General features: G+C 33.1%; 3 protein-coding genes across 5 annotated transcripts in view; 2 read left to right on the top strand and 1 right to left on the bottom strand.

Annotated features, from left to right (window-relative positions):
- The window catches only part of LOC122537020 (chymotrypsin inhibitor-like), a 1,161-nt gene extending 689 nt beyond the window's left edge, over positions 1 to 472 (top strand). Inside the window, exons 2-3 of the mRNA XM_043669896.1 lie at positions 1 to 73; positions 279 to 472. The exon at positions 1 to 73 is cut by the window's left edge and continues 25 nt beyond it. Coding sequence (XP_043525831.1) covers positions 1 to 73; positions 279 to 359 — 154 coding nt within the window. The 3' untranslated portion in view covers positions 360 to 472. The remainder of the gene's footprint in view (positions 74 to 278) is intronic.
- A 16,731-nt stretch (positions 473 to 17,203) lies between these two features.
- On the bottom strand, positions 17,204 to 48,686 carry LOC122537044 (cholecystokinin receptor-like). Of its 3 annotated transcripts, XM_043669936.1 has the most exons (8): positions 48,575 to 48,686; positions 36,806 to 37,003; positions 34,780 to 34,965; positions 33,686 to 33,858; positions 22,749 to 22,976; positions 19,622 to 19,866; positions 18,518 to 18,648; positions 17,204 to 17,745 (listed from the first exon to the last, which is right to left on the bottom strand). In XM_043669936.1, exons 1-8 carry the CDS (start codon positions 48,654 to 48,656, stop codon positions 17,708 to 17,710), a joined length of 1,281 nt encoding a protein of 426 aa, XP_043525871.1. In that variant the 5' UTR covers positions 48,657 to 48,686; the 3' UTR covers positions 17,204 to 17,707. The 3 variants fall into 3 exon arrangements, with proteins under 3 accessions (XP_043525871.1, XP_043525873.1, XP_043525872.1); XM_043669938.1 differs by lacking the exon at positions 22,749 to 22,976; XM_043669937.1 differs by lacking the exon at positions 36,806 to 37,003 and having other exon boundaries at positions 48,575 to 48,684.
- Positions 48,687 to 62,975: 14,289 nt separating this feature from the next.
- Positions 62,976 to 72,089, top strand: part of LOC122537021 (transcriptional enhancer factor TEF-1) — a gene marked incomplete at its 5' end in the record, with an annotated part of 34,133 nt that continues 25,019 nt past the window's right edge. The window contains 2 exons of the mRNA XM_043669897.1: positions 62,976 to 63,110; positions 63,980 to 64,118. Of these exons, the coding sequence (XP_043525832.1) occupies positions 62,976 to 63,110; positions 63,980 to 64,118 (274 nt within the window). The remainder of the gene's footprint in view (positions 63,111 to 63,979; positions 64,119 to 72,089) is intronic.

A 72,089-nucleotide genomic window follows, 5' to 3' on the forward strand; every position in this document is an offset into this window, starting at 1 on the left:
TGAAGTGTGGAATGACTGCGGTACTGCTTGTCCACCTACTTGCGAGAATCCTAATCCCGAATTTTGCATTGAGGTTAGTGTTTAAATTCTATTAAAACTGTTGTAAATGTTGTCGATAAGCTGATGTGAAAGTGAAAATACCTCGAAGAATTGTACAAAACATCTCGTATAACATAACGTATTGTTTTGGTATTGCATAACAATTTTTAATAACAATAACGGATTACTTGTATCGAAAACAACAGTGAGTTAAATGTTAAATCGTTTTTATATTTCAGATATGCGTTCCAGGCTGCGAATGTGCACCAAATTATCTTAGAAATGATCAGAGTAAATGTGTACTACAAAGAAATTGTTAATTTTTTTTGAGGCACGAGAAAAATTACTTCCTATGGAGGGGACTATTATTTTAGGACTGCTTTACGAATTATTTTCACGAAAATTCCTTTTTCAACGCGTTAAATTCAACTCTACTTAATTTCCTATCTTATATGTGTAAAAATGAAATAAAAGTAATTCGAATTTACATGCAAATTAGTTCTGTTCACTCGTGTTTCTCCATAGTAAAATTTCGATTTAAATTGATGCAGTAAGTTGTAGAATGATGCAGAGAATATTGTAATTCACTATATCTGAGTATCAGAAATAAAAGAATATTTTCAAAAGATCATAATTTTATCGTATTTAATTGTAGGCTTCTGAAGCTTCTGTAGAACTTCAATAAAAAATACGACAGTCTTATAATGTATTTTTCATAATGTGCTGTTCATGTTCTCATTTCTCTGGAATTTTTCTATTTATTTCTTCCTAAAAATTAATTGACTCAACTGAATTCATTCTGCCTGTGTCTTCTGTTCTCTTCATAACATATTTCAAGTTCAACATTTCATCTTTCCTAATCACCTTCAAATTGTGTCATCTATATTAGATAGAGCAATACAGACCAAATTTCTTCTGAAGTTATAAATCAGCGGTAATAATCCAATAATTTAACTTAAAAATTGCGATGTAATTGAGAATTACATATTTTATTACCAATATGTTAAAGAGAATTATATGTTACAAATAGGATATTTTCTGTGTGTGCTATCGTGGATGAAATCGAATTAACAAGTAGGTCGTGTCTCTTTGACTCGTCAATTAAAATTGATAATAAAACAATCCTTTAAAGTCGAAAACGATCCTTTGAAAGCATATCTCTGCTTGAAAATACAAGCGTAATTGTCTCGTATAAGATAGAACTGCGTCGTTCTTGTACATATTCGTTTCTTGTATACTTGCGAATTAAATTCGCAAGTAGTAACTCCGTAATATTATGTTTCATATGTGCACTGGCTTTTATGCATTGTCCATGGACAATAGAAATGTAGTCGGGAATTAATTATATAAATAATAGGTATTGACTTGGAGAACAAGCTTATTGTTACTACGTCAGTAATTGGAAGCTCGAAACAAATTAAAATTAAAATTACTGTTGCATGTTATTTCGCTTCAGGTTTAATGTTGTTAAATATTATTCCGAAAACGAATGCAATTTTCTATCTTTAAGAAAAGAAAATTATAGTAGACTCTTATTTTTAAAATAAAAATTCCTCTTTTCAAATTTTAATGGTTTGTGTCGCATCAGTCACAAAATTATGCTTGAGCATCATAATAATATACATATTGTGATTGCAATAATATATAAATAACACGCGTTATCATATTAATAATGTATAATAATAATATGTAAGGTTACAATATATTATTATAATATTATTATAGGCCGTTACGAACATTTTAATTATGTACAATGAAATATGGCAGTGTCTTTCTGTTTCTCCACGTAATATCGTACACTGAAGTACAATTGAAAATAATTTGCTTGCAATTCACGGGAAAGGATACTTTTAATGAGAAAGGATGTCAGTTATTTTACTTGTTTCATCAGACATAGGTATTTCGTGTATTGGTATCAACTTATTGTAAAAATACATTGCGTATTAATGTTATACGGACGAAATTAACGCTTTACTGCAATCGTGACGCAATTTAACACACGCTGATTGTTACTCAACGTTGTAGTATTGATGATACGATTGTATTTCAATTTTTCCTTTCTTTGTTTTTGTTGTTTGTAGTATATTCTCGAAATCGACGTACGTCGTAATTGGATTTTATTGTTTTACAATGTCGAACAGAATCTGTGTCAGAGCAAAAATTTTCATATGCTAATTCACTTGTGTCGTGATAAAATTGTCGATGTCGCAATTGAAATTGCGAAATAAATAACAGTAAAACCTTCTCTTTTTAAAATTCACTTTTCGGAGAATTTATTATAAAGGAATATCGTTTATTGTTAAATCTGAGAGACTGCGTTTAAATATAAAATTAATAGAAAGAATTTGTGAAAATTCTGTTGGATGTCGTGACTTATATTTAAAGTGGTTGCGAGTTAATTATCGATTATTAAACGATAAATTAAAGTTTTTATAATTAAATTTCTATTAAGGTAAGCAATATTTAATTATTGTGGGAAGCTATATTTTTGAGAAGTATTACGAAATAAATTATTATGAATTAGTAAAATACATCATGAGAAGGGTAGAAAAATATGATCAGTCTCAAAATCAAATGACAGAACAATTTTGGTAGTACGGGGTACTATAAAGTAGAGTTTTAAAGTTGCTCTTCTGTCAGTTATTATCCGACTGCGAATTTTTATACAGATTCATATTTTTACGAATACGTAGAAAAGCATTATGCATTCTGATTTGCTTTATGTATATTTTTATATTGCATTCTGAACAATTTTGGAAAAGTTCAAAATTCCCAACATGTCCCAATCTGTCTGGTATAAATCTTGTACTATTCTAATCGAACCGACAATGTTATTTATATTTTCGATCATTATTGAAGATTATCTTCATTTGTCGAGAACAATAAATTCTTAGAATAATACAATATAATCAAATTTAAATTTCTCATATTTAATTCATATTATTTTTTAACAGAGAATATCTGAAAAATAAAGATTTATCCAAATTTACAAAATAGCAGAAGCTGCGAACTACAGATTAAATTAGAGAAACGGTTACTGAGCGACAAATTGGTGGTTGGGACGATAAAAATTGTCGACGAAGGGAAAAGTTAATACTATCGAACAGCCTGGTATAAATTGAACTCCGGCTGGGAAAGACGCTGAATTTCAAGAATTTTTGAAGCAATCCGTGCGGAGATATAATAAATGCCTTCGGGTTGTTTATCAACGTGTGTCCGTTGATATCTGACACTCGCAGACGTTCAGCAAAGTTTGAGAAACTTTCAAAGAATGTTTCGAGAGTGCCGCATACTCGTAATTAAAGTCTGCTTAAGACGTCTTAATTAGTGGGTCTTCGTAAAATGGTATTGAAATATTTTAAACTGGAATTGAATCATGATATCATCCAACTGCTGCGTTCTCTGGCTTATTTTCTGTGATTAAAGAAGTTCTAAGTTCCTTTCAAACTTTCTTTCAGACACGAATGTAAATTGCATGAACTTTGCCAAATTCAATGGATCTATAACATCGTGTAACTTCAAAGCGAAATTCTAATCATAATTAATTCTAATCATAAGACATCTTTTTATATATACATATACATTATATTATATTAAGTAGATACAAGCTCCTTAATAATCAATAACTATATAATTCCCGAGGTAGATATCAAATCATTGAAAATCTTGCTTTTCATTGAAATAGAGTAAAATTAAGATCAAACAAATATTTTAATGAACTCGGTTTGAAAATATTGATGACAGTATATAAAATGAAATAAAACTTCGTTTCATATAAATTTATGTTATCAAATTAGCTTGATAATTATAATGAAATTATGCAACGATAGTACGTTTTATAGAGGAAATAAAAATGAATAAGAATCATGAAGTTTTGGCAGAGGATAATTGAGAAAGAAATTGAAAAATTTCTGCCATCGTCGGAAAAACACTGTGTTTGCACGATACAAGTGTTTATGTAGGAACAGCTGAAATGAAAAATATTTTGCAACTGCCTCTGTGGTATACACTGTTTCGTAAAAATGTGTCCTCTCTAAATAATTTAAAATAAGAAATTTTATATTTTTTGGCTCTAAAATCTGACTCTAAAATTTTAATTAAGAAAAAAAAATTGCTTTAAATTCCTGCGTTTCTTCAAAGCGTTTGTATTTATAACAATCTTAAATTTTCGATCTTATTATCCTAAACCTTTCGAACGAATGTGCCACCACAAAGTATTAATAAATGATAAAAAGTTAAAAATCAAGTTAAAAATAAAATACTCCATGACGTTTTATTGTGCATAAAATTGAAGAGAAAGGAATGAAAATTATTTTTATAAAACTTTAAGAAGTCGGAAAATCACTCTTCCGCGAAGGAGCGAAAAAAATACAATATGAAAGAGATGTGTTTGTGCATTCTCGTTTAGAAAAGTGAATCTCGTGTGCCCTCTAATCAATAATCAATTACTCCGAATTTTTACCGCGGATTTGTATAAATATTCATAACAGATACTTCTGTGTGTGCGACACAGCGCAGATTCGAATAAATATTCACGATGTAGTAGCCTGATTTTATTCAATGTGAACACGCGTGAACACTAAATCGAATTTCTTCGTCGATTATGGAAATGATGGATTAAGGATTTTCATATTCGCAAATGTAATTCTAATAAGTACGTTTCTGTTAATTTTCTGTTAATTTGCGTTATTTAGTAACATAAAAGTAGAATTTTTATATTTGATTCAGTTCCGATGAAATGTAAATATAAAATGAACAAAAGAATACAGAAATAATAAATCATACGTACAATAATAAATATTTGAAAAGGAATATTGAAGTATTTGAAAAAATGTAAATGTAAATCTTTATTATATTTGCTTTTTAATGTTCAGGATTGCTAGATATTTCTCCGTAAATATTTTCTATAATAAAAGATAATCAGAGAGAGGCACATTATTGAATTAAATTAACAGATTTATTTGTTAACGCTGTGTAATTGTTCTCCCTCAGAATATCGTATAATTTGTGGAATTTTTTTAGGCTTTTTAGATTAGGTTTATCATAATCATTAGTATATCATATAAACGTGAAATTACAATACCGAAAGATCTGAAGCCTGTAATTTCTATGAATTTAGTGTATCTCTGACATAATGATATTTCTAAATTTTATTCTTTATATTTTTTATGCATATTATTATACTTTTATTTTTTATTATATTATTATCAATGCCAAAATGCGACATTTCAAGTTTTTTTTTAAAACACTTGCAAGACAATTATTTACAAATATTTTTTAATTATTTTCAAAGCGAAATATTTCTGCCAAATAATCCACGCAATCTCTATCGCCATTTCATTATTCCAAATTTTGATGTCTGTATCATTTAGATGGCATTCGTTTTGTCATATTCGCTAATTGATCGCCGCGAGTTCGCGAGCAGCAGAAACACGTTGACAACTTCGCCTCGAAATCGTATAAATTATGTATTATTTCCGTCGAAACTTTATCACAATAGAATAAGATCTTTGAAAAAGATTTCTCAGGCGTTGCTGAGAGATTGCTCAGCGTAGAATTCTGAGATCAATATGCAGCAGTGGCACGTCGAAAACAAATCTTATTAACGCGTGATTCTTATTCCGCGTGAAACTTCACACTTCGCGGCTTTGAAATCAACTTTTTGCGATTAAACTAATAATAAGATCCCAAGCAAAACGAAAGTTAATGAAATTTTCATTCTGTGTGAAAGAAACGACCGATAGTTCGAAATGTAATTACAGATTAAGCAAATTAAAATATTAAATGTCGAAACGAGGTACAAATATTATAAAGAGTTTTGTAGATTTTGTTCATCAGAGTAAATATTGTTTATTTCTAAAATATTGTCTCGTGCTTTCTATTTTGATATATCGTTCATCTTTCTTTTCTTTGTTTAGAAATGTTTTTTCATTCTCTATTCACTATTTCTTGAGATTTTCAAGAATATATATATTGAAAAATAATTTTGTTTCTCATTAAAACTGTGGCCCGTGTAGCAAGAAATGCATGTACCTTTGAACGTTTCGGGGAAAATATAAAACAACCGTACAAATTAGTTTACACAAACCAGTCTTTAACATTTTATACTAGCAATTTTGACATCTGTACATCGCGAATTTTTATGTAAATTCGCGAATATAATTAAAGAAAACGGAAGCACGTAGTGACATTGTTTTGAAAATTAACTCGTATCAGAAATTATGGAAATGGTTGTTATTTATTTTTCGCACTATTTGCATTCTGTGCAATTTTTCATTTTAAAATTCTCTAGAAATAGACTTATTAATTTCTAGAATTTTAGAGTAATCAAATATCAATAATTTTTCATATTTTCTTTAGTTTAAGACTGAGTTTAACATAAGTAGATAAAAGTTTTTCTACGCTTCTCGTATAATTGTAGCCTATTTTCATAGGAATATTATTTTTTCACATGAAGCTAAACGAAATATTTTTATCGGTCATTAAAAAAATTGTAATTAAATCTGCTGATAGGAAATAATTAGTAAAAACATTCGTGATGGCGAAAAGTTATTTCAAATAAATCAAAATGTAAGCCAGAATGTAAAATAAAAACAAGAAAATCGTTTTTCTTGTGATATGATATAGGAATTATTGTTATCTCAAGCAGTTCCACAGGAGATAAAGGATAGCACGGTTTTCGTACTGGTGATATTTTTGGGAACTCGGAATATTGTATTATATATAATACATATCATAGGAAATTTTCGAAATAGGATTGAGATTTATATATTTTAAATATTACGGGTTTATCGATTTTGGACTGATAATTTAAACACGAAGATCGTTTTAAAAGAAAATGGGGAGGTGACATGGATGTTCGAGAATAACGGAATAAAAGAGAATCACAACATAAGGAGAGACGAAGAGATTGATAAAAGGTAGAAAAATGAAAATGATGTCGAAAGAAGAGAAATAAATGGGTGTAATACACGAGCAAAAATGGAAATTGATGATAAAAAAAAGGGGGACGAAGGGGAGGATATTGGAAAAGAGAGAGAGAGAGAGAGAGAGAATGAAATGCACAAGGAAGAATTGAGAATGCTTATAGCCGTTGAAAATAACAAGTGAAACATAATACAATGTGAAATACATAATCATCTAATAACTATGAAGACTTCATTTAATTCATATAAAATATAAAGGAAATTATGTATGCAATAGCACATTAATTATCTTTCTATTTTTAAACATTTGTATAATTTTATCATCGTGCAAATGCAGTATACGTTGAAAGTGCAATATTTCTGTAGAAGATGTTAATATAAATTGTTTTCAATTTAATCAATTTATTTAATATTTCATCAATTTTTACCCATTGACAATCACAGTTTCATTATAATTTATAAAGATGCATTACTTAAAAAATATAAGACGTACGTATATTACTTAAAAAGTTGAATATTTATACAGATATATTACCTAAAAAGTGACAAATTTGAACTACTGCAATAAATTTTATTGCATAGTTCAGGGCACGTGTACAGGAAACGTGATCGTTTATCATATACCACCTATATATTAGTGCTGACTGGTCAACAGAGAACGTTTCGTCCATCGTGATCACATTTTATTACAAGCGTTATAGGGAAAATTTCAAGTACGCATACAGATCTCTTTTCCTTGATTTAAACGTTTAATATCGCATTAACTGCCCGGTTATTAGCAAAAATTTAAGAGAATTTACATTTTTATTACTGTGTGTGGCAAATTGCGCGACGTAAAGATTTTTATTGTGTGCATTTACGAACACGTACTGAAACTTTCTCACATGAGATTGCATAATCTCCATACAATTTCTAAATCGTTGAATTTGTCTCATTGGTAGTATTCATCATATATCATTGTCATTTTACTTATCTAATAATCAGACATTTTACATACGTGATCTGTCAGCTTTCATTTCGTACATACGCACTTTTTACAAGTTTTACTCACTTCTCGAAATTTTCGAGAAGAGGAACCTTTCGTATTTGAAGAGGAACCTTCAAAGTTTGAAAAATAGACAGAGCGGGAGAGTTTCATTTTCTCGATATTTATTCTAAAATTTTAGGTTCGCCAAACTGTGTGCGATATGATTTATTGGAAATAAACTTGTTCGCTTCCCTTGGCTAAATTTCGATACACATACGTATACTTCAGAAATAAAATAATGAAAAAATAAAATATCGTGAGATTAAAATCAGAAAGATATTTTGTTTTGTTGAAACATTAAATCAGAAAAGTCATATTTAAAAACAGTATTCTTTTCCTTATTTGCAGTTCGCAATCATCATGTCGTGTAATGCACGAGGTGTCATGTATTATGTGATTAAAGCTTATTTTCTTCCGTCAGTTAACGCATGTTTTCAGCTATTAATCATGTACATGTATTTGAACGAAAGCAAAGGAAAATCACGCGTGTAAACATAAGTCAATTTGATGTCAACAAATCGTAGAAATGTTCGTCCCTCGTCAGAACAAATAAAATACGAAATACAGATTAATGAAAGAATGTCTTGTGGTATATTTTGTCTTAAAACACGATTTGGAAATACTTATTTTCTTGGATTTTATTCTGAGAAATGAAAGTAAATAATTAATTGTTTAAATCGTTGTTTGATGCGTTTATTTGAATAATTTGTTTACTATTATAATTAACTGATGAATATTTTGTATTTGAATAAAATATATAAACATGTAGAGAGACGAACATAATATTTGCCAATACGCAGATTAAATCAGTTTATACATTACACATGCACCAAATTGCAGAAAATTCTTTAATTTGTCAAAGAGGCAACATCCAAATGAACTGTTCAAAGTTTTTCTGTCAAAGTTACGTGTTTTAAATATTCTTTCTTATTTCATAAAAATCTAATATAATATATTTAAAATTTTTATTTTTTATGAAAGATAATGTAGAAAGTATAATATTATATCAGTTCGTATAATTACTTACTATGATAATTATTTAAACGACACAATGACATTAATGGACGAAAGTTCTGATTCTCTTTCAAGTGAGAATAATATTAAATATAATGAACTAACCGGTACATTTTCATCAAGAAAAAGGTAGAAATTTTCAAAGAACTTTACACTTCATCATAATTGTTATGAGAGATATATGTACGGTTTATTGACATGGAAAAAATCTTTCTACAGGGAAGAGACTTTTACAAGTTTTATTTTCAAAACTTGTAAAGCTTCCCTCCTATATTAGAAATATAAATAACTGCTTTCCATGAAAACTGCTGTCAAATAAGGAAGACATGTCTAAAGAAGAACGTTCTTTATTACATTTCTATTCAAAATAACAAAATATAAAAGTCAGCAAATAAGTAATAAAATATTAAAAATAAATTTGTACATTATAGATTTATTTATTTTTTTGCGGTAAATTATTTATACACATGCATATCTTAATTCCATTTTCTAACGTGCATTTTTCCAAATTAATAATATAGTCTGTTATTTCAGAATGAAAGTTATTTTATTGTAATTACCAAGTTGATATTGTAAATTACCAAGATTCTTTTCTTCAAAAAACTGCTTTCAAATTGCCAGATAATAATCGCTCGAAGCTTCTCACAAATAATCGGCAATTACGTTACAAATATCTTTTCTTTGCCACTTTTTCTGAATTATTGTATCAATACTCCATCCCTAACGAAATTGAAATTTTTTTAGCGAAGTTTAAATACTTCCGTTCATAATTATATTGTAATATACCTTATTAGGGATTAGTATGTATAAAATTCAACTTATTTTGTTATTTTAACCATATTTTATGGATCAGAGGTATTTTTTCTATTGTATATTATTCAGCATTGTAATCAAAATTAAATTAGACGTTCGACAATATCTTGTTACAACCTCTCAGTCTATGAGATGATTTTCATTTTTTCTGTACGAAAACATGTAGACGAAAATATCTTGTACAAGTTTATCATATATAATGTGATAGAATAATATCATGGTGAAATTAACAGAAATTAACAGAATAAATGAAAAGGAAAAAACTTCTGCGTCGCCTGTGGCAGAAAAATTAAAACTCGTGTAATTTTTTTCTTTTTTCTTTTATAAGTATTTATTTATTTCAGTGAATAAGTGTACATGAATTTTCCAAAACTAGTTTTCTCTCTTCTTTTTAAGCTTCGAATAAAAAATATTTTATCCTACACTATGAATTTATTTTTATACAGGCAATTCATTTAATTACAACTATTGTTGTCCACTTATACAATTTCAGTTCTATTCAGTATAAATGAATTACGTCAATATATGCATTAAACAGACTATACTTGTTCGTGTCCCTCTAGAATCACTGATCCAATTGAAATCATAATATATCGCCAATTACGTCAAATGTCAGACGGTTAATTTATTGTAAATGAATTATACTCTTGAGCTCTTTTACAAAATTGAATTAGCAAAGCTACGGATCACTAGCTTGAAGTTTTCAATAACGACAGATTCTGTTACGTAACACAAATTTGATAATAAATCTAGCAAAACTTTTTCAACTGTGTTCTATAAATTGCAGATCCTCTGAGCGACATGTTTTGCAATTTTAAAATTGAAATATTTGTTAACAGAAGCAATCTTGTTTGTGTTTGCTTCTTTCCAGAAGAACGATCTAGGTTTGTTTTCATTAATAATCGATAACTTAGTGAAAACTAATACACGTTAAATAGTATACTGTTATGTGCGAAATAGTGTAAATATAAATAGCCAAAGTATAAAGATCTTGTTTCTTTGATTTTTGCTTAATAGATTTATTTATTTTAGAATAAATTAAAGTTTTTCGACTGATCGAGTCGTTACTTGACATTAATTAGTTTTCTGAGAGATTATTGAAGCATTTCGAGCACGAAAAACATGGAACGTATTGCTAAGAAACAATAAATGAAATAGCAACGATCAAGTAGCTAGCCTTTCAGTTTTAAAAATTAATCTTTCATATTTTAACGTGGCTGTCACAAAAATATATACACGTTTTGAGTTCCCTCGAATATGTTGCTTGCCAAGAAATATTACAACACTTTGAAAAAGAAAAAGTTTTTTTTTATTAATTTCACGAAAATACTCGAATTCCGCAAAGAATGAGTAGTTGTGTGTACATATATATACACATAAATATCTTGTGTAAACTTTGAATTCATGTCAATAATCAGAATTCTTGGCTCTTAATATATTATTCCGTTCAATTACATTAAAGCAATTTCCCTACGTCCTGTATTTAATTAATTGCAAATTCTATCGTGGGTCTCACCTGTCGTATTAGAGGAAACCAGGCGACCGACGGAGGAAAAAGAGGAAAGTGAAAAATTATACTATATCAATCTCTCTTTCTCCTTCAGCAAGAGTTGAACCTCAATCTTGTAAAACAGAACTTGCCATCAGTCGCCGCGAATTACTGGTTCGGAAAATGAGAAAGCTTTCACGAGGATTGTACAAATTGCGACAAGAAACACTATGATCACGAGTTACGTTGAATCTACGTAACAGAAGTCGAGTTTCCTCTAAAGACCGAAGATATCATTTAACTTTTTCAATGTTTATTTTAATACGTTTAGGAATTTTATAAGTGCAGCGAAAGAAAAATGATTCGTGTATGTGAAAGAATTTTGAAAGTAAATTGAAATTCATTTGTAGGAGCATAGTTTCGTTGAAAACATTTATAGGATACTAAAGGAGTGTGTAATTGTTTAGATAAAAATATATCGAATGAGATGTAAAGGAAAAATTGATAACAAAATCACGGATGTTAACAATATGATCTCAAGTTTTGTTACGTTTCAACTGTGAATGCCAAATTTCTGATAAACTTCCAACTGAGGGGAAACTGTAAATTCCATTTATTTTATTTATTTTTACTTTCCATTTCTGTTATGACGTGTGTACACAACTTTTAAATTAAATGTTTATAATTTAATAACATGAATCTCATGTGTGTATGCATACAATTCATTCATCGAGGATATCGTATTTGGATTAATAATTTTTGTCCTCTTTCCCATCTTGTTATTAATGAATTGGATAATAAATCATGTATACGAGATGAAATTATTTCCTGCAGGTGTTACGTTCAGTTATATCATTTTTTAACAAATGAATCGATATGAATCGATTTATCCACTTATTTGACAGTTGTAAACATTAATTTAATACGTCTAGTGGTTAAATTCTGTCATCTCAAGTTATTCGAAAAAAATGTTTCAAACGAAAGCTGTATGGTATGAAGAAAGTCGTGCGTAATAGTTAGTGTAATAACAATTACATATAGTGTAATAACAATTGAATTCCGAGGTGACAGAGATAAGTGACTTATACTATATTATATGTTGATATATATATACGTACTGTATATTTAAAAAATCGTAATTTTAAATCTGCATTTCTCTAAACACAAAATCTCATTACTATCATAATGCACATTATATTATACATACAAAAACGATTTTCCAGCCTTTATTATTCAAAACTTTCTAAATTTGACGCATTCTCAAATATCTCTCTATTGCTTTAATTATTGAACATGATAACGTGTGCAGTTCCACGAAATAGCGTATAATTAATTCGAATTATTGATCAAATTAATTAACAGGATCGTTATAAGCGTCAAAACTGTAAATGGATGGAATTTATCAAACAATTATAAACGTACATTGTTCAAACTAACGTGAAACAAGTTTACTTTAATGGTGTCGAATACAAATTTGATTGAACAAGTGTTTCTGGTCCATGCTTTATTAAGTGGTGCAATTAGTCGTATTATTAATCAGAATTATTATTGAAGTACATATATCTAGAGATTATTTTAATTACAATGAACGATTGTGTTGAAGTGTTATGTATGCCTTGGTTATCTTTGCTTTAGTAATTGTAAATGAGACAGTTCACACATGAATGAAAAGTGATAATTATATTTGGTACAGTTTTCTTCCTAAATGATGGATAAATTTGTTACGCTTATTTATCCTGATATTACTGATATAACTTTTTTCATCTAATAATCAAAGGGAATGAAATTGTTAGTTAAATTCAGTTACTTCATATATTAATATTCTCTATACTATCTCGTTACTTTTAACTTTAACTTAATAACTTTTTCGTACAATTTGTCATATGTTAAATATTCTTTGTCATATGTTAAATATTATTTGTCATATGTTAAATATTTCTTTGTCATATGTTAAATATTCTTTGCAATTTGAATACTTACCTTACGTGCATCGTTAACCGTATTCGGAAATATCATTTAAGAAAAATGAAAAACAATTTTAAACAATTTGACATAAAATATAAATAAAACACAAAAAGATTCGATCGATCGAGTGATTCATAATTTAAAGAAATTTGACATGTGACAGGTAGTAAATAAATACACGTTGCCAAAAATCTTCCTTCATACATTAAATTTTTATTTTGCGTATAAAGTTAAAATTAACATAAATTTTAATGACCATTACATATTTATTAGAGTTTCCAGTATTTTACATCGAAACAATTTCATGCAGTGACAATTTATGATAAGATTGATAACACATTTCTCTTGTTGCGTCACTTCTATTCTGTACGAATAGATTTTTTTCTTCTTCCTTTTTTTCATAGTTGAAACATTGACATTTGCAATTAATGTGACTTACTTTACTATAATGTATTCTTATCCTCATACATCTTATCCATGTTTAGTGTAAGAACAAAAAGGAAACGACGAAGCTAATTGCATATTGCGTTAATACAACCGTAGGACAATTATAAACATTTTTATTATTTATTATTTATTACTTATTACTATCACAGTTAGATAAAATATTTATTTTCTCGAAATGAGCCTTTCCGTAGCGTTATATAAAATTAGAGGGCAACATGAGATATATTTTAACAACGGATCCTTTAACTCTTTATAGTTTACCGTTCAGAAATTCTGAACGTTATGTTTCGATTGAACAAGTCCAGTCGTTTTGGACAGATTTCATTGCTGTGCTTATGTTTCTATCTCTCGCGTTTCATTCTATTTTATTTATTTTATTTCCAAAATTCATTTGGACCTGGCTATCTCTAATAAAATTACTGCAACAAAGTCAAAGGATCGCAAAAGATTATTATAATAACATTATAATATTATATTATTATAATTTGTTACTATCGCGTCGTAGTATAATATTACAACATTACATTATAATAATTAGAATAATATTATAAAATTAATGTGAACAAATATTTAGCGATAACTCGAGCTATACGATTCTTTTGAGCATAATGGTAGCGAAATCGTATATGTCGTTTATTTCAACAAACAGAATTTTTAACAATTAGTAACATTTTTAATTAATAGAAACGTTTTCTTCAGGTTATGCGCGAATATTTGATCAATTTTTGAGAAGGATAGTACGAAAATTTGTTATCTATACGAAATTAATTAAATGTTCAATTCCTTAACTTTACACGACTGAAATGATTACAAATTATTACTTTTTGGCATCGATGTTCGCAGATTTTTCAATTCAATTTCTCTAACATTTAAATGTTACAAAATTATACAATAAAGAAAGGTACTATTATTTAATTAGGCCTTAATCGTCTACCTTTCTACATTCTTATTATTTGCCATAATTTGTCGGTCAATCTTTTCTTATGTTAATAATAAGTATCTTCTACATTTTTTATATTATTATAATACTTAATAATTAGATGTTTCTTTTAGTTTTTACGATTAGATCAACAACTTTCGTTCAGATTGCGTTAAAAAAATTAAGTATATACATACTTAATAAAATTTATAATAAGTATGTGTATACCACGGAAGTAAATAGTACGGAGAATCTTTTACAAATGATTCAAATTGCAGAGTCCTTAACACTTTGAGTCACGAATGCTTATGTTTTTCTTGTGTGGAAATAGATAATATAATTTGAACACTTTCACAATGTGAACACAAAATGTGAAAAGTAAACTACGAGTATACAGTGATTATTAAATTTCAAGTTCAAACAATTTTTAGAAGTTAAATTTAAAAAGTATTACAGACATCTTTGTAACATATTAAATGTTAAATGAATACATCTTTTAATCGAATTTGAAGTAGTTTGAAAGTCAACGAAACAATCAACTGTCAATATGGATGTAACAAAAAAAAAAAAAGAAAAAAAATGACAAGAATTATACGTTTTAAATAGTAATTGTAAACTTAAATTTTTCTATTTCTGTAAACTTATTTAAGAGAAAGGAATATCCTGTAGATTTATCAATTAAAATTAAAAATAGTGACGCGACATTGGAAATCATAGTCGAAGGAAATTGGTGTAAGGTATAAAATTCTCAAATTGGAAAATTTGAATCAATAAATTGATATTGTTTCAATATTATTGCGAGGCTCTTTTCCTTTATTACGAGGTTTTTAAATTAAATTTGACTTTACTTCAACATTAATAACAAGACAAATTATATTGACATTAGAATGGAATAATCGCTGAATTCATGTTGAATATATCAATGTCATTAATATAAACGTAAATTTCGATAGGAGATAGTATTTATATGAATAATTATTTAGGTGGTTGATAATAATAGCTAGAGTTAAGCTGCAAATTATATATTAATATTTGGATACTAAATATTAGAATTGTTATCATTTTGTAAAAAGAAATCGTACAACAATAAACTTAGGCTCATACCTTAAAATTAATATTTTTTTTCTTGAAAAAGCTATTATTAATTATTACAGTATGTAAAAACATTGAAAAAACTTTTTGACAATCTACAATGGATTCGTTTTTCGATTTTCTTTTTTACAAAATTTTTACAAAATTATAACAATCTCAGAATTTAGTGTCCGAATATTAATGTGAGTCGCTCTATGTGAAAGCACGTTAACATTAATTAGGAATGAGTTAGGTAATAGAAAGTGATAATTTTATTGGACGGAAATCTCTTGCATTATAAATTATAAAAGCTGATTCACCTAATTCTGTCATCTTAAATTACTCGTAATTCGTTTGTTATATAAAAGACTATTACAACAAAAGTTATATCGTATTAACCGTCAAGTGTCAAACTCAAATGTTATACATATTTAAAAGACCCAAGATAACAAATTACAACTTTTGCTTGATATATTTTTTCACATAACAAATGATTTGCAAATGATATAAAGTGACAAAGTTGGTGACTCATCCATATATCACGAAGATGTCAAGTTTGAAGTAAATTAGCTAGAAAATTTTTTTAGCTACTATATATATGTTTAAACTTCTTTATGTATACGAGTATCGAGTACAAGTACATTATAAAATATATCATTGTGTTAATTTATTGCATCAAATAGTATAAAATCTGTAAAATTTGACGCGCGTATATTGAACAAAAGTAATGTGATTTTCGTGTACTGGATTTATTTGCATCTCGAGTGTATGTTAAATTGCAAATAACAGCGACATGAAACACAAATGGTGCAGTGTAAAAAGCGAAAAAATTATATCGTGAATGCGACGAAATGATTCTTATGCAAAAAGATATTAAATTGTGCACATTTAAAAGAACAATTGCTAATGCATTTTAAAGCGTAGCGATAGTTATTCTCATTAATTAACTTCCAGAAAAAATAAAAATCATATAAAATTTATATTACCATGATAAAATTTATCTCGTATATTTTAATTTCAATAGTCCTTACAAAGATATTTGTAATTTGTTTCATGTAATTCATTTTTTCAAATTTAAACCGAGACTCAAAGGGTTAAAAGCAATATATTACAAAGAATATTTTTGAAAAACACAATTTACGATGTGTTTCACTGTAATAAAACTATGTGTATTATGTAATCCCCGATTTTTCGAATATTTTAATATGATTTTCGAACGTTATAACACCAGAATAGAATATCTATTAACAATGGATGATCCTTTAGTTACTATCAGATATTCCACTCTGATATTATAATATTCAAATACAATAGAAACTTCCACTATCAGGGAAACAAAAGTGTTCAGTTAATGGAATTTTGGAATAACGAGCGACCAATTTTTCGATACTAAATTATATCGGAAAATATGTCGAAATGAAGACTGGGAAGATTATTAATTTATTCCAATATTTAAAAACGTTATATATTTTTCAACCATTGAATTACCTGACTCTTTTTTAAATATGAATAATTTTCTTCAGTTCTTTTTGTACTTCAAACCATCGAAATCCTTCCTTTTGTCGATTTTTATGTTCTCTTAATATTTCAATCTTTCATCCCGTAGTTTAGTAAATTCTTTTTGCAATTATGAAAAGCACGTTAAGTCTGCAATGAAGATATATCTGTAAACTGACAGAAGGAAAGGCATTTATCGTTAATAAATATTATGTTCGTATAACAGAACGTTCCGATAGTGTGATAATATTGTATTAAGATATTGGAAAAATAGAGGATTAGAACGTATCAGTTTTCTATCATCAGTCGTAAAGGAAATTAAGATTGTCCACGCAAGATGGTCTCGACGAACAACTCTGTAGATCGTTATTTGATAAAGGAACCCTGTCGTTGGATGGACGCCAAGATATCTTTAAGAAAAAATCGTCCTGTTCGTTACCAGTGTATAGTAATGGAACGTTTGTTCTCGGACTTTCTTTACAACACGCGTTCTGCCTGTACTAGACGCGATCCTCCTCCTCCAGGAGTCGCACCACCTCTGAAAGCAAAGTTTTCCCATGATTTTGACGAATGATGATCACGTTTCTTAAAGAATTGAATCGTATTCTGTCGGATGAAAGTTTCAATTTTCAATTAAATGATTGGAAATATATTTGAAATAAACATTCAGACATGCAGTCTACTCGCTATATTTTCTTTCGGTATTAAAATTTATATATTATATTAAGATATTAAAAATGTATCGTAGAATTTACATACTAAGCCTACGTTAATTGTTATACAAAGAGTATCTATGTCAGATTTGATAAAGATATTTTAATGTGTCTTTTTCATCTTAACATTGCAATAATTATCTCTACAAGATACACATTAGTAATATCACAAAGTACATGTATTTAAAAAATGTATGAACGTATAGAGAAGAAATTACATTAGGAAATTGTAAGGTATTGTATAAATTATATCTTAAATTTCTTAAGTACTTTTTAACGAAATAGAAGCACAATTCACAAAAATTTTGGACATTTTGGAATTTTGCAAGAATTATTCGAATATCACAAACATATTTATAACGCTCCCTAATTCAAACTTAACAGATCGTTTTCAATATGGAACGTTATTACTACCATTCATTATTCCATTTATTAACCTTTACTTTACTGATTTCATTTTATTTCGTTTCTTCATCGTTCGATTGCTTCAATGCCTCGGATATTGGTTTTAAATATGCAAATTAATATAAATGATCCACAGCGTAAAATACATTTTATTTATTGCACAGAATGAAAAAAAAAATTCAATTACAGTACCGGATCTGGTGACAAGGGATGCTTTCGCAAGGTAAACTGTCGATTCGTTTCCGCTTAGCTCGCTGTTGTTCCCAACTTGAGCCGCATTTCTTGTTGAAGCCATAGCAATATCGCTGTTCCTACAACCTACTCTGAATTTTAAACAGAAATTTTCATGTCAAAGAATACATTAATAATTTCGTTCACGTGTGAACACAACCTTTTCTATATGATAAAATCGAACTGACGAGCTTGTTTCCAATAACGTTTGACGCTTTTCACTTACAACCGTGAAGAAATGTATTTCATGTATTGCACGTATCGATTACATTACTTTTGAGTGAACTATTCTTTTTGAGAATTAAGGAACAATTAAACGACCGTGCCGTTGATATTTCAGTTTCGTCATGAATCATTCATACAGTTCATTTACAGTGGCAAATTATTTACTACTTGTATCGACAAAAATTCTCGATAAAAGACTAAAAATTTCCAACGAAGAATTTTGTTTATTAGATGATTGATTTTCTAACAAAGGAGATTGAAACTAAATTCTGACTTGAAAGATCACTTATCCATATGTCTGTCAACTTTTAATACTAGTACTTAGGTATGTTATATGTATAATTGATTAAAATTAAAGCAACATGACGGAAATTAATAACTCTGTACTTCTAACTGCAAAAACAAAAAATTTGGTGTTAGACGCCTTAATTGATTTAATGTGATTTAACTTTTATTTTATTTGCACGTCATTACGTTGGTATATCATAGTATTAAACTGGTATCGTGTAATTTATATTTCTACAGAGTGGGCCAAAAGTTTCTTCCCACCTATTTTTTTTTAAATAAAAGACTAAATTAAATTTCTGTTATAGTAGAAAGTTGATTTTTCGCCCACCCTGTATAAACGATGACAGTGAACAAAAAAAACTTTTGGTTGTGTTCCCTCACGTTGCTCGTCACGTTCAAGTTCTCTTCATTTTTCAATTTTTACCGAATATATTATACCGAGCGTCAAAGAGGGAGAAAATTACACGCGGTTCATTTTACTAAAACGATTTTTTACGTAAACGGATTGACGCTCGAGAGGGAACTGAAGTTATGAGAACCAGTCTCGTTTACCTCCAACAACGATGACAGTCGAAAAGGCCAAGGAAAGCCTGCCGAAACTTCCGATTCATGAAGCAATACGTGATAGGATTACAGCAACTGGAAATGTAGGCAAGCAACTGTACCAAACTGATGCCCGTACTTCCAACCGTGGAATACACAAGATCTGGCGTGAAAAGATACCAGGTATTAATCACGTGCAACGGTGCCCAACAGACGAAAAATTCCAGCACGATGACAAACAGCATCCTGATCACCTGAAAATCAAACGTTAACAGTTCTCTCACTGAATGAATTGTTCCCTTTGTACAGCGAGATCTTTGAATGATTTTAATTCTTAACGATTAACTTGTCATCAAAACCGATCTTTTCTAGTTCTGTTCGGTTAAACTCAGTTCGTTTGATCTCAGTCGATTTAAATTTAAAATTCAGCATATAGTCTTCAAGCTTAGTTCATGGTATAGTTTTCGGCGTGAACTCAGAATTTGTGAAAATTGTGAAAGAGTGTTAGTAACAAAATTTACATTTAACTTCTTAACCGAGGCTTAAAGTCCTCATTGGCGTGTTGGACGAGTTAATAATTGATCCAAGAATTTTGAAAATTTTCAAATTTTTCAGTGACGTGTTAACTTATCAATTCTGGTTTAAAATGAAAAATAAAATGTCTCTTGTGCATAGTAAAATTATTGCAAGGCTGTTTCCTTTTTAGTGGTTTCATCAATACAATCTGACTTACATATTTCTTTTTTTTTTATTTTTTCTTTTATAATAGGATGTTTATGTGCGTTTCTTTTCTTCTGCGTCCAATAGTATGATTATAGAAATGAAAAATGAGAATTTTACACTTTGATGAAAATTAGAAAAACAATTGCGATTCGTAAAAAAGGCGATGTGCATAATTTAATTTAAATTCACGTATCACTGGTGCAGGTATGTGCTGTGTATCTATATTCTGTCACACTGTGATAACTATGATAATGATTAATCAGTGGTACAGATGATGTGTTCCGAAAAGGATGCGTTGGTTTTATTATTCTCTGTGTTTGATGAAGATAAATCTTTGTGTTTAACTGAACCGTGAAGAGAGTCACGAATAAACGATTTTGAATGAAATTTAAAATTGAAGTTAAATAGAGGAATACATGCAATAATATATGTAAAATTTATGTAGTAATTTGTTACAAAAAATCTCGATTAGACTTAATTTGGATAAAGGAATTCAATTTCGTTGGATCTCCTCTTTCATAGAATCTTCTTTTGCATTTCATATCAATATCTTTGAGGATTATGACATGTAAGTGCGAAGTACTTGGGCTTTATTGGTTTTCATATAAAACTCGACAGCGCTTCCATTCGTGAAAAATTCTTTTCTTAAGAATTATACCAAACTAAATGTGCTTTTTAAATTAATAACTTTTAGTCAATGGGTACGTGGAATTTCAAAAGAAATAATGACCTTTTAAAATAGCTGAATATTTTATTTATAATATCTTTTAAGTATTGTTTAAATATTAATTACAAAATTACTGATTGTTGTTGAATTAAATATAAATTGCTTTATATATGAAGTAATTTATATAATGAATTCAACTAATTTGATAAACAAAATATCAGGCATTAAAATCGTAAACAAAAAGTAAGAGGAGGGTTTGAATAAAAATTCTTAAATCTCCATATTTATGAATTTCGTATATATATATATATATATATATATATATATATATATATATATATACCGAAGAAAACGTGGATTGAAATAAAATTCAAGTATTTTTTTAATGCAAGCTTAATCTCTTCGTGTCCGAGAGCAAAATATCTCACCACGCTGTTCATAATACGCTTTAGACAAGGTATGTTTCAATGCAATACTCAATCATTCATAGTACAATGAAATACTTCAAATATTAGAAAAATAAAATTCTTTGTTTGTGTAAGGACAAGAATATTTTTTTCATTTAACATTACTTATCATTCTCATATTTAACGTGATATTCTACGAATTCGAATCATTGGACGAAAGAGAGAGAGAGAGAGAGAGAGAGAGAGAAATGAATTATCTGTGACTGAACGTATACCAGATACGATGATTATTATAATTCTTCAAAACTCTTAAAAACGTTAGGAAGAAATAAAGAAAAGAAATTTAACAATGGAGAGGAAAATATTATATATATAAATAGAATAGCTTTCTTTATTTCACCATTTTAGTGAATATTTCTGATTAAAATTCATAAAACCATATCGAACTCTATTTTTCAAAAAGAACTTCTAGTTTTATATTTACAAGAAGAGATTGAACAGAAAAGATTCAACTGTATGTGCGCTATATTATGAAGATAGAATTTTAAATTAATACGTAATATTATGGAAGTGATATCTTAAGAAGGTACGAGCAAGGGATCAATCAATCATTTATGTAGCATCAAGAAATTCATTTAAGAAATAATACAAAGTTCAAAATCTGATCGAAAAGAATAATTTAACTATGGATTTTTATGAAAATTTATAGTTTTATAAGCCCAATTAAATAAATAAAAATTTTAAAAAAGATATTTTTAATTTTGGTTTCTTATATTTTTTGATATTTCACATGTACGTATGTTCTCATTTACATGTCTACAAATTATAAATTGTACGTATGAAATATATATATATATTTTTGCATCTTTCAATTTACAATCATAGCTGTATCAATTTAATAACAATTAAACTACGAATTTCCATGGAAATTTATATCTTTACTAGCTCATTTAAATAAATCAAATTTAAATAGACATTTTTAAATATACAGATCTACTATGCAGATTTTTGTGTAGCAAATTTTAAAGCGTAAAATTGCATGATGTAACAGTCAGAGTATGAAAAAATTTGCAGAATATTAAAAACACAACACTTTCTATGATATTTCGCAGGAGAAACAATTTTCTATCGTGCTTCTATTTGTTGTAACTATATTTTCAAGAAATATTAATTTCCATAAAAATCCGCAGTCTAATTACATTACTCTAATTTGTCATCTTTAAATTTCACACAAGTGTACAGAGACATCGAAATTTATAAATGACAATTATGAAAGTGATCGTAAAGTAATCAGAAAGCTGTGTTTTCTTAAAATATCGTGTCTTCTTTCATCACGTACCTTCTTCTTGGCTTCGACACTTTTGCCTATGTAATTGCTGCGTATTACGTGCTGTCTGTTGAAAGAATAGGCTGTGTCCTGTTGCTCCTCGCAGCCAGGATCCTTCAAGTCTCTCGACAGACAGTTACTTCCATTGCTGGGAACTTGCACTCCCGACTCGTGAGAATAATCTGGCCCTTGACATTTCCCCCCAAAGACCCTGGAGATCCTCATTCGCGGGACGCGTACCTTTTTAAAGAGATTGCGAATGACCTAGTTAATTCTTGTAAACAACATTTCGTCAAGCTAGCTTATAATTTAATAGCTTCCGACGTGCACTTACATCGCGGTGTATTAATAAGAATATTACTTCAGGTTCGATATGCTACGTGAAATTTAATTTGCGAATCGCAGGACCAACAGTATCCACCAACGATTGGAAAACTTTGACACTGTTAACAACTTCGCGACAATACGCGTGTAATATCAAATGAATTTAATAAGTTTCAATCCGTGTTTCGGCGGATTTCTGTGCATTCATGGAAAATTTAGAGGCACAACAATGTATAGAATGTAAGAAAAAGTGTAAAGTATCGAAAATAGCTTTATAATACATTTTCACAAAATTTGCATAAAAATCCGCAGCCTAATGATTAAATGTTAATAATTTTAACCTGCTAGCTAGGGTAAGCAAGTGATTATGTAATCAATCTCTTGGATATAATAATTATCTTATTGTTAAATGTTATTTGACATTAGAACTACCAAAATGGTCAAAATGGAGATTTTGATGACAGCGATATATTTCCAGAAGTTTGAGTAATTTTTTTAAAAATATAAATGTAAAAATCTCATGTTCTTCATCGTACTATAACTTTTTCCCACTTCTTGTACTTTCGTTATCTTGAAACAAATTTTCCACCCCAGTAGCTCCAATGAGAAATATTGTATAAATATTAAAAATAAATATTTTATACACATACACTCGAAACTGCGCGAATGGAGGAAAAAAGAAATCCTAAAAGGAAAAATAAGTTACAGAAATATTAATGAGAAAAACGAATAACAATGAAAATTCAGAAAAATCGAAATAAATTTTATTCACTGTGAGTGTGTCAATAAATTGCGATCGAAAACAATGAACCCAAACACCAGAAATGATCAGAATGATATAATTAATACAGTTGAATAAAAATTTCAATAAATATACAGGGTGTCCCGTTTTAACTTCCTAGAACAAATAACTCAAAAGATATAAATAAACATGTTTTCACAATCAATTGTAGTTGATATATGAAAACATATTTTGGAAAAGACGAAATGTTTTGTGTTATGAAAGGAAATAGACACGTACGATGTATGTACATACGATAGGATTCCTAGGCAGTGTGAAATAAGATCGCGTAAATTGACACAAAACACCCGCGTAAATGAAGGGATCATTTACGGACTAAAAGAGATTATTTACTAACGAAGAGATAAAAGTAAAAAAGCGCTGTGTAAAGCGAGGCTTGAGTTGTAGTCCATTCGCCTGTTTTTAGTTGAACAAGTTGCTCGTTTTCGACTTACAATTGCCCAAAGCAAACGATTCTCGATTAATCACGTTAAAGCACGTTTTCATCAAGCAACTCTCGCTGGGCGCGATTGAATCGACTGACTTTCATTCATTTAAAATTACTTATGCACATACAAAAGAATTTCTACTTGGCGAAACGATTTCTGCTTGATCAATAGGAAGACGACCATTCTTGATTTAGGAGTTTGGCGATTTCAACTACAATTGATCGTGTAAATAGTAGGGAGTCAATTGATTTGACGTTACAAAACTGTGATCATAGAATCAACTAAATTAAATTAATTACAGGCAAAATATATACATCACAATGATCGGCAAAGTGTTTGTAATAATCTTTTGTAATAGTCCTTTTAAACGACTTGTAGTTAATCGATTTAATCGAGGTGAGAGTTACGTAGCTTTTGAATATCTCTTTGATGAAACGGTTAAAATTTATCGGGAAATCGAATCTACTATTTGCAAAACAATATGCATAAAGTATTGAGGATTCTTTTAAATTATGAATCGTATAAAATTATGTTTCAATAAATAAATTTAAGATGTGATTATCTTAAATTTAAATATTTTATTCTAAAAGTGTAAAACATTCGGAAAAATTTAAAAAAAAATCAAAATTTTTGTTTCATCAATAAAATTATATATCACAACACTTTCAAATTGTGTATTGTATAAAAATTTTGACATTAGTATAAGTTTTCAATCAACAGTAAGCTAAAAGTAAAAATGCTTTTGAGAAATAATATAGATGTTACATTATAATTTTGTGGATGTGTTACATTTTAAAAATATAAAATATTTAAGACCGTTAATTTGGTTGGTTAAAAATACGTGAAAAAGCAATAAAAAGTATTAAATGTATTTATACATCGTAACATATTTCAAAAATTTTAATATTTTTACTTAACTCTTTCAACTCTCAGTTTCTATTATTTGATCGGAAGCATATTATCAAAGTAAGTACGATAAAATTATTTCTGGTCTGATTCATTTTGCTTCCTTTGTTAAAGTATTAATAGTGCGGTATAGGTATGCTCTTTCAGCAAAGATAATGCGTTTCTAGTTCATTATATACACACAAATTAAATTCACTCGCGGTAGATAAGAAACTATATACATGACGAAACTAGCAATATGATCAAGTCGAAACTTTTATGCGTGTATATTCGAATTTAATGAGAACATATAAAGCAAATAATATATAGAATCTATTTTTCAAAATTGATTTACTAATATCTTAAACTTATTTACAAAAAATGAATTTACTACAAAAATTTACTACAAAAATGAAGAACAAGCTTCTAATTAAAATATATCCAATTATTGTTAAATATCATTGTTAATATCAGCGCAGAGAGCAATGTTACAAATTAAATCATACAACTGACAACATACGTTCTTTAACGTTTCTGTCACGAGTCAATTAAATAATTTTAATTGAAAACGTGTAGAGTTAAAGCTACAGTGTGAAGTAATAAATTCGTTCAAACCAGAAATCCCTATTACACGTATTGCACATGTTGCATTTAATATCACGGATAACGTTTTAATCCGTATAGTGTTTAATACACGTGTACATAAAATCAGAGCTGTAGCAAAATATACGAACGAAAATAATACACTAACGTATATAAGGTTATTAATGTAGTATAAGATAAGAGTATAAAAGTATAAGACATTTGTACACGTTTTGGAATAAATATATTCATATACATTGTTGAAAAATATTTAACAGCTTGCTTTTATTTTTATACGCTTTTCCAAGCGTTGAAAATATTGTGACAACCAAAAAATGGAATCCTCTGTTGCCAGAAAATATTCATCTATTAGTAAACCAGATAATTGCTTTTTATCATTATTTCGAATCATATGTCATATATATTTTTTTATCCTACAAATTTATTCTGTTAATTTTATGTTTCTTTAATCTAATCTATAATTCATAATATATATTTGTTTTGGAAATTAAACGCGTACGTATTTACATATTCGAGTAACCTCTCACATGTTAATAATTACGTAAAATAAAATTCTAATATTAATAAATCCGCATTATATATTTTAATACACGTGTATTAAAAGCTACACGGATTGAAGGACGAAAATATTCGTTGCACGTGTATTTTTAATACACGTTCAACACTATGCCCTTTGATTCACGAAACAGATTCTACAGTAATTATAAAAACGCATGATATTATTAACGCAAATATTCAGATTTATTTTATGAAACAAACTTTCTACCTACCTACGTAATAGAAAGGAATTAAACATGCACGTGTAAAATTTTAATCGATACCATATTACAGAATTGATTTCTTCTCATTCAATCGTAAGATAATCTGAATAATGAACAATAATACTTCATAACCAATATTAGGGGTTCAAATTATCGCACGGACGAATAATTCCTATGAACAATCATTCTCTTTCAACGTTCCGGACTGTGAGTGCCGTGCTCTTCTATATAATCCTCGTATCGTTAGGCATTTTTATCTTTTCCATTTGGTGTTCTTGCAGATAATATTTTCGGGGCAAAAGTGAAGTCTCTAAATTTTTTCATGCTAAATTATCCAACAATTACAAAGCAATTTGGCAAATTGCAAGCTAGTTAACTAATTGTTGAGATAATAATTTGGATTGTGTTGAAGAATAAAATTTACGTGCATCACGCAAAAAATGCTTCGATATAATACGTTTATAGAGATCTGATTTTCTCATATTCTCAATGTTAATTCGAATTGAGAAGATTTTCAATATTCATTTCGCTTATAAAGAAACACAACTTAAAGTGTTAATTATTAGTCTTACATAGATCTAGGTATCAATTAATTGCATTCAATAATAATATTAATTCTTCTGATAAAGAAATAGAGCTGTAAATGTTCTTTTATTTAAAAGCTTATTCAGTTAATCAGAATGTTAAGTGTATTTATAAAGTCGTATTAAATTCAATCGTAGAATTATCCTAAAATTTAGCGGAATTTACAGAATTATATTTTGTAGTGCGAACATAGTGGGTTTAAATAGTAATTTAAACATTTTGAAGTAATCTTCTTCATTACGGATCCAAGTATAAATATTCAAGTACATCGGCTTAAATGTACAGTTTAATTAATTGTTGATTGAGAAAATGAATAAAAGAGACTAATGAAGTTTTAAATGTTGTTGTTGCTATTATTATTATTATTTGTTTGAAATGTGCGAAATATCTAATATCAAGAAAAGATTAAAATATGTGATATTTTATGAAAACAGATTTTAATAATTAATTAGTTATTAATTACATTTTGGATGTTAATACTCTATTAACATTATTGATATGTTGTTGATACATATTTTATACATTTTGACAAAGATTTTTATTAGAAATTAATAAAATATCATGAGAGAATATAATTGCTGAAGATTAAATCAGTTTTAAGGCATGAACTAATATTGAGCGTGCAAACTTTCAGAAAATTTACATTACAGCCAAAAGATAAGGATGAAAAAAGCAGAGTTCATGTAGATTTAATTCTCTTGGTGAAGAGCGAACATAATCTGCGATAAATGTAATTTTTAAAGCCAGTCATTAAATCTTGTAATACATGCAGTTTTAACCTAATTGACAAAATAAATTCAATTTTTGAATTTCCATTTGAATTCATTATAAAATCGTTTTGATTAATTATGTTTTCCTGTGATTCCGTGTGTTTGAGGCGTGTAACATGAAGACCAAATTGACTTTTATAAATAGAATTTTTTTATATGTATTCCTTCTTGTATTTTGATACAAAATATCAAGCCATTTACTTGTAATTGAACTATTTAATTGGGAAATTTGTAATATCTATTTTATTATTAAATTCGTGATATCTCTTTAGGGGATGTATTTTATTTAAAAATTATGACATACTTTTTTAAACTACCTTTAATCTTCGGATGACAGAAGCTTCGGTAGGTTTGTTTCGTTTAAATATTTCACGTTTATCAATTTCTATATATATTACATTCACGTAATATTATTTTATAAAATTATACAAACGATTTTATTTTCCAAGTTAATTTGGCGAAGTTAGTTTCTTGTCTAATCGTTGTAAAATGAAAGTCACCACTAGATAAGGATTAAGTGGCACTTTTTCTAGAAAATAATGAAAATTAATGAGTTGGATTTGTCAGTGTCGTTATAATTATGTCGAATACGTTTCGTAAAATAATTGTTGTACAATTTGTCAAACAGGAAGTGAACAAGTAAATGGAACATATTTAAAATCAAAATTATGCTATTATTTTGAATAGACAGAGAATTTAAAAATTACTAAATGATAATAAATAAATATACTGCTAAATGATAATTTGTATATTTCTATCACGTTCTATCTTTATAAATGGACGGACTAATTTTCGTGGCTTGGAACTGAATAGAATCTGTTAATATATTTTTCGATGATTTAATATCTGTTATGATAAAAATAAATGATTTAAAGATTTGTTGGAATTTTGCAGTTCTTCATTTTAAATATAGAACTGAACGAGGAAATATCGGTTTTACTCTTCAACAACACGGACGATTCGTTACGACTATGTATCAGTTATAGAATCCTTGATCATTTGTTTCTTAACGTTGATGGAATAGTTTTGGGCACTTCATTTTTCAACAGGAGCCACATAGAGCGTGTGAATACGATATTTTATCGCGTTTGTTAGATGGATTGCTTCTCACTGGCAGTTGCACGTGTTTCAAAAATATGAAACGTGTTACTTTCTGACAGAAAATAATAAGATAGGCTCGATCGAAACTGTTATAGTGATACTTCAAAGTCAGTTGTATTCAATTCCTTTTTGATTTCTAAACATAGATTTCTACTGACGTTTGGGAAAATTCGAACACTTATTATGGAAGAACTTTTAAAGACGTACCTTTGTTCAAAAGTCCTAGAACATTTTTTATTTTTAATATCCAATGTTTGTTATAGAAAATAAAATTTTTAAATTTTGTGTATTAATATATTAATATTTTATACACTCTGATCGTGATCGTATCAAAAGTAAAATTTTAAGCTTAATTTTTTCCAGTTTTGAAATAAATGCACCATTTGTCTTAAGACTTTTCAGCAAGAATGTGTAGTATATGTGTTGTATAAAAAATTTTGGAACATCACAATATGTCGTGATTATATTGGTAAAATTATATTTAGCAGGAAAATAATGTATAGAATAAATACTCGTGTAATAATTGTTGAAGATCTTATTGAACATTGAAGATTGTTAATATAATTATGTTTAAATAGTTTTAAAATGCCTACGTTCCACTTAAACAACTTGCAATTTCAACGCGCGTTTTCAGATTTGTTTCAAACTAGATCGATAAATGTGAAATTTTATGAAATTGCGATTCATGAATGTGAAATGAAATAAAGTGAAATGAAAAAAGTGTGAAACGTGATTCATAAATGTGAAAATCACGAACATCATGTCTCAGTGAAATTTTATATGACACGCATAATATACACGTGAAATTTTTTTTTTATAATAAGTGCTCGATTTCTATTGCAGAGTTTCCTGACTGACTGTATGTACATACACATCTCTGTATTATGTTATCAAACATTTCATTTTGCGTATCACGTATGAATTTAAACTTTGATATCAGAGTAATACATAGATATATTCGTATATTTTTTCTGTCGCATATATCACGATAGAAATTTATTGAATGCCTGTGCAATCTAAGAGCAATGTTGATTATTGCTGATTGATTTTTTCAATTGTCATTTGGAAGAGGACTCTCTTTTTTTTTTTTATTCTGCGGGAAAAGACCCGTTTATCGCGCGTTCGAAATAAGATTCGTTTATCGCTTGAAAGGAGCTTACTCTTTTTAAGCAGATTAAAGTCAGCAAAGCTGGGATAAATATAGCTTTAAAAATTTTAAGAGACAAGAATTTTAAAAGGCTGAGTATTAAAGTTACATAATTAAAGTAATTTGTTTTGTTGAAACATTTTGTCTTGCATGTTCTCACTTTTACTTTTTAACTCTTTCGTGGATTCATTTAGAAATTTCAAACACGAGTTGATCGCAATTAAGGATAATTAATGCAATAGAGCAATTTTCGAAATAACTTTCATTTCTATATGTGTTTGAAAGCAGACTTTTTGTTATAACCATTTCTTTTTTGAACAAACAGTCAAGAAAACGATAATGCCAGTGTTGTCCGCGAAAATCTTAAAGTCGCTATGAAATAATAACTTATAAATATTTTAATCCACAACATCATGCTACAAAATTTCATTTATAATTCCATCCAATTGATTTACATTATCGAATTCTCTTTTTTAAACATATTGTGAAACGACTTATGAAAAGGAATGGCAAGGCTTTCTTTTGTTATTATTTGCTCCATTTGAATTTTGCAATTTTAGGAAATTTAATTGTTAAGCTCAGGACAAATCGTTACTTGGTCCTCCATGGATCAAATTGAACGCGAAGCAAAAGTGAAAAGTACAAAATGGCGTGAAAAATGACGAAACTGGAAATTCTTGGATATTTCGTGAGGCGGAATCTGAAGAATATGAACGAAAACGTTTCTTCATTAACTTCCATTAATTTCCTGTACATGAAATTGAGTTTCACTAATTTGAGATGGCGAACGCATACCAAGCGAATACTGAATACTGCTACTTCAGTGCGGTAGCAGCTAAAGGTTCCCGTCGTGTTATCCGAATAATGCTTTCATTACGTATATTATCACATTTATTGCCACGGTTCAAATACACGAAGAGAAATTAGATTTCGAATTTCTATTAAAATTTTAGGCAAAGAGACTTGAGCTTGGCTCACACGTGCCACGATATACAAACTTTTCAGGATTGTGCCACTTTTTCTTGACGCGGAATGTAAATGAGGTGCTTAATTAAATTTGCAATTGCATTTCGTAAATAGAAATTTATTTCATCTTCTAGTGAATAACGTAGTGAATTGTATAATTAAAGTAAATGTTATCTCGTATTATATTTATCATATTTAGTATATATTTATCATATTTTTTTTTTTTTCATATTCCATCTTCAAATTTTCCATAAATGCATAAGGATCTGCAGTATATTAATTACTGAATAAGCTGAAAAAGTGGCCATTCTTATAAGTTGTTAACAAAATTCATAAAATATGTAGAAATACAAGAACTCTCGTCCTGATTGAACCACAGTGTTTCAGAGAATTTCGGTGTATCAATATCTTCCTATATATGTTAACTTGCTTTAGTTTCTCTTATAGAAGGGAAATGTTCTGAAAGGAAATCGGAAACAATTATTCTGCAAGTTTGGCTAAACGAAATAAATTTTCTGCGATGAAGTTATTATCCGCGGAGAACTAAGTTTAATAGCGTGCAATATAGTAATCAGTAGCAAGACTGAGTATTCTTACTAGTTGTCGCATAGCAAGTTCTGTGCAACACATACGTACATACATATATGTGCACATATGCGTTCGATATCCACATTCGTACATCCACTATCGGAAGTTTCAGTAGACATTGTTTGTATTAAATACAGAGATCTAATCTTAGTACACAGTTCTAACACCAATAGTGATTTTCTTGCATAGATTATTTCGATACATAATGTATGAATTTGTCGTTGTGCAGTATATAGCCAGAAATATGCAAGGATTAACATTTAAATGTTAAACTAACAAGGAAGGTTTGGCAACCGAAAAATTCAGAAAAATTCGAAATTTTGCACGAATGTAGTTCACGTAATGTTAATTAGCAATTCTTTTTTTCTTGCTAAAAACTCCCTCCGTTCCGAAAACAGATTATAAGTATAAAATATCTGAAGCAAAAGAATATAAGTCAAATTGTAGTCAAAATAATGTGTCATTGTTTAAAAAGGAAATGACGTATGTCTTGATGTCATTTATTAACTTTTACGAATAAAAAAAGTTTAGCTATTTAAATTTTTAATTTTGCGCCGCATTTTAAGTTGAAATATTATTAAATAACAATTTTAATTAGTACTCCTTTGTCCGCTCGTAAATAAAATTTTTCAAATGCAGTAAAAATTTTAGTCAAAGTTTTGGTATACACGCCTAACACACAGACTTCTGCAGAACAGAATTTAGATCTTGCTCGTGATAATTAGGTTAAATCGATCGATTTGAGGCTTTACTAAGTGTTCGTACAAGTTGTGTTTCAAAGCAAGTAGTTGAACTACTTAAGTCATGTACTTGTTAATTCGAAGACTTAGATTATATACTTAAAATGAATTTGTTTAGAAATATTTAATTGAAATTTTTACGAAACAAATCAACGGGATTGATGTAATTGTTAAACAACTTGTACATATAAATTACCATGTTCTATTGTTTGAAATTTTTTTCTTTTCAGGTCCTTTCATTTCATAATATTCGTATTGTTGCCAGTTGTATGTATATGCCATCTCTTTTAAATTTCGTGCACGTACGAACATAGTCTTCTGACGCATATGAGATATAATATTGTGTCATCATGCTTTTATGACGCAAATTTCATGCCATTTAATTGAAAGTTTTATGTCATTAAAAATCTTTCCTTCTTACTTTTATACAGTACGAGTCTCTAAATTCTCGTTTTCGGCGTATGAATGTAAAAATATTCTTCGTGAAAATGATTTTATTATTTAAAACAAACATGCAAATTAATAAATTTTTCTAGAAATATCCTTTCGCAGTTAGTATCTATAAGTTTCATATAAAATAGTGAACTTTAAGATTATTCAAGGAAAGAAGTGCTAGAAAGTGACTATATATTATATTTCACGCAAAGCAGAAACCGAAAGTCACTCTGAAAGTGAAAACAAAAAGAAACTTAAGAAAATGGTTCGTGACGAGTGAACTTTGATTTTATTAATTTAACCTGAAGAAACTAACGGTAAAAGAAATGTCTACAGTATATGTGGAAAGATGTGAATTCTACGGCGATTCATCAAAAATTTCACAAGGTCCGCGACTTCAAATTACGATCAAGAAAATTAAGATCACACGTAAAGATCCACGGAAAGGTCAGGGAAAATTCCCCAAGGCCCTTCCACGTCAGTGAACTTGCTTCGCCATCATCTCTTCCGCTTTCAATCGATCAAAAAAATATTATGAAGGAACTGTGTGACTCGGCCTCGTATCTCATCGATACAACAACGATCTAGAATCTAGAGAAATTGCAACGCGAGATGCCACCGATCGACGTCTATACGTTGGATTATCCTCTTTCGTACGGGAGACGAATCCTAGACGATTTGCCAACGCGTTTCTCGCCCTGGCTGGTGAAACGATTAAAGATAAGCTCTGCTAACCCCTCACCGATCCCCTCGTCAGTCAAAATCTGACGACCCACTTTCTTGCCGCGACGGTATTCGGTCGCCACTTTCTCACCCTAGACGGTACTCCCTCCGGAGAACCATGGATGTATCCGTGGGAAGATGAGGAAAATCCTCGCCTTAATCTCGAGGATGTGCCGGAAGCATTCAGGACAATCGTTGCGCTGGCTCCTCGATTACTCTTGTCATACGTTGAGTTCCGCGTCCCTCTGGATTCTGTTCTCTCCACTGTAATGCGGATTCATTACTTGCATCGGCCAGCTTTCTGAACGAACAATGCGCGATTGTTAGCAGTTTTTCTCTGCCTGTTTCTTTGCATTCCCGATTCTTCTCTCGGCAACGTGATTCGTTTGTGTTAATCATTTTCGTTCGAATCGTCCAAACTGTTTTCTCATCACGTATTGATTTCGTATTGCTATTTATTGAAATTGTCGACTGGCTCACGCTAGATAATTATTAGAAGTTAGTAGATGGCTTTTTTTAGAAGTTTCTCTTTTTTTAATTAAACTGCTGTGCTTGCAAGTTTGTATTTTGCAACTGAATGAAAGAAAGTTGATCAGAGTTTTGTTTCGTGAATTTCCTAATGAATGATACAGTGTAATTAAAAAGACCGGGAATGTCTGCACCAGGTCTATTTATAACTGGACTGTAAAAAGGTATTTACTAATCAAATTAAGTAAGTTGGCAGTACCTTTGTGTGATTATACAAAATTTTGATGTCTGTGTCGGAGAACCATTCGAATCTTTTCATAAATGCACGAACATATGAAATTTAACGTTCTTCTACGTACACTATTCAAATAAAATTATTCAACCCGCAGATAAAATTTTTCTCATGGTAACAACACAGCCATTTCATATATCAAATGAAACATCAAACAAGAAAATTCTAAAGCTACATTACATCATTCGTTCCAATTGTTTAACATTCTCCACAATTATTTGAAAATTCCTCATTCCGGTTCCAAGTGTCAGATCTCATTGAATCGAAATTCCAGCCACTTTCGTTGCAGAGCACCGTAGGCGTGACTCTTGAACAGTTTCGCGTAGTTTCGCTCGCCGAACAAAAGCTCATTCTAATTATGCCGAACTTCGCAGCGTGTTTCGTTTCATTTTCGCGTGTAGAATCAACATTTTCGCAATACTTACAACGTTGTTGACAATTCGATGTTTGTCGTATTTCCTGGCGCAATCCCCGCCAGAGTTTCACCGCAATCAGAGAATAAGCCAAACTCATCACGATTAAAGGAACTAAAAGCAAAGTCCCGTCCAAGAAAAGGTTATAAGCTCTCTCGGTGCCGACGCTTGGCCACTCTTCTCGACACTTGCGCCTTCCTGTAACAGAAAGCATCAAACTTTCCTGTAAATTTTCACGAAGTGAATTGACGGCGCGAAGGTAGTTGAAGTTGAGCAGTGAATTTCAAAGGGAAAATATCGGCCGCGCGCTAACGGAATGAAAGTGCCGTTTAAAAGGCCGGCGTTAAGGGGAACTTTCCTCGAAGATGCTAGTCGTAAGAACTTTTTCACGCGAGTGTGATTTCGATACGTTCTTTCATTAGATTTTACAACTAACTGCGATGATAAATTCATTGTCCGTCCGTTCTTTTTTTTTTTTCTTTCGCTATAATGTTGTCAAAATTTTGAACTCTTTGAAAGTTGTATTAATCATTTACTGTTAGTATTGCTTTTTTAACGCTGTTACTGATGGTTTTTTTTTTTTATTGTCAGTTTTCTAATATTGTCGTCGATCGGTTTCTAATTTTTTAACGCTAGAACGACCGATTCATGATTTTTCGTAAATGGCATTTTTGGAGATCTGAGCTTCTCGTAAATTCAAGCTTGCGTTTTTTATGATATTATAATTCCCACATCTAAACTAACAGGGAAACAAAAGTGTTCGATTCCAAGTCTCGACAAATATAGATTTATCACACAACAATAAAAGAACTGAAATTACAATGCGTGACATATTTCACGTGATATTTTTACCAAATATTTTATAGCTTAGCATTTCTTTTGATCGCAAGCTTTATAGTGATCGAAATGTAAAGAAAGATTGTTAGATTGTCAGTTACGTAAAATATCAACTGTAAGCAATTTATGCAAATGTTATTCGCATACTCTGTTTAGAATGAACATAACTAAAATCGAAATTTAATTAATTTGTAAGGAATCTCAGCTATTGATAAATTTGTATATTCGTTTTGTTCATAGTCAAAATGCTAGTGCAAGTAAGCGTGTGCAATTTAGATTGAGGACAAATTAATTCGGTATTACAGAGCTGTTAATATTTAATATTGCACACGAATTCGAATAAATAAAGTATATAACAATATTTATCCTAGAAAAATAGTGTACGAATATTTGATATAACAGTGCAATAATAATAGCGTAATGATACTTTACATTTGAAGAGAATTATAGTGAAATAAAATATTTTTATTAATTGTTCACTAACGTTTTTGTACATAATACGATCTATTACTAAATTTTCTGTAAATTTATTTATAAATGTTATAACAGAAACTACTTAATTCATTCTTAAAGCGAAAAATTGACATGATTTAATTCTATTCGAATGGAGGAGGCTATTTTGAGATTCTTGCATTATCTAAGCAAATATTAATTTATCATATTTGGGTAATAATCAGAGAGACCAATACAAATATTCAAATGATTAACTATATCACTTAAAGATAAATAAATTAAATCAATGGCTAATTCTCGTACGTGCGTGATACACGTCAATTAGGTTTGCTTTAGGTTTAGCATAAAAAAAAAATACAACCATACAATTTATCGCAAGTATTATTAAAAATATTCAGAAGTCCATGCAACTTTATTTTACTTTATAATTTTTCACGTTGTGGCACAAAATATTTTATAATGAACGGTAATGAGAATACAACTATACGTAAATACACAGAACATTCGAAATAGTAAGAAATAATATATATAGTACAGCTCCTCGCATATTCAAACATTCAATATCCGATTAGACCTGTCAAATCTCATGTTTTTTTTTTTCTTACCATCGATAGCAGCTGAGATATTTAGATTTTATTTTTCGTTTTTTTATTCACCTATGTGCAACAGTTCAGGAACAATACTGTTTCCAATGATTGACAGGTCGAAGAAAAGGTACCAGAGAGAGAAATGAAAGAAGGAATCTTACCACCGCGTATATTTTTCAACCGCGATACAACGAGGATCGGTGCGTTCCACGTGAGGCTGGCTGTCCAAACCACAACGATCATTTTGTAAGCGTGAAATTGTGTTTGCCATCTTCTTGACTTTAGTGGTCTACAGATAGCGAAGTAACGCTCCAAAGAGATAGCCACCAGTGTCCAAACACCAACAGACACAGACACAGCTGGAAATGAAAAATAAGACCAATAGCTTCTATCGATCGATAGTAAAGGTTTTAAAATGTTTCGGATAGTTCAGGAGATAATTTCTGTTAAAAATAAATTACAGATAATATATATATAAATCTTCAAATAAACGTATCTAGGCAATTTTATTAACACAATTGAAAAGATTGTTCAGCAAATGTCCAAATTGTTGAAGTTCAATAGTAAAATGTATTAACGAAAGTAACAATAATAATTGAAGACCGATTTAGGAAACGATTATCACGAATTGCATTTTCATTTTTCACAAATTACACGCATGATGCATTTATGTAATGCTTACTTTTATTCGCGATGCAACAGACTTCCAGTAAAATTTTATATCTCTGTTCAGTACAAGGAAATGGTTTTACAATTCTGTTATTAGCACTTAGTATTTAAGTAGTAATACTTAAAAGTGGTATTCGGTAGTTTCAGATTAAATATACTTTTGCCAGACTTCTAGGAATTTCGCAACGCGATATCGATTATACAATACCACGAACCAGATATCCCACGCGTTTCGAATTCGAAGAATATACTAATATTTCGGTATTAGTTTGAAATGTCTGAACAAATTGCGTATTGTAGCTTCTTTTGTAGCTATAAGAATGAGTGAGAAAAATAAGCATCTTACTTAAATGGCACTTTGTATTGTTCGAATGCAACAGAAGCACAGGCTATCGCCTGAGTATCGCATAAAATTTTATTCAGAGTTGCATCGATTCCGATGGTTCACATGAGAATAACCGGAGGCGATCACGACATGATGTTTATTATATACAGTGTACATGTATAAGCAGTATAATTCCTAATGGATACGCAATCCTATTTCCTTGATAATCTTGGATAATTCTGAACCATTTCTGACCAAGCAGTTAACTGTAAAATTACTTCTCGTTGTCGCGTGTTCGGTAACGATCGAAGGAAATGTTGTTCCAAGGAAAGAAAAGTGAGTTGTTGAGTTGTTCTTGCTTTTAAGATAAAACAAAAACTTAATCTCGAAGTTAATCGTTAATGACTTTGCTGTTAATGCGACCGATTAAAACTAAGTAAACACGATGAAGTGAAAATAAAACTTTATTTCGCGACAACGATGCGAAATTTTCCGTCAAAATACAATTAAAAACTAGACCGTTTTATCTTAATGACGCAAACTGTCAGTAGAGTAAATAATAAACAATTAAATTTCAGAGGGAAGCTTTGTTAAGTTATGGGAAATTGAAAGTGACCGGTTATTAAGCAAAGCGTGAAAAAGACTTCAAACTTTAAAGCTTTTTTTTCAACTAGTTTTGAAGTAAATCTTAAAGTCCGAAGGAATTTTAGCGAAAGTAAACATACACATTTTGTAGTTCACTTCACTAGATGAAAAAGTATATTAACGTATATTAAATAAAGTAAGTTATTTCGTTAACGCTGACTTTTACTTAACAGCATCTTGACTGATAATTTAAATGGTAAAGACAGAGTTTATATGCTCTGTAAATAAACATACTGATTGTTTAACTAATTGAGAGAAACAAAATTTTAATAATCTATTGAAAACATCGATTAATACATTTACTTTATTTTTGATGCACACACACACACATGGACACTTTTCAAATATGAATTTTAAAAGTTGTTTTTTTAAATCACAAGTTTAAAATAACAAAAAAATACTGACGTAAATAAAATTGTAAAATATGTTGAGTTTGAAATCGTTGATAATTTAATAATTTTTCACGAAACTGTTGATTTTAATTCAATACTTCATTCAGTATATATTGAGAAAATGATGAACACTTAATGATTTTAAGTTTAAAGTATGCTACATGTTATATAACATATTTATAATTTTGAAATTTGTTTACAAATTGATTCGCCAGAGAATAACCACGGTGAAAAATTAAAGTGCATGAAATTGAATAAACCATAATAAACTATATTAAATGATTTGTCAATGTTTACAAATAGAAATAAAACATTAATTATAAATAGAACGTATAACTATAAACAATATAAATAGATTGTATTATATTATATAATATAAAGCGATTACAGAATGATATAAAGTGCAGTATAAAATATAAAAGTATAAAATAATTACGGAACAGTAACAGAAATAAAATTAGTCACTACGAGCGAGGAAAACTGAAAAACATTTACAATACAACAGTTGCGATAAATTATAAAATTTTCCGTACATGAAATATTAATCGTGCATCACCAGATTTTCCACTATTTTCTCTTTAATTCGATTTCAAACAGATTAATCCTTGGGGATAGATACGACCACCCGTATGCGAAATACATAGTTTACCGCTGAGCTTTATACGATTTAAAAGATTCACGGTTCATCGCGCGATTAATTGTTTTGAAATGTGGAACGTATACATCCATACGCAACAATCATCATATACGATAATTATTACATAAATAATGAATTAATCAATAAAAACTGATGTATGTGAAATAAAAAAAAATATATATATATGTTGCATTTTTCATCCAGAAAGATTTTTTTTTTTATTCATTAACTTGTTTTTCTTTATTTTTTGTAAATACTAATTGCAAACATGTTCTACGGTCCATGAAAGATTCTGTTGCCTTGATTACTTACTCGTGTTGTATTACCTTGATTAAACACTGGTGGAAAAAGAAAAAATTAAACCATCCCGCGATGCGAGTCAGAAAGTATTGCTGGTTCCAGTCATCGTGGATGTAATGACTGTCGAGTCTACCGAAATTCGGTTCTTTTCGTTTCATGCTAATCACTTTTTTAATGCATCTCTACGTTTGACGATTGTGGAAGATCAATCAAAAGAATGTACTTTCAAGATGAATATATCAAAAGTGTAGCACTCTTTATAAATATTCAATAGGTGAAACAAATTTTCGCCTACTACAATTATCATCAATTCGCGTAAAAGTCTTATCCCCTTGTTTCTCGTTGTTTCGTTCGTCAATTTGCGAATAGACAGATAATTTGATAATCACACAGTGATGACAGAAAAACTGGCGTTTGGAAAGTACAATTTGAAGTAGACATTCTTGATCATCGGTACGTAAATTTGATTCCGTGTGAGAATAATTGTCGACACTTTGAATTGGCGCCTTTTCTTTCTCTCTTTCTCGTAAGTAATGCAGGCACGCAAAGAATTCGATCGCAGGGTCACAGGCTCGTACGTTTTCTGCCTTGTCCAATTGCGGAACGTGTTTCACTATCAGGCGATCACGTTCCGCTGAGGCAAAATTTTCACGACTGGCTTTCCCCGAAATGGTCGTGTTCGTTCAGCGATTCGTAAAAATTTCGCGTTCTACTTTTTCGCGATTTAAAAATTTAATTTACCGACATTCATTAAATAGCAGGCGAAGCTGTGTCGCCCACCGGCAACGATTTTACTTTGTTCTTTTTCTGAGTTTCGCATTCCTTTCTTCTCCTCTCTTCTGGAAATTCTCTTATGATAATTGAAATGTCACGAGTTATTGGGACGTACTTTCCGTAATTTAATTTCCATTTGTTGCGTTCATTGATTTGATATTTACTTACTGTTTGTTCGAGTTTTGATATTTTTTTTTTTTTTATTCGAACATTTGTTAATACTGTGTATTCTAGACAACAGTTTGAAAGTAATTTTAAAATGAGCTTCAGTTACGATAATATTGCATGATAATGTGTAAAATTTGATCTTTCTCTTCGTTTATCAATATATGATGATAAATTTTGAATTCTGAAATGTAATTACTATATAAAGAGCAACAGTTTGGAAAATAATTGAGCTAGGTTTAACAAATCAAATCAGCACAAATCAACTTATGTAACATTTAGAAAGTATGTCATACATTAGATAGAGATTGCTATATCGAAATATAGTTTTATTGCTAGATAGAAAAAAAACAACTGGTTCATTTGTAGAATAATAAAATTTGGGACCAAAAATGTAAAGAATATTACGTACACACATATTTTACTAAGACCTTCATCAATAGATATATCTTTAAATATCTTGTACAGTTATCTTTATTATTCATATTCTCATGTTTCTTAATTTTCATTATTATTTCTCAACGTTAATTGATACACGTATTGTACATACTTCTTAATACTATTTTGTCAACATCTTAATATTTTATTTGTTAAATATGTGTTGTTATTATTTCTCATTTTCATGTCAGTTATATTACACATAGGTATATTCTCTATGCCTTTCTCTTCTCCTGATATAGATAGTATATTCTATACTTTTAACTCGTCAGGCATACTTTACTACTATTTAGTTTTTAAAATTCGAAAATTTCACAAAAAGTCAAAAATCTAAATCACAGAATCAGGATATTATCAGGAGTTCCCGAATCCATCATCTTTTGACTTTTTTACTGTAATTTCATAAATTTCACAACAAGGAAGAAACAGCTGAAACAACAGAACAAACTGACAAAGTTCGCAAGTTCTCTGACAAACTTTCTCAACCAATATATCTCTGACGGAGTTTGGGAACAAAACTGGCGGTAGCTATTTCGTAGTCAAGTATTCACAACATGCTCAAACATTCTCGTTTCATTTAATTCAAAGTTAAACCTTCTTACTCGATGCTTTCTCATCTTCTAAGTTTCATATCTAACGAGAAAACTATCGTGTTAATTGTAAATTGTATTTATGAAAAAATTTGCTGAACTTTTGATAGTGGTTGTGCAGTACAACAAATCTTTCGTTATATTGCAATGAAAATGCAATCGTATGAAATATAATTATAAATGATTTGATTGTATTTTCATTAATAATTTTGATGTCCATGCAATTTTATATAATTTTCAATATAAATTTATATTTATGACAGAAGAATAATTAAATTGGTTAGTAATGATCGTAGAAAATTGACAATTAATTTATTAATACGGACAAATAGAAATTAAATCAATCGCAACGATTGCAGAATTCGTCGAATTGTAACGCTTTGTTTGTAACATGAAAGTCGTATAAAATACATTCGTGAAAATGCGCTGAAAACGAATGAGAATAAAGAATATGAAGACTGTAATACCCGACATTCGAAAGAGTTAAATTGCGAACAATAATTTCTTTTGTAAAAGCTATTTCGATACAAAGAAAACCGGATTACTACTTTATTCTATCGTAACTTCTTTCTTCTTTTCGATTGCAATATCGAAAAAAAAAGTTATGTTGTTATACACAAATTTACATTTGTACTTTGTAGTAGAAAATAAATTACAATATTAATGAACTCTGCAGAGCAATTTCTCTTTAAACAATTTGTCGATGGAACATAATAGATCCAACATAATAAAATAAAATCGACATTTTGTATAATATGTTTTTGTATTTAATATTCTAACACTACGTAATATGCATGTTAATCACATGAAAGTATTGTGAAATGTAAAATATTTAAAGCTAGCATGAAATTGAAAAATTATAGTCAAATTATTATAGTTTCAATTTTATACAGTCTTGATCTAATATTTCTTATTTCATGAAATATAGAACCTATACTTCAAACATAAATCTGAGCATAGAGTGTATTTTTATTATCAGTGATAACGTTTAATGTTATTTCTGTTCAAAACTTATGAAAAATGATATTCTCGCCTTAATATCCATTTAGATATAAGATTTTTATATCGATCATAAAGAATGAGCATTTTACTATTCATTCCTTACAGCTTTCTGCTCAAGAGCAATGATTATGTATTCAAGTCACGAACCTCTCAGTAGAAGTTTCAGAGTAATCCGTGAGAAATTAATTAATGATCCCTGAATGACCGCAAAACAAAGTAACCTTTATACTCTTTTGTTAATTTAAACATTCATCTTTTTATTAAATATTTTACATCAAATTTGAATATTTGATTATTCAATTGATTATTAATTGAGTATTTGATTATTTAATTCCTGATCATTATTAGTGGTATTGAATAAGTAATATTAGCATTATAAATTAGTAGTATTGTAGTTTCCTATGAAAGTGGGTACTATTCTAACTAAAAAATTTCATTAAAAATTTTAATCTATTTTTCTCTACAAAATCAAATGATTATTATTTTATCTTACGATAAAACAATAATTATCCCACTTGATACATAAACGATAAAACGGTTTAAATGAAAATCTTTTGTTTATTCAAATAAATTTACCTGTATTATCGATAAAATAACTCTGATATTTACACGTTTCAAATATTGTGTATTATGTTTAAATAATTTCCAACTTTGATTCTATTTGTCCGCTTTCAATCGCTATTTCCTCAACGAGCTTGTCAATATTACTCTGACAAAACCAATCACAATTTCCCGATTTAAATCAGAAAACTTCATTTTAATTAATCGGACTTTTATTTCAGTGTTTCTTATTGCAACTCAATTTTATGCTATTTAAATGTCACCTCTGTGATTAATATCTTTGTATATTATAGTTAATCAGTTTTCTTTTAACATGAGCATCTTTGATCTTATGTAACCTGTAGTTGCAAGTTACTAGACTTTAGCGTGCCATTCTCTTTCACGCAAGAATCTCAAGACATTTTATTTTCGATATTTAGTATTTGTCGTAGGTAATAAAATTTTTCCAACTTAATTATTAATCTAACTTAATTAATTTTAGCTTGTTGTAATTTTGTAAATTAATACTACCAAAGTTATCGATTCGTCACAGTAGCTACTACAGGTTCGCAACATTCTGTTTTTTGAAGATTTGATTGTACGTCGAGTATATGCAAGTTAAAATATTTTTCGCCATCTCTGAATCGTTGTTCATTCGCTTCCTTCTATAAATTATCGTCTCCGGTAGACAAACTACCTACGCAGCACATATCTACCTACGCTGCAACAAACATCCGTTGCAAGCGTATATGTTTAGCGGAAGTGTTCGCATCAAACTGATTTATATGTTACAATGTAAACTGTGATGCTACCGGTAGTGCTACAGGTTCTAATTGTGCGAATTTGGGTAGGATGCGTCGAGTTAATGTAATTGCTACACGTTAAATTTTTAGCCCCAGATGAATATCACAGTGGAAATGTTGCACTCACGCAACATTTCACATCGCGATTCTTTTCGACTATTGTATATTAGTAATTTACGTTTTTTTTTATACTAGTAACTTGTATTAATAACTTATATTTTTTACTGTTGGCACTATGGGACGAGATTCCAAGTTGACACATTCTCGGTGAGAATGTTTGGAGCAAAAATGTTTGCTACTACCAAACACGTTTTAGAATCTCTGGAACATTAGTTGAAACAGAATTATCATTTTGAAAATTTTATAACATAATATATAATCATGCGCTAAATATTTAAGCATACGGTGAAAGTGTTAATATTCTTTTTATCGTTGTTTCTTCGATCTAGAATTTTATAAAATTTTATAGCATTATGATAAATTGTTGCTTAATTCTTAATGGATCATAATGGATCCATTAATGATTCAGTTAAGCTGTCTCTGAGTAACATTATTAAGTAATCATGAATTGAACGACATCAATGAATTGGAAATATAAATCCGATTGAATTCGTTTTATTTAACATAAAAAAAGAATATGTATTACGTCTTATAAAGTGAATAAAATTGAAAACTGTATTTGGTATTGAATTTGTTACTTGAAACATTTATAAATAGTCGTTTATCTTGCAAAAAATATTACTTTAAAAGCAAAAATCATTGAATCTTCGTTATTTGACGTCGATTAAAGATATGTATCTTTAAAATTGCAACATTTCTCATTACGATAATTGAAATATATTCTTTTCCATTTTTAGAAACAAGTAAAAGGTATTAAGCCAAAAGTTCGTTAAGTTGGAGAAAGAAAATTAATTTCGAAATTCAAGATGATGTTTTGTCTAGGACACGGATGATTGATATCGATCAAAACATCAGATAGATAGATACTCCATCAGAAATATCACCCACTGACGTGGAAAATGAATAACTCCAACTTGAATTAATAATAACTTGAATTAACACTGCCTTTATTGTACAATAAGCCTGGTGGCTTCAAAAGCGATTTAAACAGCTAGAGCTCTGTCTAAATGAAATATTTCGAAGGATTTGATTAGCCGAATATTGACTGAATTGACTCGTCTCTAAAAACTGAACTCGATTACTGGGTGCTTAGTCACTGAGTCAGTTGATCCTGGATGATTAGTTATTGTGATTTCCTTGAATTACCCTTGTGTAACAAGACCGTCCTTTCCAAAGGACTCTGAGATTAGGAGATTTTCAGAATTTCTCGTTCACCACACCATGAGGGTGACTCGTGTGGATGAGAAATCTGGAAATCCTGGACACTACTTTCGGTACGCACGTGTTCATGACATGGTAATTCCTATTGTGCGGAAAAATCTTCAAACTAATTGAAACTTATGCCTAGTCGGAAATTCTCCAATTGATCTATGACCTGCGAACTGCAAAAAAATTTCCTAATTTGACACGCTGAGCCTGGAGCACTTACCACTGGCCTTAACAGATTTGAATGAATAATAAATTTACTACACTACATGTTACGTTCTACGTCATTTGGTTTATCGATATTTCAATAATGTTATCAGTATGTTATTCATATTCATTTATTATTAATCAGTATATTATTAATATTCATAATATCGCAATATCGATAATTTATCGATAGCATTTTGCAACGTTCATGTGCTGGATTTTGGAAACAAGAATTTGTTCATATCTCTCACATGTAATTAAAATTAATGTAATACAAATTTGAGTTAAATTGATAATGCTACTTCACTATAGAGCATATATGGTTTGAATCTAAATAATATTGGAATAGTGTAATAACAGGCATTTATTTTAGTGTTTGAAAATTAGATTGTATCCTAAATTATAGATAGATAAATTTGGCAAATTGCATATTTTTTTTGCGGATGAAATTGGAAGGAGGATATGTCTATGTGTGCTAGTAGGAGTTCAAAGAAAATTAATCTGTAAGGGAAAAGAAAATACAAGAATTGTACAATCATTGTGCTTGAACAGAAAAATACCTGAAACAATTTTATTCAGTATTTCCATTTTCGTTTGTGGTAGAATTGCGGAAAACATTTGTACAGAAATAAAAATGTAATGAATGATTGTGCGAGAAATCATTTCTAAATGTAGAGTTCAGTGAGAATATTGCAGTTCAAGCATAGAATAAAACATGCAAATTACTCGTCGTACAAAAAAAAAAAGAAAATGATAGTGTAAAATATTCAGTGCGCATATTTTCCACGAGATATAGCCCAATATCCAAGCATACTATCTTCTTCTAGTACACTATTTTTCTCACTCGCTTCACACAAGCTATGCAAATATTTTTGCGATGTGTTCGGTCACGTCAATCTAAAGCTTTGCATGACCGCGTATTCTTCTTCTATTCTCTATTTTTATGTGCACTCTCCCCGTTCTTCCATGAATCCCTAATGTCCGAAATGAAACATTTGTATGTTCATACATACAAATATTAATAATGAATTCCTTTTTCTTTCATTGATCGTAATGAATTTATCAGATGATATATAATAATAATGGATTGTAAAAGATTGTACACTACCCTCTTTCAAAATCGTGAAGCATGAAATAAATTACTGCCACTATTATTCACATCAAATTAGATTAATTAATTTCAATCACGTACGTTTAATGATTATTATTTAATACTTAATCATTCACAAGTATGCAAAAGGTGTCAGTTGTATTAGCGTATCAATAAGTGTTGGTATTCGTATAACTAAGAATTTGATACTATGAAAATGAAATGGTCAAAAACAGAATGTGCGCAAATATTTTTTGCAGCTACTGTATATGTATGTACTTTCACAGATATCTTTTACCACGAATATACTCGTATTTACATGAACTTTCCATATTTAATTAATACATGTAGAATATAATGTTTTCAGATGATATTTTCGTACAACATATTAGATCAGTCAGATCAATCAAGAACCAAAATAATCAAAATATTTGATTAATTATATTAATCAAATATTAGTTTCTGCGACAACGATCATAACAATAATACTGATATTTATTGATGATAAATACACTTTAATGTAATAATAAGAAATATAAATAAAATATAACAATAAACACTATTGATGATAAACACCCTTTAGTATAATAATAAGAAGTATAAATAAAATATAACGTGGAATTAATGTTAAGCATGTTAAGAACTATGTATTGCAATTTTCTCTTAGTTCTTAAAGAAAGGTAATAAACTATAAAAGAAAAAACTAAAAATAGAAGGAGACTTAGCATGATTCGCTCGATATAGTTGTTTGAAGTAAAGTTAGTAATCTCCAGAGATACATGAAATGGGACATACTTTTTCCGAGAGTCCAATGTAGAATATTTTGAATATAAATTTGAATTACAACGAACGTATAAAGAATATAACATAAACATGCATACAAGAAGAAGTAAAAATATGAGAGGATATGAAAAAAGAAATGAGCAAAGTTAAAGTAAGATATGATTTTATATATTAAGATACGACGAAGCAAGTTCAAAAATGTACAGAAATTTCGTTCAAGACTTATTTGCTAAGCTGCAAGCAATCAATTCAGTTGGAGAAATACATCGGCAGTAGTACAAGTCAATATATCAACCGAGGAATATTTGTATTTATCTATCTTTGTTCAAACACTCTCTGGTTTTTACTTCGAAACAGACGAACGAAATTAATAGAAAATTCACTTGTGATTTGTTGATTCCATTTATTGATCTCAGAATGAGAAATATGAAGCGTGGCTGAGATGAACACAATGGTTTGTCAGTGGATGCATTGACATGCACTACTGGTGACGTATTCCTACTGCTAAATTAAATTGCTCGTGGATTGAAAAATAAGGCCTTAAAAAATGGTACTATTGTGCGTTCACTCTTTATACACACATAATACACATATTGTATTTCGTCGGGTGATTACGTACGTATTTTGTACTTTATTCGAATTTAAAACAGTGCAATTCACGTTGATGAAATGTCACGCGAAATTGGTTTTGCTGCGGACGCGTTAAACTCGCATTGTTTCTTCAAAACTATATATTTGTACAAAGTAAAATTCAACGCTCAAATGATTAATCAACGTTTTTATTTCAAATTTTCTGTAATCGTCAATTTCTGAATTCATCAATTTTTGGAATCGAACTGTTACTTCGTCTATTACTCATTCATTAAAGCATATAAAACGTTGAGAACAGAATAATCTATAATAATTACATAGCAAATAATATTTTTTGAAACTGTAGTTTCGCCAGAATGACGTAATGAGAATTTGAGAAGTTTGGAATAATTTCGAAATATTCTTCTTTGATTCAAACATTTCTCTCTTACTTTATTTAATTATTTCGAGTATTTTAATTAAATTAATCAGTCCCACTGCGAAAATTTCATATCGTTAGTTGCAATTGCCTTGCGGTTTATGTTTTCATGAATTTCGTTAGGTATTTGGTAAAATTACTTCATCGTTCGAAACTGTACTGTCGGAAGTGAAAACGAGAACCGCGAAATGTAAATGATCTGAGATATTTGTTAACTAAATTGAACGATACGTACCTTGAAAATACGGTATGAGCTTGCACATCGTAGTACCGAAAACGAAATTCTTCAGCACTTGTCCGAGGAGTGTGAAAGGCATGCAGAATACCCCAAGTAACAGATCCGAAACTGCCTGGAATGTGAAGTTAATGCGACATTTCAGAAAATGAACTTCAAACTTGTAATTTGAGCGAGTTTAAACGAAATGAATGAAAAGAATGGGCTTGACAAAGATACATTTTATCAAAGAAATACTTTTTGTACATGTAAAACATTTCTCTTACTTTCTTTCTCTTTTTTTTTTTTTTTACATAGAAAATGCAACGTTTCTGCGCAAGTTGCATAGAATTCATTTCTAAATAAAGTAAATAAATAATATATAACGCGTGTGGTAAAGTGGTCAATTCAATAAAAATGCAAAATAAAAATTGCCAATTTGTATCAGTACTACAGATGTCGATTTTATTCAATAAATATTCTTAGAAACTGTAAATTTCTAGCAATAGCTGGCGAGCCTCTTACACTCAGATCGACCGTACAATACTCTGAAATTAATCTTCCAAGTATACGAAGAGAAATATATTTTTTCACGGTCCATTGACAAACTAGGTCGTCTAGGTTTAAGCTGGAATCTTCTGGTATTTTTTCGATTTTTGAAGAAGCTGGCAAAAGTTCTAGAATCTATATCAACGTTTCCACTACATTGTACAAATATAACTTTGTGACAAATCGAATATTTGAAACGTCTGTCAATAGAAATAGAAACCAAATTTTAGTTAAGTTTTAAATACTACAGAAATTGCGTATTTCCTGGTAAAAATGACGCTCATAATTCTTAGTTCTAGACTGTTAGGCTAAATACTTGTTGGAATTGTAATTAATGCCAATAATAATATTCTTCAGATGTATAATTGTACAATTTTCTTTCATATAAATTCCAATAATTGAAGGCTCGATCTGAACTTATTAAAAAGTATTAGAAATTAAATCAGAGCTCAGTGCTCGAAACACATTATTTTCTGTATTGATGTTTAAAAAGTTATATGCAAAATGTACAATTTTTAAATTGTTATCCATTGTCTATTGACTATTGTATAAAAGCACAAGTGCTGATTTATATTTCAAAATTTCAAATATTCCATGTACAAAATTTTGAAACATTTCGAATGTACATTTTATGTTTCGAGAGCAAGGTTAAGAGCTGGTTCAATAGGGACAAAAGCCATGTATAAAATTTACGTTTTTGACATAACAATTTCACGACATGGCGTATTTATTTGTCAAAGAGAGAATTTTTTGAAAAATTAAATGGAAATTCAGGTTCAAAGCGTGATTAATACTTGCAATAAGTTTGAAATCGAATGCTTTATCATGAATAAAATAAAAACATTTCGAAGAAATATATCGATATCGATAAATTTAATAAATTAAGACACGTTAATAGAAATTGATATCGTTAGTAGCAAAATTAGTATCGATGAAAATTGGCAAACATTTTAAAATAAATCGAATGTTATTAAATCACAGCTCTTTAATCAATTGCAAATAAATATCAGAGATCGTGTTACCAAAAGCAAGCATCCTTCGGTAACGCTCATCGATTCGAACAAAAATTCGATTCTTTCAGCGCGAATTCAAGTGAAACTTTGCTCATTGTCGCACACAAGCTACCATAAAATACTATATATTTAGTGATATCTTTGCAACTCTCGATATTTCACGGAAATTAGCTTTCGTATAATATTTACCGACAACCCCTTTGCCTGTTTGATGCCAACACACGGCACACATGTACACTTGTATCTCATTTAATCGAAATTTTAAACGTTATTTTCGCATGATAGAAATGACGTGTCGGAACAGCGGCTATGGTTGGACGAAATTTTCCAACAACTCTCATTTATATGAAACTAGCTATCAATCACGTCGATCACAAATATGATATTTGAATCTCGGAATTGATAGCAAGTGACGTACAGTAATTTTCTATAATAATTTACGAATTTGTTTCCTCGCAGCTAGACCTCGATTCATTTATGGCGAAATTTGAAATTGCACAGAGTATGCAAGTAACGCGGAAAGGTGTATAAAATAACCAAAGTAACAATGATTAAAACGATTTTCCACCGAGATTCTGTATTTTAAGTTCTAGTCTAAAAGAAAAATGTATGAATTTGCATAAAAATCCACTCAGAATTCTTTCAAAATAGTTTTCAGATTTTTTTCTTGCAATTTTACCAAGTATATTTTTATACTGTTTGCAACTTTTTCAAATACTTCTTGGATCATTATCTTTTTCAGGTGGTTTCGCCTGGTCTATTCTGTCATATTTTATAAAAATTGAAGGGTAAGAATATTCGTTGCACGGACGTCATTAAAATTCCTAATTGCGTCGCTCAAGATTTTAATTTATTTATTGTTAGTCTAGAAAATCGATACAACTTTATACAAAAACTTCGGAGCTCTCAACTTCGAATCAGTTATTTGGGAAACGAAAAATTTCGTGTCTCTGTACACAAATCACTTGTGAAGAATTGAGAAATTAATTACAACGAAGAGGTTAATCACAACTCACAATTTACAAATAGATCTGGAACACGAGTACGGATGGGAGTAAATTGACGCAATCCGTGCTTAATTAAAGTTCGTAATTTCTCCTATTCCTAAATCACTCCGCGAAATTTATACAGGTAATGCATAAACGCGATCTAAATATCCGCCAACGAATTATGTACAACCAATGTGATATATGCATGTGTGTATATTCGTGAAACAACCAGATTTTCGTATCGTACGTAGATCTAAATTCGATAATATAATATTGCTTCGAGGCACTTATGAAAGCAATTATATTTTTCTTCGCGATTGACTGCAACATATTCAGTTTAAATCTATAGTCTCCGATACAGGATTTACATTTTCATCCTGCAACAATGTCCCCGAGGATCTGAACAATTTCATGATTCAGATACGCAAAATAATTCTCCTCTACAGTTATTCTATCCTCTACAAAATATTTGTCCGATACAACGAATTGTTGACGATGCGGTGAAACACATTTAGAAAAACAATGATTTTCGCCACAATAGGAAATTCGCGCGATAAATAAACAATAGATATATGGGAATTTTAATTCCAGTCGATTTTTATCGAATGAGGTTCCAATAAATAACGAAATGAATGTAGAAGCTTTTAATTCTAATAAACGATACGATAAAAATGATGTTTGAAAAGAATTAATGAATGGAACTATTTAACGAGTTTGCGAACGAAAAACTAGAGAGTAGCCGCGGGAAGGAAACAAAGTAATGTCTTTCCGGGTGTTAGCCGCTTTGAAGCTCTAATGTATAACCTCTGAAGATTAATTCGCGGCTTAATTATGCTGAGGTAGCATGCATTTTCATTCGTCACTGCCATATTTCTACTTGGTCCAATTAAAAGTTGAAGAACAACATTTTTCTACTGTCAACAAAGACGAGAAATTACAAGCTTTAAAATGGTTACCTTAATATACCTTTTGGTTTCGTCGTGTCGTTTAAGTTCTATTCATTCCCTCAATTTCGTTTGTGTTCCGTTTCACTTCATTAATTGCAGAATTTAATTAAAAATGCAATTGAAGGGAAGTTAGTAACGAAGATGTTAATAAATAATAATGAATCTAAGTTAGAATAAGTATAATGACAAATGCGAAGGAAGATTTTATTAATATTTATTTGAGAAGAATTATTACGAGAAGAGTTATCAAGAAGTGCAAAAGATTAGTAATAAACATTTTATTAAAAATGGCTGCAGCACAGAGTTAATAACGATATATTATACAGGGGTAATGATGAAAATTCTGATTTAACTTCGTTCTTAAAATTATGAATTTTAAATTAAAAAGTATTATTCGTATAACAATATCTTGTGAACAACTACAAAGAATTAGACGATAGCAGAACAAATTTTAATAAATCCTTACTATATTTTAATATATAAATTATTTTATAGTAGATAAATATCGATATTTACCTAAATAACGAAAATAACCTATTACCTAATAAATAAACGTTGCTAGATTTTTGTACGAATATTTATCGATAAATATTATTTACCAATTTATTTTAATTTAATATCGTAATTACATAGTATTTAAATAATCGAATTAATCCAAGATTAATGGCATTCGTTTTGTCGCTTCTGGTATCTTGTCCATTTGAAAAATGCAAATGAATGTAAAGTTGGAAACAGACATACTCTGATTCTGAGGATGAAGTTAGTAAAGAAGTTGTCTAAGGTTTTCAAGATGTGTAGTCGAAGATTTATATTACATAGGGTTTTAAAAACAAATCGAAGGAAATAAGATAGTAAAATATGCAGTCTGTAATACTCTAGTGATATTGTGCCTGAAAACTCAGACGTATCGTGATTAAAGTTCCATCATATGTTCATATGCAAATTGAGTTATTTGATATTATTTGTTCCATGAAATACAGTATCATAACAATTATAATATTCTAAGTATTTTTGCTTAAATATTTTTTCTTAATTATATTTTTATATTTATATTTACAAATACATTATATTTATATTTTTCTTAATAGTGTTCCAACTATTTAATATTTATGGTTGGTGAAATACGATTAATTTTCCACTGTAGCATAATGCTAAATATGTTTTTATCTTCGTTACCATTTCGTTGTATAAATAATTTTTATTTTTATCTTCCCAGTGTGTCATATACACTATCGTGTATTGGACGCTTAGTGCAATATACTACCGTGTACTGAACACTTAGTGCAATATACTATCGTGCGTTGGACACTTGGTGCAGTTCTATTAACAGCTTAATATTTTTGTTACGTTCCGACAATTACAAGTGAAAAACATTTTTCTGCTACTGTTTTCTTTTTTTTCTTTTTGTCTATTATTAATTTTCTTTATTTTCATGTTTCACGCTTATTTTTAACAAACAGATGATACTTCATATGGTCTACACAAACTTTCCCAGTCACATATATCAATCATTAGAAAATTTTAACAAACAGAGACGCTTGAAATCATTTCGCAAAATCTCCAACCACTTATTATTATAACATTAACTGTTCTTTTAACTGTTAAAGTTAAATTAAGTTAAATTAATTATTATTTAAATTAAATTAAAGAGACTCGTTTGTATTTTATATCGCCTATAAATACATAAATAATTAAATAAATACCTATGTGTGACGTGTTTAGTGAGAAAAGTTCTGTTCACAGTTCACATGTGTATGTATGTGTGAAAATATTCTAAAAACTACATCATCATTTATTTAGCACATTTTAATAATGCATAATATATAAAAACGTAGGACTATGAACGTTTTACTTATGGAAAGCAACTTGTTCCTTAAACGGCGATGGGAAAATTCTGTTCTGCAAAGATTTGATCTGCACCATAGTCTTCACTTTGTGTCATTTCGCAGAGAGAATTCCTTTCTTTGTATAAGCCGAATGTACCTATTCCCGCTCTAATTTCATCCGTAACCCCGAAATTCTTCCGTTTAATTAAAATCAAGACCGACGTCCGCTATTTCGCAAGTGTTCACCCTCCCTCCCTTTCGAATGCTTCGTTTACGCGCGTCAAGGCAAAACCACTCTACGCCGAATCAATTTCAGATACGCGTTCATTTGAACGAAACGGACTGTTGAATCTGCGCTGAAATCAACGCGCGGATAACAACTTACTAACAATAAGCGGGCGTCTAGTCGGCAGCATCGATCGAAAATCAATATCGCTGGCAAACAATAGAAAAGGTTCCGACCTTTGTGGGAAATTGAGCTGGCGCCCCGATGAAAAAACGAAAACGCGGCCCGCGAGAAAACGTTAAATCGGTTAAAAGCGATCTAATTTGGTTTGCCGCCGTTTCGTGCAACTCACGAGACAGAGTCGAATCACGTGCTTTCGATCGGCGAATTCGAAACGATTAGAGGAAAGACGAGACGTTCAAGTAACCGAGTCTCTCTCGCGGCTCTCTGCGCGCCCATCGTGTATCTAATTGACCCTCGTCGAAAGAGAAACTGGGTTAATACGTTTCAGAATTTGTAGATATCCTATGGAATGGAACTAATTCGAAAGACGAAATAAATCTCTAGCGTAGCCGGGTACAATTCGTTTAAGTGCATTTTTTTGTAAGCAGGGATTTGTATTTACATCGGCGGTCAAATTGAATTCCTAATTGTAAAATCGCACTTGAACAAACTGTACCTGACTTGAGGATTTATTTCAGTCAATTCCTTTCGAGTCAATTCTTCCTTGTACAATCGTTACGTTCCCCGATCAATTTCGATATTTATATTCATTTAATTCTCTTGTCGAGTTTAGTAACACTTGACACCATGAATGCTACGAATAACTGGAATCAGTGGAAATTTGATCGGCGAACGATTTTCTTAATAACTGAAATGAAATATTTCTCTTTGCACGAAACCAACATAGACATGTCTCGTTATACAGTAATCTTTATACAAACTATAAGTAATATTAATTTCAAAAATAACTTCAAGTTGAAAAATACAACGATCTAAAATTTATTTTATTTTACAAATAGCTAAATATGATTTTAAAAATTTTTTTCAAACATCAGTTTTGTTTCGTAATGTTTCTTAAATAAAGTCCATTCAACGCACCAAAAAACGTTTATCGCGTATAATACACGAACGCGGTTGAAAAGAACACCGCGCTCGGTCATTCACAGGACAGAGAACGTGTTAAACTGGAAGTACGAGGGATAATGGAAGATTAACTCTGTAATTTCGAAATAATATATTCAGTACAGTCTGCCGCTTTGCGTCGAAAGATGCGCTGAGGAATAAATCACGTCACAAGCACGCAAAAGTAATTGATATTTCGGTACGAAGGGAGAATTATATAATTTGTGGATGATTACGAAATATAATATCCTGTCCGGCGCATTTTGTTACGCCAAATTCGATTCCGTTCGTTGAAAAGCAGTCGATAGCTATTTTTATGGAATGTGCTATTTTTATGGAATCTGACGCGAAGTTAGTTGTTAGGATTATTGTACCGTGAACAAACACGACGCGGCATAAATAAACTCGATGCGAGATCAAGACACTGCTAAGAAGATAGAGAATAACGTGAACGAATCAGATGAGAAATCTAGAAGCTGTTAGGAGGTTGGAGAAAATACGGACGAAACCTGATAAGAAATCAAAGAGCCATTAGATTGGACTAATCTCGCCTTCGAACTCGAGAAGCATCGAAATTAATCTAAGACGGAATGGAAATAAATTTAGGTTATTTAGATTTAGACTTTCCTAAGGGAAGATTATGGTGGAGTTGCCTTTTCTGAAGGTAAAATATATATTGAAGTCGCGATAAACAGTGAGAACGAGAGCAGAACGTGGAAATACATTATATTGTTTTAGAGTAAAAATTGTTTGTATCAAAGGAGCGTAAAAGTGTTCTTTCGTTCTTATTCAAAATATAATGATTCAAATGCGAAGTTTCTTCTCGTACCTTAATCAAATTTTAACTAGAATTTCGTTTACTTATAGAAGGGAAAGATCATTGCAATAGTCAATTCTAGCTACAATTTAAAGTGATTAGTCTATAAATTTATAAAATTTATAAACGAAGAAAATAATTATTGCAACTTGTACTGGCTGTGTACTGATTATCGCTAAATTCTTAATATAACATAATTTTTTGTTACTTACTAGAATATGACTTTTTATTGCGAATTTTATTAATTATATTATGTAATTGTTAATTATGTTATATTAATTATTATAAATAAATAATCTGCTGCACTGATGAAGCACGACAGCGATAATTTTGAATAAATAGAAAAAAATTGTCTCATGAAAATATAATATTTTACGAATATACAACTCTCCAGTTGTACGACGTTTTAGAGGATTAGTCATTGGAGTGCGAGATGTCGTTGAAAAAAATCCCACCAACCGGTATAGTGCCAATCTCTTCCAATACCATTCTCCTATTTCACAAAAAATTGCAAGACCAGCGCGATCGCCCTTTATTTATCTTATTCCGACAACTATAAATCGATGCAGTCGCAAGGTCTCTGTTTGTTCGGAACAGAGTTTGTCCCGACAAGTCCCTTGAGTATACTCTGTCGGATAGAATTCAAACGCACTACTCGTAAGCCCGATAACCCTGACATTTTTCAACACGAAATTTAAACAGCGCGATCGTTCCACGTGACAATCGAATGATTAAAAAGAATCTACTACTCCATGTTACAGCATTCACACGAAGGGAACGATATACATAACTCGAGTGTACAAAATCTTTGATCTCTCGTCCGATTGCCTAGCTCTGTCCACGTACAATGTTAGAATAATGTTTGTTAGATAAAATGTCGGATGATGTCCTGATTTATGGCATCATCCGAGAGAGAAACTAGCAAGAGAACTGAGGATAAGTTTGCAGCAAAGCTTGCGATATTCGATAAGAGCAGCGACGAGAGCCAAGTGAAGTGTAGTAGAAGTGTAGTCCCTTGTTTTTGGAAGAGGAAGCACAGAGCTATGTATTCTACTTCTTCACTCTTCCTATCACTGTTGAGACTTTGAAAGCTTCCTTTTCCTGTAAAACGGTTTAGATACCCTTCGTGCCTGGAAGCAGAAGTGGCTAACTGGCGGCCTTTGCCCCCACTTTCGCTAGTGCTATCCCCTCCACTGCATCGAGAGTAGGTACTCTCGTTAGATATATATCAGGCATATACATATAAATTGTTTTCTTTACTGTAGCTGTTAAGGAAGATGAGGAAAGTAGTTTGCATGGCTGTAGCGGGTGAGAATGAACGAAATGGGAATTAATTTTCATGGTGGAGGAACCGACAGACTGAGTGAACAGCCTCTGCCTGGAAGTGTCACTCTGATCGATGTTTTTTTTTTTAAGCTTCTCTCTCGTAGCTCTGCTGTAAATGCACCAAAGAAAAAAATTTTAGCGCCGCTCTGATTGACGTTCTTTCAGCTTCTGTCACAGCTCCGCTATAAATTCCGCTATATCCTAAAGCTTTATTGGCGCGTTAGAACTGAAAACTCGGATTATCCGAAAGTCATGTCCGAACTTCAATAGCGTATATCGTGCCGTGTGACATTCTTTCAGAGAAAATTCTCAAAGATACCCGCTTTGCGCGAGTTTGACAAGAGGTGTTAACAATTTTTCCCCTATCTTGTGACCCGAGAATTTCTGAAATTAATGGGAACAGAAACGAAGCATTTTTCACCAATTTTCTACTGGCACAAGATAGTTTAGAAATTGTCTGACAGTCGGAGGGGATTATTGTATAAAGTTGAAGCGCGCAGCAAATGAGTGCAATGTATCTTTATTATAAAATCACGGTCCTGTGTTCCGGTTTTGTGTATCCTAATAAACCACCGTCTCGTTTGCGAACATGAAAGTACGACAGTAAAAGGCAAAGAATAATAACAAGCGTGAGTAACGAAAAGAAAAATGAGGTGAATGTAGATTTTGATAGCAGCATAACAGTAAAATAGCTTCGAGGATAGGAATAACGTAGGATAGAGAGTGTTATTAATCCTAGGAGGATTGAGTCTTAAGGCTTGTCTTGCAGAAAAGATCTATAATATTTTTAGAAAAAGAATGTTATCAATTATCAGTATACAATTTAAATTGGAACTTTACTTTGGGATCACTGAAGAACTTTTATCAACCACTATATTATTAACTATGAGTAAATACTTTAGTTTCAGACGTGCTGGGAATGCAAAGATCAGTCCATTTCGCTTGTAACCTCTTTCTTCTAATTTATATCAGATTTTTAAAATTTCAAGTAATTAAAGTATTTGTTGAATGATTACTGCTTGATCCTTAATGGCTCAAGAGCAGATCCAACGGCATTGAATCGATGTGGAAACCAGACTCGTACGGATTTGCGAATTCAGTAGAATTGATTGTCAGTTCAAAGAAGAATTTTAGCCCGGTCTGACAAAATAAATACCTTAAATACCTTTTTAAAGCCACCTTTCTTGGAAGCTTAAGTTCGTCTGTGGAAGAATGAACGAAGATTATTCCTTCTGGAGTCAATATCAATCGTTGCGACGGGGATCGCGACGTTGAGAAACGATTAGTCAACTATAACGTGCCGGCGGATTGGACTTCAAAACTAACGAATTCCTTCGTGAATGCCTTAACCATGTTAAAATTAGAGGTGTATTCACGTTCACTTTAAGGAAAGGCACGATAGTTGGAATAGTTTTGGCAGCAACCTAGAAGGTCACGTCGAATATCTCGAATAATCTCAGTGTGTTGCACTCCCTCCTGAATGCTTGAAATTCCCACTTTAATGGTAACATTAAACTATAGCAGATACCGATCGTGAACGATAGAAACGCCGACTCTTTGTCTTTATTTATCTCCTGGGGCTCGTACTCTGTCCGATTAGATCGTTCGGTGAATGCCATACAGCTGTTGTGCTGCGGTGCACGACGATCGATATGCATTCAGGAAATTAATAATCACTTGTACGCACGTGTTGATTCCCTCAAAGCAATCGTGATTTTCAGATCGTTTGATAGTTTGGTTTTGTTATTCTCAATTTACTTGCGTGTAGGACGGATTGCGTTGAAAATTGAACGTAACGACCGCTTGACGAAAGTATTGCTCGCAATCAGTGGAACACATAAAAGTTGGTTATTTCGTTTCATTTCAGAGTCGGTAGCAATTTCGTAGCAATTTGTAGTTGGAATTGCTGGATGAGTGACACGGACGAAATAAGTGCGGATTATTTTTTTTTTTTTTTTTTTTTTGATCATTGAACAATTTTTCAACGTGTATTGGTGCGATATGCGTGTGTTTTTGTTATTATGCACGATTTGTTTACGTCTAACAAGAGAGTGTAATAATTTTCTATATCGATCGAATTAATTATTAATTATTCAGTCGTATCTTGACTGATAGTCTCTAATCATCTTATTAAACAGTATAATGTCATTTGATAAAGAAAACAATTGTAGATACGGATCTGTTGAATAACTTCCTTTTAACTTGCGTTTAAAAGTCGAAAAGATTGCGTTGCTCTTCTAACAAACAAACAATGAAATCTATATTTAACCGTCCTTTGAAGAACTGAATCTGAAGTTAGAAGTCTAAACTGAACTTCATTGCAAACGCAACTTGCCTTTCATTGAGTCGGGGCTGCGTGTAATCCTTGCCGCGAGTTCGGAGTTACAGTGCAACCGGGATAAAATCGTTGCGAGGCAAATGGGTAGATTTGATGGTTGATCCGCGAAAATTGAAATGACCGGACTGAGATTTGCGAGAAATTTAATTTGTAAATATAATTACTCGGTAGGTATTCATTTATTACCTCGCATTTATATATATAATTAAAGTACTTTAAATACTTGTTACTCGTTCACGAAAATATCTGTTCATACATATTCATTCGGTTTAATAATAATAACGACGAACGGACGATAATGTTAATCCCATAAAATCCTCTTGTCTCGTGTAAAATCACGGAACAACGTGGAAACGGATCGAATTTCCAGGAAATGTCCCGATCGATTTACAACGTCCGACAACGCGATTCATTCGATCGTCGGATTTTAAGCTTGTCGCTGAATCGACAGGCGCGCATAAATATTAAACGAACACATCCCGAAGGGGGCGAGGGAGCAACGGGGAATCGCACAGCGTGACGTAAACGCTGAGGGTGATTTCGGTGCTCAGACCAGAAGGGAGGACTTTCATTGAATATTTTAACTGTCTTGCGTAGGATCGCTTAATTAGTAAACACGTTAGATGGAGAAAAAGGGCGGAGCGGGGAGTGGCGATCGATATTGAAATACCGTCGGGAATGCATTAAAATTTCATCGACGGGGGGGGGGGGGGGGAAGGACGTGAAACGAGGAAGAGAGGAGGGGAAAAAGATGGACACGTGCAACGGGGTTGGATATCCTGCGAAACTGGAGATTCTCGCGCGAGCGGTCCCTCAAGAATGGTTCTTCGGTTCGATGCCATTCCAATATGCATTTGTCAGTCGCGCGCGCGCCGATAAAATTGCACAGAAGTCGTCAATTCACGAAGGAAACGTCGATGGGATTATTGGATTCTATTTCGTCGAACGTGATACGTTACCCAGCCGTGGAGAGGGGGGGGGGACGCAACGAAACTTCCTCGACTTCGATGAGAAATTCGACGTTGTTCCTTTTTGGCGAGCGTCTTGTGGGAACTTCAGCTTGAATTTATCAGAGAAAATTTAAGAGGAATAAAAGCCAAAGAAAATTGAATGGAAAATGAGAAGTCGCGGAGGTGAACAGTGAACGTTAGATCGGCGAGAGAAAGTCGAGCAACTTTCGAAAGGGAAGATTGGAAATATCTTCTGGCTTAGCCGAAAGTTAATCGCCGAATTACCAACGAAACTCTCTTCGTTTCGATCTTTTCGAAAGTTTCCATCCTGGAGGGTGTTGGCGTTTTATTATTAATTAATCCGTACGTTTCCCGTCTTAAATTAGATAATGTTAAAACGGTGCATGGTGAAAAGTTGGACGAGAGAGTTTTATCGGTGCGCTTCCAGCAATGTTCGTCCTTCACCCTTGATTTTCTCTATGGTATTCTCTCTTTCTCTCTTTCTTTTTTTCCTCTCTTTCTTTTTCCTTTCCTTTATTAATTCTGCGAGGCGACAACGTGAACGAGAACCGATCGTATCCTCTCCGTTGATTTAAATAGTAATTAGACGTACGCGCGAACGATTGGAATTCTTCCCCTAAGTTCCTCTCCGTAATTGGCCGGGCCTCGATCGATAGAGTTCCTTTTCTCTCTCTTTCTTTTTCTGTTCGCCAGTCTTAGCGGTAATTACGCGAACGCGTACCGGCACAGACGACTTCCCTTGATTTCATTACCGTATCGTTGCACAAACGCGTCGCGATTATTGCTAAACCACGCTTGGTTAACTCCCGCGTAATTGCACGAAACGTTCAGAACGTTTCGCGATAATTGATAGCGTTCCACGTCGCGTTAAATTTAAGATACTGCAAACATATAATACGATGATTTACCGAATTCAAGAATGCCCGCGTTAACAAACTCGTTAATACGCGCGGCGACGCTGAGAACCGACGACGTTTGTGTGTTTTATTGTGCGTTCAAACGACTGTCATAAATATCGCGGTACGCGTTGGCGAAATTGTGGTTATTAAACAGAGAATTTATAACTTCCAGCGAGATTGAATTATTTCTATTTCTATTTTTCAAGACGGATTGTTACACGCGCGACGATGATCGAAGCTGATAACAGAGAAACGTATTAGAGAGTTCTTCTATCGGTAATTTCTAAATAAGGATAAATAGTCGATGTGTTTAGTTAGCTGTTTAAACGATGGTCGGAAATATTGCACAACTTCAGTGGAAAGTTGAAAGTATCGCGCATAAAGTAACAGGTTGTAAAAATTGATTTAACGAGACGTGTAACAGAATTTTCCAACGGGCAAATTTTCCTCATTTGTTCGGACTAGAATAAATGTCTAGCATTCCTCTTCGTGAACGCGAACGCTGAAACATAATCCTCGCGGTTCGTTTCTCGATCATCGTCAATTACTTCCCTCTACCAGCACCACCCTTTACAAACCCCTTAAAAAACCCCATTTAAAAAAGTATAACGAATCGAAAGAAATTTTCGTTCGACATTTTTTCTCAATGAAAAGTACCGGTTTCCCTTTCTGGAGCTAGGTCGAAGGAAACTTTGCTTTGAAAACTTACCAGTGGCCGAAGGACGCGGCGCAAACGTTCACGGTCGCTGGTCGTCGGAAGTTCAAGGATCGAGTCGACGATCGAGCTTGCGGCGACCAACCGAGAATGAGAAAAGTCGTTTCGCCAATCACTGTCACAACGTGTTCGTGATCTCTTCGTCAGTTCACACCCGCCGAGTGTTTGTTCGTCTGTTTGTTTGTTTGTTTGTTTGTTTGTTTGTTTGTTTGTTTGCTTGCTCGATGGTTACGCGCCGAGCGACAGGATGTCGACACGTACAGTTGTTTCGCGGATGGACGAAACGCGTACGATAGAGTGCGTCGCGACGCCGCGTGCCGACTGGTGCCGTTCGTTTTTCCTTCTGGTGATACGGAATCGCGCGGAAGAGGGGGTCGGGTGCGTCTGCCGGCGCTGGACGCCAACCAACCCCATTTCCACGTTCTTTGTCCCTACCCCTGCGCCAGGCGCAGTCTACCCCTACTGGTTTACCCCTACTGGCGCCAATTCCGGTCCACGTGGTGCGCAATCGTCGACCGGTCGACGCTCGCCGCTCATCGAAACGCACTTTCTTCTCGTTTTACTTTTCTCTTTGAGGGCCGGTTTCCTTTTTTTTTTTTTTTTTTTTTTTTTTTTTTTTTTTTTTTTTGTTATTTTTATATTTGACAGAGAATTATTAATGTTGCATGATGGACGTGTTTGATTGTTACAGGCAGTGCGGTGGCTGCAGCCGACACCATTTCCGCGCCGTGGACTCCCACGAGTTCCGGGCCGCCGCCCGACGCGAACGGCTCCGGCTCGGATACCAAGAACCTCGACGTTGGCGAAATTAGCGATGTAAGTTCGGTTTATACCTACTTCCCAAACCTCTCAAAAGAAAAAAAAAAAAGTACAAATTGCACGCGCACGCACACATACAGACAGAGTTGTTTCAAAATTCCACGTTACCCACGTCGGTAAAATTCTCCGCCCGATCGTACACAATGTTCACTTGCCGCGCGACCAGATGAAACTCTTTGCACGACCGTGGCACGATTTCACCACGAAATCGCCGAGAGACACGAAATCGCGAATATACGTACGTAGTCTTCCTCGTGGCCGAACGAGTTCTCAGCTGCAGCGGGATTGCGTGCCAGCCAATATTATAAACGTGACCGGACTTCTCGGAAAAGACTTTCCCTTCCTCGTCGATTCGTTTCGACTTTTTTCCCGTCTCTCCGGGGAGACGTTGATCCGAACGCTCCGCTCCGCTTCGCTCTGTTCCGCGCGACGCTGACCTCTCTCTCCTCCGACTCGTTTGGAATTTTTCATTCGCCCGTAATTTCTAACTCCGATGCAACCTCCGACGCAACCTCGTCGATCGTAATTGCGTAATTTCAATCGATTCGACGGAGCAACCGAGTCGCGTCAATCGTCAAGAGTTTCTCTCTGCTAGTATCTAAAACTCTCAAAAAGAAAAACGTCGAATGCAACGATGAAGTTGAAGGATAAACCATGCGCGTGTGGCGTGTCATCGCGAGGGGATAATATCGGCCGGGATCGAAATCTTCAAACGGAATACGCGGACACGGGACATTCTCGAACGATCGAACGCGTTTCACACGAGAGAGAGAGAGAGAGAGGGTGGAAAAGGGGAAGTTTCACCCATGAAACGGGCAGAAAGTCTGTGAGAAATCCTATCCTATCGAGGCGTTCGTATTTTGCAGGACGAGAAGGACCTATCGGCAGCGGACGCGGAGGGTGTATGGTCGCCGGATATCGAGCAGAGCTTCCAGGAAGCACTCACTATATATCCGCCATGCGGCCGACGCAAAATCATCCTGTCCGACGAAGGGAAGATGTACGGTGAGTCGAGCAATTTCCTGGCAAATCTCTCTCCGACGTTTTTGCTAGAGTGAAAGGGAGGAAAAACAAATGAAAGGGCAAGAAAAAGAAAGAAAATAGTGGAGCGGTATCCACACGTTCGCGTTCGTGTATATACGTAGGTACTCGCACGCTACCTTTTCAAAGTATCTCGATACTTGGTTATTTTCTTCCGCAGATTAACGGAAAAGAACATCGCCATTTATTTAGGTAGATTAGATTTCTTTTTTCCAACCTTTCCAGTAGGTTTCTTACTAACGCGCGACAAATTGGACACCAGGGGGGCGGAATGTTTAAGAAAAGAAATAGTTGAAACGATTCGAAACGAGAAACTCGAGACTCGCAAAGAGCGAGAGAAAAAAAGAAAGAGAGAAGGGTGATTCTCACTCGGAAGGAATCGGCTCGTTGGTTAAAGAATATCTCCGCGGAGAGAAATATCGCGGCACGAAGGATCCGCACGATTCCTCGCGCTTCACGTACGCGCGATGGTAGAGAAACGTCGGTGCCGAGGGTCGTTATTGCTTGATGCTGAGGTCAGTCTACGTGACCGAACAGATATTACCTGCTACGACCACCGGTACCACCGTAGTCACCGCCATTAACCGCCATGAGCTCACCACCGAGGCAATAATGCCACGCCTCGAAAGATAGCCCCCCTCCGCTTCACCAGCATCTTTGTCCTAATATAGTTTCCCACTTTTCACACACATTTTCTTTCTCACCCCTTTTCAACGAACCATTTTTCTCCTCCGTTTTTTTCACCATGGTATCTCTTTCCATCCGCTGTTTTACTTTTCATCTTGGAAATAATTCAGTCAGGGACGATGTAAATTAACCGCTAGAACTTTCGACGATTTCCATCAGGGATGTTAAAGTAAAAGAAAAAAAAAAAAAATAGAAAATTTTACAAGTGTACCGTCTCATAAAATTACACTCTAAAACACATCTGTAAAATGTCGAACAAGAGTTACAAATTGGCCATTTTGACCATTTTGGTAGTTCCAGTGTTAAAAATCAAACGTCGAACTCGACTAGGAGCGAAGCTATATACAGTTTCCTCTTTTCTCTCTCTGTCTCTGTTAAGATTTCACAAATCGAGAAACGATTTGAAATTGGCGCCGTCAATTCTTTTTCTACTTCACGCTCGCGCTTGCCGCCCTTCTTGCCACGTGTTTGTTCTCTTTTTCCTTTTTTTTTTTTTTTCGTTTGTTTGTGTTTTCTTCTCTTTTCCAGGCAGACACACAGGCTTGAATCCCTATTCGTTAAGGCACAATGTCGCTTAATTTTCGAAAGCACTCCGCGGCGAAAGCCGACGGGTGGCAATTCAATCTTGGCCCGTGATCATTCTGTGAAAACCAAGCTTAATTCGAGCGTGTGTGTCTGGCTCGCCGGAACCGACAGCCAAGCCGCCGATGAAAACAAAAGGGAACAGGAGCATCGGTCGTCGTCGAATTCTTAACGCATTACACCTGGAGGGGAAAATTTATTTCGTTCGTTTATTTATTCGCTTCCTGCCAGACAGACTTCTCTTCTCCTCTGAAGATTATACCATTAGCCGAGCGGTTAGATATTTGCAAAAAGGCATCTCGAACGCTAGTCGTCGTCGTCGTCGTCGTCGTCGTCGTCGTGTAACTCGGTCGTGACAAGCGAGCGATCGAGAATGGTCGAGAGCGAGACACGATGTAAAATCGATACGAAAGGAAAGGAAAGGAAAGGAAAGGAAAGGAAAGGAAAGGTGAAGAAAGTGAAAAAGAGACGGAAAGTTTCCATCGACGTCCGTCGAACGCGGATGGAAACAAAGGATAACGAGGCGCGAAAATCGCTTAACGCGATTGGCCATCGATCCTATGGGAAACTTATCTTGCCCGTTGCTCACTCGCCGAGCCAATAAAGGATCCCTCGGCCTTTCCACGGGATTAAATATCTCGGGGCAATTTACCTCCTTCGACCTCTCTCCTCGGCCGTCCCGGTCGTCTTTCCTCGCTCTCACTCGCTCTCACTCGCGCCGCCGCCCCCGTCTCTCTTTCCGCTCTTCTTTTTCCATCAGGACGTCGACGCCCACGCCGACGAGATTTCTCCACGAAAGAGCGATCGTTTCCGCGGCCCGAGGAGCCCGAACCTCACGGTGAATCGGCCCCGACGAACCTCCACCACCATCAACATCCACCCCCGCTTCTCCAAACGTTATTACGCCCTCCACCTACTTTCCACGTGTTTTCTCTGTCGAAGCAAAACCCACGATTTCCTTTGGAAATTTTTCAGATAAAGATCCACCGTGGAATTGTGTCTGGATCTCTGGCAATGTGACGAACTATAATTTAAAGTGTCTGCGAAATTTAAACGCGCGCGAGAACCGCGATCGGCAAAAGTAGCGCGCGCGCGTGCGAAAGGTGTGGCAAACGCCGGGATTTCGATGATAAATAGCGGCGTTATCCAGTTGGTGGAAACTTTATCGGAGATTACATGCCCGGCGAAACGAAGTACCCGTGGGCGCGCGGTATCTTTCGATCGCGGAATGGTCCCTCGGAGAATTCGTGTTTGGCTTTGAAGCCAAACCAACTACGAACTTGGCCGCATCGACGCCCGCTTGAAACATTAATCAGACGTACCTCGAGACATTAATCATTTAATGGAAGCGGAACGGCATAACTCGGTTCTCCAGCCTCGATCCTCCTCGAGTATTCCGCTCTGGGGGGACTCGATCGAGATTATCTCTCTCGCCGAATTTTTCAAACGTTCGCTGACGCACGTACATACATACGAGGCAACGTGTTTTGTTAACCCTTTGGCGCCAATAGTTGCCCAAAGGGGTTAAAGAAACTCGAAAATTTCCATCGAAGGATACAATATAAAACAGACACAAACGATCCTCGCACTTTCTAGGAATTCTAGATATTCCTAGAAGGAACAAGGGTACCACCCAAAGACTATAAATAACACTCGAAAGTAAAGACAGATTCTATGCGAGCTATCGACCACTTTCGTGTTAGTTAAACGTCGAATTTTATAATTTTTTTCTCGCGTCATTCTCGCGTCGATCTTCGAAATCGCGGGGCCCCCCCACGCTCGCCAAGGAAATTTGCAAGAAAAGATAGTTACTGGGCGGTGGTCCGGTCACGGAACGTTGACCCAAACGCCGCTCGAAGAAACTCGAAAATGTTGGCCGAGACCGCAGGCTGCGCCGGCTCTTTTTCTTCCTCCTTTTGTCCGGCAGGAGCCCAGGCAAGAAGCTAAACGCTCGTCTAAGCGCTGCTCCGTGCTCCGCAGAACGCGCATCCTTCTATTTCTACCGGTTTATTGGATGCCGGACGCCGACGACCGGCAGTCTCTTGCCCCTTTTTTCGCTTTGTTCAGCCTCTCTTTCTCTCTCTCTCTCTCTCTCTCTCTCTTTCTCTCTCTCAAAACGGACGTGGAGAAAAAGGACGCGCGGCGTCGGTCCGCTGCTCTCCGGATCGAAACCCTTTTTGCGGAATCTTACGCGATATCCTTCGACTCGGCGACTCTGCTCGTCTCTGCAGATCGATCGAAACATCGGCGACTCGATTTTTCTGTCTATCTACACCGAGAATGAATTCGTCGATCGTTCGGAAACAAGTGCAACTCGGAAGACTGTCGAATCGACAATGATCGAACAATCGTCGATAATTTCAACTGCTACAACTTTGCGAAGAAAGATCGTACAACCACGATCCACTTGCTCAAAGAGCGAAGCTGTTGCTTTGACAGTCGCGAGTTCGTTTCTTTGATACGATGACTTTGCATCGTGCAACGCGAGGGGTGAGAAAGCGAGGACCAAGTTTCCTCTCGAAGATTGTCAAAATTCAAACGTGCGTGAAAACGTTAACAACAACGTCCTTTTCCCTTCTCGGTGACTGGATCCACCGTTTCGTTTCCTCTGAAACTTGTAGTGCAATTTTCTTCTCGTTCCTTTTTATCGAACGTTGAATATCCAGAGTTGAACGACAATTGATGAAACGGCGAGTTTGAGGAGATCCCGTTGAAACCAAAAGCTCGCTCGTGAAATTTTCGAAATATCTGCCTGCGCGAAACTGGCGTGCAAAATGCAAAAGAGAGAGGGAAGGGAAAAAAAAGTCGACCGTCTTTTGTCTCTGGACAGCGTGGAAGACGATCGAGCTTTGAAGCGTCTCGATCAGATTAAATTTCCTTTGATTCGGACGGAAAAACGCTGCTGGCAGAGTTTTTAATTAATTGCCCTTGATCATCCGGGCTTTCGAAAAAATTTTTACATTCAAACGACGCGAAAGGAAGGAAAACGTAAGTCTAAAACATCGGACACCTTTTTATCGTTTGACAACCTGAATCGTGTGAAAGAGACAAGAACGAACGTGGTCTGGAAAAAACGAAGAGAACCTCGCGCTACGCTAGAAAACGTTACGTCCGAAATAAATATCAAACATCGGCCCGCAGTAAGGTAATTCGCGCGAATGATTCTCTAATTACCCGAAGCACTGCTGGCTAATTAAAACTTCAACAGTTGAAAACGAATTCCATTAACGCGCGCGTCTACAGCGTCGGCTAGGATAAAATCATCGAACGTTTCGTGTACGCGCGCGCGTGTACGTGTGTGTGTACGACGTTAAACGGCAGGAAATGATTTTATGGCAAGTTCGATGGAAACTTTCACGCGGCGTGCGAGAGAGTAAGCGAGCGAGAACGCGAAAGATCAGGTAGCAAGCCGTTTAAACACGAGCGGGCTGTGCATCGCCTCGGGTCGTATTTAAACAGATAAATCGCGAACCTCGCCAGATCTTTACCGGTAGCCAAGCTGGAAACCTCTTGTACAATGTGCTCCATTCGCGTGATAACGAGAAAATCCAACGATTTTGAATTTGAATTAGCACTTGAATTTCAAAGAAATTCTCGAGAGACTCGCTGATTACGGAGTGTCGAGACGCGCGATAAATTTTTCGCGGAAACGAAATCGAAGCGTTCGATTTTCTGTCTGAAAATTGAACTCGTTACAGACTCGCCTGTATAGCGAATTACATACGTACGTATGTACATGCAGTGGACGAACACGCCTCGAAACCTGTTAACCATTGCGTCACCAGCTTCTCCCCGGGCGAAAAAGTTCGACTACCCAGAAAACTCGTTTTCAATACGCCGATAATGACTCGGGACACCACGCCGAGCCATGGTACAGACACCTTGGTCAAGAATCGTTGAAAGTTCCAAGCAACACCGAGATTATGTCCCCCCCTCCCCCGTTCTCTGTTCCCGACGAATGGCTTTGGTCTTTGCCATTAGCGTTTTGTACAACAGATGGTAATAGTTCGCAGTTGGATCGATTTTTTTTTTCACCGTTTTAGTTAAAAGCCACGGGCTATTTGAAAGACTGCGTTAGACAGAGAAAACACGAGTTAGACAGCGTTTCCCCGATCCAGCAAAATGCGAAAAATGCCAAGCAACCTGGATAAAAGTAGATAAGGTAAAAACTGTTACGCCTATTCGTGCACGTGGTTTTTTAGGTTTAATTGAAAGGAAAGTAAAGTTGAGAGAGGAAACTTGGCTATGATCGACGATCGCGCTGCATGGCAAGTAAAATTAGAGGATCGAGAGCGCCGCAGCCTCTCGAAAATCGCCGTCAGAAATACGCAAAACGCGTGACGCGTACGCGGGCAGGCAGCGCCTGTTGCGTCCCTAATCCCCTGAACGACGAAAGCTCTCGCCGCGCGAGAAAAGTTTCAGTTCGAACACCCGATAGATACCTACTGGCAGAGAGAGACACGCGAGAATACACCCTGACGGGGTTATCTGATCGCTGGTAACACGTAGGCCAACGTCCGTTTGGAGCACATTCGTTCGAGGCAAGCTCGCGAGTAGCCGCGTCCAAGCCCCGGTTTATATTATTACAGGCCTTCGTTCTTCGTTCGGTAAGCGCAGTCAGTCTCGAGTCTCGAGTCTCGAGTCTCGAGAGGAAACGACTGAAATCTCGCTAAAGTTACGAAGATTGTTCCGTATATCGCGAGTCGGTTCAACGAACGATCGAGGGAGGGTTGATTTTATCTTTTTTTTTTTTTTTGAGCATTCTCTCTTTCTCCCTCTCTCTCCCTCTCTCTCTCTCTCTCTCTGTCTTCGTGAGAATTCAACCGTATCGATTATCGTTGCGTGCGCGCGTGTAAATGTCTGCTGCCGTTCACAACGTCCGACGAGTCACGTTCACCTTCGTTGGTCTTCCGATTTTGAAGAGGCGTGTATCCCTCGTGGGTTTGTGAGTCGTCCGATTGATCCACTCCGGGAAATCGTACGTAACGTCACGATCGCCTATGAATCATAGCATTGTAGGGAGAAACCTGGTTGCCGCATACATATGCCCCGCTGGCAACCGCTCGTTTCTGAATGGTCATCAAGCGATTCCCCGAGTCCTTTGTGTCACGGGATAGCTTTGTAACAGGAATAGCTGGAAATCATTTTGCGCGTTGTGCAACGCCGGGGCGAAGCCCGAGCTAATGTTTGGAAACTAGTCTCTTCACGTGCTTTCGTGTCTCGACACTCTCTCTCTCTCTCTCTTTCTCTCTCTCTTTACACAGGACAATTTTTGCCCCGGTAGCTTCGTCATTCTGCAAGAATCGCCAACTCTGGTCGGTGGTTCGACAGAGAAGCTTCGATCGTTTTCCCTCTGCGGATTTTTTACGAGAAAATTTGCAACGCAAGGTGTTCGTCGCGACATTTAACAAATATTGATCTTGTCGTGAAAATTGTTTCGAGAATCTCTGCATCCTCGAGGATATACGTTAATCTCGTAATCGAGCAAATAAAGTGGCTCGATGCGACCCGTAAACATTCTGACGTGGCTGGGTTTCGTTATTATTCATTGTAGAGGGGTGGTCAAGTTCAGTTCTGGTCTTCGATGCGACGGGAGCGCGTTCAGTTGCGTTTCAGTTTCCCTCGAAGACGTAGGAGATGGACAGACGAGCAAAGGGCGAAAGAGAGGGAGAAAGAGAGAGGTGCAACGAGAGACCACGAATGCGGTATAGAACAAGGTTGTGCAGAGGGTGGAGAGAAGGCAGTGTCCAGTTATTGACCGGCGGAAGGAGAGTGTCTCAACCGGCAACGACGCTCTCCCTCGCAATTCTCAAACTCCGTGCTGATACCCCGTTTGGGGTATCAAACGAACCAACTCTTTTTCCCAACTTTGAACGCTCGTCCTTCTTCTGTTCAAGAAGATGCGCGTCGAACACATGATTTCGTTAGATTTTCAATTGGCTGGCTGATGTTAGAATTTAGTTGGAAAGGCGCAACTAAATTCTAGCAAACGGAGGGATTCGACGACGTGTGTAACACACGTACACCTATAAGGGGTAGTCGTAGTCGAAGCGACGAGAGGAGAAGAATTTTCGAGAGAGTCGGAAGCAGTGTTCCAGCCGGCAATTTCGATCGGTCTTTCATCTTTTCCAAGACGATGGCCGATCCCCAGGGTCTTCGTTCTGTTGTAAGGACATTCACTCTACTCTTTTCGGTGCAGGACAACGATCGCTAGGACCATTCTCTCTCTCTCTCTCTCTCTCTCTCTCTCTCTCTCTTCTTTTCTTGATATCCGATCCAATAATCCGATGCCGAGACGTCGTTGAAGCGTGAAATTATAGGCATTGACACGGCACGGTGGATTCTTCTCTTGGGGATCGTGTTCGCGACGTTCAAGTTGGAAAGACGCGAAACATGTCGGAAAGAAAAGATGAAACTCTCTCGTTACGAGAGAGGCTCGTAGAGCCTCGTAGACCAGAGGATGTCACCGTGCCACGTATAGTCACAAGCCAGGCTCTTTCCTCGCAGCTTACTCTTTCGTTGACTCCTGAAGGTATTTCAGCATTCACCAAAAGCAAACTTGTGTCAAGTGTACGTACGCACGTACTACTACTAGTGCAACAAACGTTAAAAACGTGCTTCCACTGGATATCTAATGACGGAAGAATCGATCGATGAGAAGAATCT

This window comes from Frieseomelitta varia, unplaced genomic scaffold (genome assembly GCF_011392965.1).
Source record: "Frieseomelitta varia isolate USP_RPSP 00005682 unplaced genomic scaffold, Fvar_1.2 scaffold_885, whole genome shotgun sequence".
Lineage (NCBI taxonomy): Eukaryota > Metazoa > Arthropoda > Insecta > Hymenoptera > Apidae > Frieseomelitta > Frieseomelitta varia.

Excerpts from the sequence above, each read along its gene's own strand:
- LOC122537044 (XM_043669936.1), bottom strand. The coding sequence starts at position 48,656 with ATGCCTTTCACACTCCTCGGACAAGTGCTGAAGAATTTCGTTTTCGGT. Across the intron at positions 37,004-48,574 it reads GCTCATACCGTATTTTCAAG|CTGTGTCTGTGTCTGTTGGT; the intron begins GTACGTATCGTT and ends TTTCATTTCCAG. Across the intron at positions 22,977-33,685 it reads CGGAGGGAGTACCGTCTAGG|GTACGCGTCCCGCGAATGAG; the intron begins GTGAGAAAGTGG and ends CTCTTTAAAAAG.